At 45.8% G+C, this 71,909-nt stretch overlaps 4 protein-coding genes and 2 non-coding genes across 7 annotated transcripts; 2 read left to right on the top strand and 4 right to left on the bottom strand.

Annotated features, from left to right (window-relative positions):
* Positions 1-942: 942 nt before the first annotated feature.
* Positions 943-18,489, bottom strand: LOC121324929 (growth factor receptor-bound protein 7-like). The gene is given in 17 exon segments (XM_041267134.1): positions 943-2,184; positions 2,466-2,559; positions 3,044-3,131; positions 4,412-4,469; positions 4,658-4,774; positions 5,077-5,157; positions 9,611-9,709; positions 10,455-10,565; positions 12,366-12,503; positions 12,927-13,001; positions 13,737-13,858; positions 14,596-14,719; positions 14,721-14,756; positions 16,244-16,361; positions 16,456-16,576; positions 17,368-17,493; positions 18,385-18,489. Coding segments are annotated over 15 exon segments (1,521 nt in total). The 5' UTR covers positions 16,569-16,576; positions 17,368-17,493; positions 18,385-18,489; the 3' UTR covers positions 943-2,037.
* Positions 18,490-30,220: 11,731 nt separating this feature from the next.
* LOC121323968 (collagen alpha-1(XV) chain-like) lies at positions 30,221-31,619 on the top strand. Its single transcript, XM_041265323.1, has 4 exons — positions 30,221-30,278; positions 30,490-30,687; positions 31,011-31,126; positions 31,329-31,619. The coding sequence occupies exons 2-4, from the start codon at positions 30,529-30,531 to the stop codon at positions 31,540-31,542; spliced, it is 489 nt and encodes a 162-aa protein (XP_041121257.1). The 5' UTR covers positions 30,221-30,278; positions 30,490-30,528; the 3' UTR covers positions 31,543-31,619.
* A 1,584-nt stretch (positions 31,620-33,203) lies between these two features.
* Positions 33,204-33,275, bottom strand: trnac-gca. Its single transcript has one exon. It is a non-coding gene; the product is annotated as a tRNA-Cys (tRNA).
* A 265-nt stretch (positions 33,276-33,540) lies between these two features.
* trnac-gca lies at positions 33,541-33,612 on the bottom strand. The gene has a single exon. It is a non-coding gene; the product is annotated as a tRNA-Cys (tRNA).
* A 624-nt stretch (positions 33,613-34,236) lies between these two features.
* On the top strand, positions 34,237-43,888 carry LOC121324649 (LIM and SH3 domain protein 1-like). The gene is made up of 7 exons (XM_041266753.1): positions 34,237-34,485; positions 37,846-37,940; positions 40,821-40,905; positions 41,748-41,855; positions 42,789-42,901; positions 43,202-43,313; positions 43,659-43,888. The coding sequence occupies exons 1-7, from the start codon at positions 34,417-34,419 to the stop codon at positions 43,830-43,832; spliced, it is 756 nt and encodes a 251-aa protein (XP_041122687.1). The 5' UTR covers positions 34,237-34,416; the 3' UTR covers positions 43,833-43,888.
* A 6,779-nt stretch (positions 43,889-50,667) lies between these two features.
* plxdc1 (plexin domain containing 1) lies at positions 50,668-67,562 on the bottom strand. 2 transcript variants are annotated; one of them, XM_041265023.1, is made up of 14 exons: positions 67,184-67,562; positions 61,952-62,109; positions 60,898-61,041; positions 60,453-60,522; positions 58,683-58,805; positions 58,203-58,321; positions 57,573-57,672; positions 56,910-57,005; positions 56,482-56,563; positions 54,769-54,829; positions 54,249-54,372; positions 53,335-53,370; positions 53,045-53,208; positions 50,668-51,754 (listed from the first exon to the last, which is right to left on the bottom strand). In XM_041265023.1, the coding sequence occupies exons 1-14, from the start codon at positions 67,260-67,262 to the stop codon at positions 51,635-51,637; spliced, it is 1,476 nt and encodes a 491-aa protein (XP_041120957.1). In that variant the 5' UTR covers positions 67,263-67,562; the 3' UTR covers positions 50,668-51,634. The 2 variants fall into 2 exon arrangements, with proteins under 2 accessions (XP_041120957.1, XP_041120958.1); XM_041265024.1 differs by having other exon boundaries at positions 61,952-62,106.
* Positions 67,563-71,909: the final 4,347 nt, after the last annotated feature.

Here is a 71,909-nt window from a genome sequence, read left to right as displayed (position 1 = left end):
CACCACACACAACCTCACTGCACACCACAGAACCACTGCACCACACCACACACAACCTCACTGCACACCACAGAACCACTGCACCACACCACACACAACCTCACTGCACACCACAGAACCACTGCACCACACCACACACAACCTCACTGCACACCACAGAACCACTGCACCACACCACACACAACCTCACTGCACACCACAGAACCACTGCACCACACCACACACAACACTCACTGCACACACACAGCACATCACTGCACCACACCACACACAACCTCACTGCACACCACAGAATCACTGCACCACACCACACACAACCTCACTGCACACCACAGAACCACTGCACCACACCACACACAACCTCACTGCACACCACAGAACCACTGCACCACACCACACACAACCTCACTGCACACCACAGAACCACTGCACCACACCACACACAACCTCACTGCACACCACACAGAACCACTGCACCACACCACACACAACCTCACTGCACACCACAGAATCACTGCACCACACCACACACAACCTCACTGCACACCACAGAATCACTGCACCACACCACACACAACCTCACTGCACACCACAGAACCACTGCACCACACCACACACAACCTCACTGCACACCACAGAACCACTGCACCACACCACACACAACCTCACATAATAATTTTTTATTTATTTTTTTATTGAAAATGTTTTAATTTTTTTCCATTGCTTATCTGGGGGGTGGCATCCAGCTCTCATGAGGGTTTCCTGCATTTATTTGCTGGCTAATCTTCCACATGGCTCCAGATACTGTACATCTCTAGATATATCTCTATATAAAGAATAGAAGAGAGGTTTATCCGCCCCCATATGAGGTAACCATGCATGAATATACATAAATATACATTTTAACCCTTAAAAAACAAACAAAAAAAAACAACAACATTATTTTGATACGAAATGTCATTTTATTTACCGGCTTATAAATTATATAGGGTTGAACTCTTCCTTGGTCAATCTTTCATTTACAAACCCAGTTTTGTACTAAATATCACAACATTAAACAGATGTTTGTAAAATGATGTACTTGGTTTAGTTTATAGTATTTTTTTTACATGTATATTATTTATCAACTGGCCTTATTTAAAAAAAAAAAATTAAAATTAAAAAAAAAAAAAGGTGAGCTGAGCTTTCCAACAGAAACGGGTTGAAAGTTCAATTAAAATGGATTACATCCCCTCCGTCGCGATGTTTTGTTTTCATTTTTAGAAACTAAAATGAGTTTGGGTTTGGCCGGATAAAAATTTGAAAACAAAAACACCCATCTATGCATTATAAAACAGATACACAGGCAGGAAACTTAGCATGGTGCAATTAAGGGGAGATATTCCAGGTAAGTATTCTGCGTGCTCAGTATGAATAAATACTCATGGACATCTATAAATGCGTGGAAATCTGCCGATTGTTTACTATCAGTCTGCCCTCTTGTGGAGAGAAGGTGAAACTACACCAGGCTGCTGTTAAGCAGAATATTTCAGAAGAACATAAGAAAATGAGGCCGTTCAGCCCATCAGAACTCATCCGGTTCCGAGCAGCTGATTGATCTCAGAACTCTGTCAAGCCGGGTCTTAAAGAATCCCAGCGATTCAGACTCAACATGGCTAGGTATCCTATTCCACCCCCTCCCCACTCTCTGTGTGAAGAAGTGTCTCTTTCCCTCTCTGCTACCTCCACACTGTGTTGGTCCTCAGGGCCTGTGTTGCTTCTGTACTGCACTTAAAGTATTGGCTGTGTAACCCATTCCAAACCCTCCCCTCTGTGTGCAAAGAAGCCTGTGGACTCGCTCATCTATCTAGGGAATCACAGGCGCAGTCAGTGACCATTTTCATAGAAAGCACCGACTATCATGAAGTATAAATGCAAGCACCTGTCAGCACGATTATACAGCATGACTTAAGCTGCATGTCAACAGAGACAGGCAGGCAGACAGACAGACAGGCAGGCAGGCGGGCAGGCAGCTCCCACAGTGGTGTGGAGGTCTCGTTACAGCGCCACACAGACACAGTAGTGTTTGAGACGCACAGGCAGGATCCCGCAGTTGATCTGGTGGAATTCCACAAGCTGAATGAGATCCGTGAAGAGAGTGAGGCCGTCATCCATCGTGTAGTAGAGCCTGCCTTCCTCTTCACACTGGAGAGCAGAGGAGAGGAGAAGGGGAGGATGAGGGGAGGGAGAGAGAGGGAGGTGGGGGAGAGGGGAGGGATAGAGGGGGAGGAAAGCACAGATTCAAACACACACAGAGACAAGCACAGATAGACTCATACAGGCACACTGACAGGCAGACGAAGACAGACAGACTCATACACACACAGGATGGACTCATACACAGACGGTCAGACAGATATAAAGGCAGACAGACAGACAGGCAGACAGGCAGGAGGGCAGGAGGGCAGGCAGACAGATAGACTGACCTGGATGATGAGGTAGTGTTTGGTTTTTAGCTGGTAGCACAGTGACAGGACGAAGCAGTTTGCATGCTGCTGGCTCTCCCGAATCAGAAACATCCTGCAGAGAGAAACAGAGAGGGGTGAGAGACGAGAGGAGAGAGGGAAGAGGAGAGAGGAGAGAGGAGAGGGAATAGGGGAGTGTGGAGGAGGAGAGGGGAGAGGGGAGGAGGAAAGGAGAGGGGAGAGGGGAGAGGGGGAGAGTGGGAGGGGGAGAGATGAAAGGGGAGAGGGGAAGGGAGAGGGGAGTATGGAGGAGGAGAGGGGAGAGGGAGGGGAGAGGAAAGAGGGGAGAGAGGAGGAGGAGAGGGGAGAGGTGAGAGCGGAGGAAGAGTGGGGAGAGGTGAGAGGGAAAGGGGAAAGGAGGGAGAGGAGATGGGAGTGAGGAGGGGGAGAAGGAGGGAGAGAGGTAGGAGGTGGAGAGGGGAAGGGGAGAGGGGAGGTGCAGAGGGGAGGGAGGAGGGGTAGGGGATAGGAGAGAGGAGGTGGAGAGGGGAGGGAGGAGGAGAGAGGGAGCTGGTTGCTGATATACACGCTCCTCGTACCCGTCCACCTGGCCCTGCTCCTGAATGAGCTGCTGAGCTTCCTTCCGTGAGACTCCCCCGTGAAACCAGGCCTGCGTGCGGTGAATCACTACAATACAACATCAATACAACACAACATCACTGCACAACACAACACAACACAATCCAATACACAACATCACTGCACAATCCATCACACAAATACACAGAAACCAGGCCTGCATGCGGTGAATCACTACAATACAACATCAATACAACACAACATCACTGCACAACACAACACAACACAATCCAATACACAACATCACTGCACAATCCATCACACAAATACACAGAAAGCAGGCCTGCGTGCGGTGAATCACTACAATACAACATCAATACAACACAACATCACTGCACAACACAACACAACACAATCCAATACACAACATCACTGCACAATCCATCATACAAATACACAGAAACCAGGCCTGCGTGCGGTGAATCACTACAATACAACATCAATACAACACAACATCACTGCACAACACAACACAACACAATCCAATACACAACATCACTGCACAATCCATCACACAAATACACAGAAACCAGGCCTGCGTGCGGTGAATCACTACAATACAACATCAATACAACACAACATCACTGCACAACACAACACAACACAATCCAATACACAACATCACTGCACAATCCATCACACAAATACACAGAAACCAGGCCTGCGTGCGGTGAATCACTACAATACAACATCACACTGTCACACTGCCACAGTCACACTGCCCCACTGTCACACTGTCACACTGCCGCAGTCACACTGCCACACCGTCACACTGTCACCCTGCCACAGTTACACTGCCACATCGTCACACTGTCACACTGCCACAGTCACACTGTCACACTGCCACAGTCACACTGTCACAGTCACACTGTCACACTGCCACACTGCCACACTGCCACACTTTCACACTGTCACATTGCCACAGTCACACTGCCACACCGTCACACTGTCACACTGCCACAGTCACACTGTCACACTGCCACAGTCACACTGTCACAGTCACACTGTCACACTGCCACAGTCACACTGCCACAGTCACACTATCACACTGCCACACCGTCACACTGACACAGTCACACTGTCACAATGCCACACTGCCACACTGCCACACTTTCACACTGTCACACTGCCACAGTCACACTGCCACACCGTCACGCTGCCACAGTCACACTGTCACACTGGCACACTGCCACACTGCCACATGGTAACATTGCCACACTGTCACAGTCACACTGTCACACTGCCACACTGTCCCACTGCTACACTGTCACAGTGCCACACTGCAACAGTCACACTGTCACACTGCCACACTGTCCTGCAAGATTCACCTGAGCTGAGAGAGTATTGGTAGGAGCTGGGCAGACTGTACCGGTGACTGGTCTTCTTCTGCAAGGCAGAGAAACAGAGAGAGGCATTGAGACACAAAGATACTGAAACAGAAAGGGAGGCACTGAGTGAGAGAGATACATAGACAGAGAAACAGACACTGAGAGTGAGACAGAGAGATAAACACACAAAGACAAAGAGACAGAGACAACCCTCACCTCTCCTTCCCCCCTCCCCCCCTCTCTTACCCTCCACGCTTGCCCCTCCTCCTGCTCCACGCTCCGTGCTTCTCTGGGGTTCTCGATCACTCGCCCCCCCTCCTTTCCAGAGAAATCCATCGCTACCAGGACAGCCTCCGACGCACTCTAAGAGAGGGACCGGGGAGAGGGAGAGGGAGAGGGAGAGGGGTAGGCAGAGGGAGAGTGAGAGGGGTGGGAGAGGGGTAGAGAGAGGGGTGGGAGAGGGGTAGAGAGAGGGGTGGGAGAGGAAGAGAGAGAGGGGTGGTCGAGGGGTGTGAGAGGGATGGGAGAGGGAGAGAGGATGAATGGATAATTAGTACACAACTATCTTGGCCACAAACACTGTCAGTGATTCAACAGCCATGGAGTGCATTCCAGTGGCGGGGTGGGACGGGGGGTGGGGCATTCAGCAGATTTGGGGGTCTCACCTTGCCTGGGGGGAGCCGGCCGCTGTCCTGATTCTTCGTTGACACAGAGAGCTGGTAATTACACCGCAGCTGCTGCCCAAACTGTAACACAATAACAACATCACTGCACATCAATACACAATACAACATCAATACACAATAACAACATCAATACACAACACAACATCACTGCACATCAATACACAATAACAACATCAATACACAATACAACGTCACTGCACATCAATACACAATAACAACATCAATACACAATACAACGTCACTGCACATCAATACACAATAACAACATCAATACACAATACAACGTCACTGCACATCAATACACAATAACAACATCAATACACAATACAACGTCACTGCACATCAATACACAATAACAACATCAATACACAATACAACGTCACTGCACATCAATACACAATAACAACATCAATACACAATACAACGTCACTGCACATCAATACACAATACACAATACAACATCACTGCACATCAATACACAATAACAACATCAATACACAATACAACGTCACTGCACATCAATACACAACAACATCACTGCACATCAATACACAATACAACATCACTGCACATCAATACACAATACAACATCACTGCACATCAATACACAATACAACATCACTGCACATCAATACACAATAACAACATCACTGTCACTGCACATCAATACACAATAACAACATCAATACACAATACAACAACAACAATCACTGCACATCAATACACAATAACAACATCACTGCACATCAATACACAATAACAACATCAATACACAATACAACATCACTGCACATCAATACACAATAACAACATCAATACACAATACAAACTGCAACATCAATACACAATACAACGTCACTGCACATCAATACACAATAACAACATCAATACACAATACAACGTCACTGCACATCAATACACAATAACAACATCAATACACAATACAACATCACTGCACATCAATACACAATAACAACATCAATACACAATACAACGTCACTGCACATCAATACACAATAACAACATCAATACACAATACAACATCACTGCACACAATACACAATAATACACAATACACAATACATCACTGCACATCAATACACAACAACATCAATACACAATACAACATCACTGCACATCAATACACAATAACAACATCAATACACAATACAACGTCACTGCACATCAATACACAATACAACATCACTGCACATCAATACACAATACAACATCACTGCACATCAATACACAATAACAACATCAATACACAATACAACGTCACTGCACATCAATACACAATAACAACATCAATACACAATACAACGTCACTGCACATCAATACACAATAATCAACATCAATACACAATACAACGTCACTGCACATCAATACACAATAACAACATCAATACACAATACAACGTCACTGCACATCAATACACAATAACAACATCAATACACAATACAACGTCACTGCACATCAATACACAATAACAACATCAATACACAATACAACGTCACTGCACATCAATACACAATAACAACATCAATACACAATACAACGTCACTGCACATCAATACACAATAACAACATCAATACACAATACAACGTCACTGCACATCAATACACAATAACAACATCACTGCACATCAATACACAATAACAACATCAATACACAATACAACATCACTGCACATCAATACACAATAACAACATCAATACACAATACAACGTCACTGCACATCAATACACAACTAACAACATCAATACACAATACAACGTCACTGCACATCAATACACAATAACAACATCACAATACATCAATACACAATACAACATCACTGCACATCAATACACAATAACAACATCAATACACAATACAACGTCACTGCACATCAATACACAATAACAACATCAATACACAATACAACGTCACTGCACATCAATACACAATAACAACATCAATACACAATACAACGTCACTGCACATCAATACACAATAACAACATCAATACACAATACAACGTCACTGCACATCAATACACAATAACAACATCAATACACAATACAACATCACTACGCACATCAATACACAATAATCAACATCAATACACAATACAACATCACTGCACATCAATACACAATACAACATCACTGCACATCAATACACAATACAACATCACTGCACATCAATACACAATAACAACATCACTGCACATCAATACACAATACAACATCACTGCACATCAATACACAATACAACATCACTGCACATCAACACACAATACAACATCACTGCACATCATACACAATACAACATCACAATACACAATAACAACATCAATACACAATACAACATCACTGCAACATCAATACACAATACAACATCACTGCACATCAATACACAATACAACATCACTGCACATCAATACACAATAACAACATCAATACACAATACAATCACTGCACATCAATACACAATAACAACATCAATACACAATACAACGTCACTGCACATCAATACACAATAACAACATCAATACACAATACAACAATAACAACTCACTGCACATCAATACACAATAACAACATCAATACACAATACAACGTCACTGCACATCAATACACAATAACAACATCAATACACAATACAACATCACTGCACATCAATACACAATACAACATCACACATCAATACACAATACAACATCACTGCACATCAATACACACATCAATACACAATACACAACATCAACATCAATACACAATACAACATCACTGCACATCAATACACAACAAACAACATCACTACAACATCAATACACAATACACAATACAACATCACTGCACATCAATACACAATACAACATCACTGCACATCAATACACAATACAACATCACTGCACATCAATACACAATACAACATCACTGCACATCAATACACAATACAACATCACTGCACATCAATACACAATACAACATCACTGCACATCAATACACAATACAACATCACTGCACATCAATACACAATACAACATCACTGCATCAATACACAATACACAATACACAATACAATCACTGCACATCAATACACAATACAACATCACTGCACATCAATACACAATACAACATCACTGCACATCAATACACAATACAACATCACTGCACATCAATACACAATACAACATCACTGCACATCAATACACAATACAACATCACTGCACATCAATACACAATACAACATCACTGCACATCAATACACAATACAACATCACTGCACATCAATACACAATACAACATCACTGCACATCAATACACAATACAACATCACTGCACATCAATACACAATACAACATCACTGCACATCAATACACAATCAATACACAATAACAACATCAATACACAATACAACATCACTGCACATCAATACACAATAACAACATCAATACACAATACACAATACAACATCACTGCACATCAGTACACAATACAACATCACTGCACATCATACACAATAACAACATCAATGCACATCAATACACAATACAACATCACTGCACAATCAAATACACAATACAACATCACTGCACATCAATACACAATACAACATCACTGCACATCAATACACAATACAACATCACTGCACATCAATACACAATACAACATCACTGCACATCAATACACAATACAACATCACTGCACATCAATACACAATACAACATCACTGCATCATCAATACATCAATACAACATCACTGCACATCAATACACAATACAACATCACTGCTCATCAACACACAATACAACATCACTGCACATCAATACACAATACAACATCACTGCACATCAATACACAATACAACATCACTGCACATCAATACACAATACAACATCACTGCACATCAATACACAATACAACATCACTGCACATCAATACACAATACAACATCACTGCACATCAATACACAATACAACATCACTGCATCATACACAATACAACATCATCAACACACAATACAACATCACTGCTCATCAATACACAATACAACATCACTGCTCATCAACACACAATTATCGCAGGGTGAAAGGGCTGCCGCTGCATGTTTGTATGTGTTGATTTGGGGAATATAGGGTTGGCAGACAGGGGGTTACATTACTCCCTGTCAAAACACACGGGAATATGAAATAGCGACAGGTGTATAAAACAGGTGTTCCCGGGTGTTAGAGAGCAGTGGAATTAAATCTGGTGACAGGAGATCGGTCCGTGTTGTGTGTTGCATGTTGTGCTGTCTGCTTGTTTACATTTTGTGAGTTTTTGTAAAACCTTTTGTTTATACCGTGTTATTTTTGTTTGTTTTGTTCATTGAAACTGCGCATTGGCCCATCTCACTTGCAGCTTTCTGTGTCTGAGTCTCTGTCCGTGCCCATACCATCTGCTGTGGCGCCAGCGCTCCACAACAATACAATATCACTGCACAACACAACACATCATCCTGCTGCCCCGCCTCGCTCTCACCTTGAAGAGTCGGAAGGCTGTGATCCAGCAGGTTCTCGTTCTCTCATCCTCGGCACAGAGCAGCTTCAGATCCCGTGCGCAAAACCTCTTCCGACACGGCTGAGAAAACACAACCAGACACACACACAGAGTCAACACAACCAGACACACACACATAGTCAACACAACCAGACACACACACAGAGTCAACACAACCAGACACACACACACACAGAGTCAACACAGAGAGTCAACACAACCAGACACACACACAGTCAACACAACCAGACACACACATAGAACACACAACCAAACACACACACAGTCAACACAGTCAACACAACCAGACACACACACAGAGTCAACACAACCAGACACACACACATAGTCAACACAACCAGACACACACACACACACACAGAGTCAACACAGAGAGTCAACACAACCAGACAAACACACAGTCAACACAACCAGACACACACATAGAACACACAACCAAACACACACACAGTCAACACAGTCAACACAACCAGACACACACACACAGAGTCAACACAACCAGACACACACAGTGTCACCACATCCGATATACACAGAGAAACACAACCAGACACACACAGAGAAACACAACCAGACACAACTCAGATACACACACAGTCAACACAACACAAATCAAATGCACAGAGAAAACACAATGCAGGCACACAACTGAAACAACACAACTGAAATACACACAACTCTCAATACAATACAAACAAGCACACAGAATCAAGACCAACACACAACTGAAATGATGCAACTATGCATACAGTCAACAAAAACACACACACAGAGTCTACACAACTGCTCCACCCCACCCGGGCACCTTGATGCAGAACGTGAAGTCGGTGGGGGCCCCGTACAGCTTCCTGCTCTGAGACACACTGTAGATATTCAGCTCCTCCAGGTCAGCTACATACTGTAAGTGCCGGGGCTCCTGAGAGACACACAGAGAGGAGGGAGGGACTGTCAGGTGTGTACAGGTGAGTTTATAGGTGTGTTCACCTGTGAGCACAGGTGTATAAATATGCAGGTGTTGTCCAGGTGTTAGATGTTCAGGTGTGCTGCCTGCATTAGATGTGCAGGTGCTTTAACATACAGATGTTAGATGTTCAGTGTTAGATGTTCAGGTGTTAGATGTTCAGGTGTTAGATGATCACGTGTTAGATGTTCAGGTGTTAGATGTTCAGGTGTTAGATATTCAGGTGTGCTGTGGGTGTTAGATGTTCAGATGTGCTGTGTGTGTTAGATGTTCCGGTGTTAGATGTTCAGGTATTAGATGTTCAGGTGTGCTGTGGGTGTTAGATGTTCAGGTGTTAGATGTTTAGTGTTAGATGTTTAGTGTTAGATATTCAGGTATTAGATGTTCAGGTGTGCTGTGGGTGTTAGATGTTCAGGTGTTAGATGTTCAGGTGTTAGATGTTTAGTGTTAGATATTCAGGTGTTAGATGTTCAGATGTTAGATGTTCAGGTGTGCTGTGGGTGTTAGATGTTCAGGTGTTAGATGTTTAGTGTTAGATGTTTAGTGTTAGATATTCAGGTGTTAGATGTTCAGGTGTGCTGTGGGTGTTAGATGTTCAGGTGTTAGATGTTTAGTGTTAGATGTTTAGTGTTAGATATTCAGGTGTTAGATGTTCAGGTGTGCTGTGGGTGTTAGATGTTCAGGTGTTAGATGTTTAGGTGTTAGATGTTCAGGTGTTAGATGTTTAGTGTTAGATGTTCAGGTGTTAGATGTTCAGGTGTGCTGTGGGTGTTAGATTTGCAGGTGTGTGTGCAGGTGTGCAGGTGTGTACAGGTGTGTGGTGGGTGTTAGATATGCAGGTGTGTGCAGGTGTGTACAGGTATTTTAGACGTGTTTAAGTGTTTGTTGATGTTGAATATGCAGGTGTCAGTGTCAGATGTTCAGAGGTGCTGTGGGTGGTTAGATATGCAGGTGTGTGTAAAGGTGTTAGATGTGCAGGTGTGTGCAGGTGTTAGATGTGCAGGTGTGTGCAGGTGTGTGCAGGTGTGTGCAGGTGTTAGATGTGCAGGTGTGTGTTGTGGCTGGTTAGATGTGCAGGTGTGTGCAGGTGTGTGCAGGTGTGTGCAAGTGTGTGCAGGTGTTAGATGTGCAGGTGTGTGCTGGCGTGTGCAGGTGTGTGCAGGTGTTAGATGTGCAGGTGTGTGCTGTGGCTGGTTAGATGTGCAGGTGTGTGCAGGTGTGTGCAGGTGTGTGCAGGTGTTAGATGTGCAGTGTGTGCAGGTGCAGGTGTGTGCAGGTGTTAGATGTGCAGGTGTGTGCAGGTGTTAGATGTGCAGGTGTGTGCTATGGGTGGTTAGATGTGCAGGTGTGTGTGCAGGTGTGCTGTGGGTGGTTAGATGTGCAGGTGTGTGTGCAGGTGTGCTGTGGGTGGTTAGATGTGCAGGTGTGTGCTATGGGTGTTTAGATCTGCAGGTGTGTGTGCAGGTGTGTTGTGGGTGGTTAGATGTTCAGGTGTTTGTGCAGGTGTGCTGTGGGTGGCTAGATGTGCAGGTGTGTGCTATGGGTGGTTAGATCTGCAGGTGTGTGTGCAGGTGTGCTGTGGGTGGTTAGATGTTCAGGTGTGTGTGCAGGTGTGCTGTGGGTGGTTAGATGTGCAGGCGTGTGCAATGGGTGGTTAGATGTGCAGGTGTGTGCTGTGGGTGGTTAGATGTTCAGGTGTGTGTGCAGGTGTGCTGTGGGTGGTTAGATGTGCTGTGGCTGGGGGCGGAAGCTGACCTTGGAGCTGCCCTTGTTGGAGTGGTAGAGCCCCGACTTTCTGAGGAAGAAGCAGCTTCTCTTCCAGCCCTTCTTGCCTGTCTGCCGCACTTGTAGGGAGCCCTGGATCTCTGGGCAGCTGCCCGACAGCAGCAGGTTCTGAGAAACAGAGAGTGAGGCCAATTCATTAACACCAGTACAACCAGCATACAGACCAGTACAACCATCACAACACAGGACAAAACCAGCACAACCACCATACACTCCAGTATAATCCATTTCAGCAGGTTCTGAGGAAACATGAGACAGAAGTCAGCTAAAAAATTGCACTCCCCATCTCACCTGGATGAGTTCTGATGATGTCATACACCCCCCCCCTCACCTGGATGGGTTCTGATGATGTCACACCCCACCTCCCTCACCTGGATGAGTTCTGATGATGTCACACCCCACACCCCTCACCTGGATGAGTTCTGATGATGTCACACACACCCCCCCTCACCTGGATGGGTTCTGATGATGTCACACCCCACCTCCCTCACCTGGATGAGTTCTGATGATGTCACACCCCACACCCCTCACCTGGATGAGTTCTGATGATGTCATGCCCTTGTTGATGTCCAGGCAGTCTGAGATCATGTGCTCTGGGAAAAAGTGCTGGAAAAAAATCAAAGTGGAGAGTGAGAGAGTAGAGAGAGAAACTGTTAAATACCCTGCTTGTACAGGTCTGTGTTCAGGTGTGTGTACAGGTATTTGTTCGGTGTGTGTGTGTACAGGTATTTGTTCAGGTGTATGTGTACTGGTGTGTGTACAGGTATTTGTACAGGTATTTGTTCAGGTGTGTGTACAGGTATTTGTTCAGGTGTGTGTGTACAGGTATTTGTTCAGGTGTGTGTGAAGGTATTTGTTCAAGGGTGTGTGCACAGGTGTGTGTACAGGTATTTGTTCAGGTGTGTGTGTACTGGTGTGTGTACAGGTATTTGTTCAGGTGTGTGTACAGGTATTTGTACAGGTATTTGTTCAGGTGTGTGTACAGGTATTTGTTCAGGTGTGTGTGTACAGGTATTTGTTCAGGTGTGTGCACAGGTATTTGTTCGTGTGTGTGTACAGGTATTTGTTCAGGTGTGTGTGAAGGTATTTGTTCAAGGGTGTGTGCACAGGTGTGTGTACAGGTATTTTTTCAGGTGTGTGTACTGGTGTGTGTACAGGTATTTGTTCAGGTATTTGTTCAGGTGTTGTGTATACAGGTATTTGTTCAGGTGTGTGTGTACAGGTATTTGTACAGGTATTTGTTCAGGTGTATGGAGTATGTGTGTGAAGGTGTTTTCAGTGTGTTTTCGATGTGTTCAATGTGTGAGAGATTATGCAGTGATGCTGGCAGGCTGGCAGTACCATGGGCTTCTTGAAGAACTCATACTTGGCGTAGTTCTTGCGGAACAGAAACCTGCTGTCACCCTCTAGTGGCCAGGTGGCCTGGATCTCCAGAACGATCTCGTGGTCCTCCAAACAGCGCTCTGAGAGAGTGGGGGAGAGAGACGGAAATCAACAGTCTTACGTCAATATAACTTTGTGTTCCAATAATATAATAATATTATCTTTTAGACTCAGATTGCAGTTTTGCTCTGTGAACACATTTATACTATGTTCAGTCCTCACCCAGTCTCTTCCCAATCCTCCTCCACTCCCCTCCCAATGCCTCCCAGTCTCCTCCCAATCCTCCTCCACTCCCCTCCCAGTCCCTCCCAGTCTCCTCCCAATCCTCCTCCACTCCCCTCCCAGTCCTTCCCAGTCTTCTCCCAATCCTCCTCCACTCCCCTCCCAGTCCGTCCCAGTCTCCTCCCAATCCTCCTCCACTCCCCTCCCAGTCCCTCCCAGTCTCCTCCCAATCCTCCTCCACTCCCCTCCCAGTCCCTCCCAGTCTCCTCCCAATCCTCCTCCACTCCCCTCCCAGTCCTTCCCAGTCTCCTCCCAATCCTCCTCCACTCCCCTCCCAGTCCCTCCCAGTCTCCTCCCAATCCTCCTCCACTCCCCTCCCAGTCCCTCCCAGTCTCCTCCCAATCCTCCTCCACTCCCCTCCCAGTCCCTCCCAGTCTCCTCCCAATCCTCCTCCACTCCCCTCCCAGTCCCTCCCAGTCTCCTCCCAATCCTCCTCCACTCCCCTCCCAGTCCCTCCCAATCCCTCCCAATCCCCCCTCCACTCCCCTTCCCATTCCCTCAACTCCCTCCCAGCCTCTCACAGTCTTCTCAGTACCTAGCCCCAGGTGGGGGTGTATTTCCACCAGTGCCCATGTCTCCTGGTCTCTGCTCTGGGTGCGCTGCACCAGCAGGCTGCACACGTCCCTCGCTGTGGCCCCCTCTGGGACCGGGTCCAGCAGATCGTGAGCGCCCGTCCTCAATGCAGACCTTCACCAGCTGGGGGGGAAGAGGGGGCGGACAAGGGGGGAATCGGGGGAGGGGGGGTTAAGGGTTTAGCTGTAGATACATTCTTATAAACTTAACAAGCTTTGAGAGAGGAGAGAGGGGTGAGGAAGGAGAGGGGAGGGAGAGGGGGTGAGGAGGGAGTATTACTGGGGGAGAAGGGACAGGGATAGGGGGCAGTTATTACTTGTTAATCAATCTGTATTTTAATTAATATAAACAGCTCTGGCCATTGGATTTAAAATGGTTGAATTGAACTCAATAGAATGAGAGGACAAGTGGGAGACAAAACAGAAGACAGATACACAGACAGAGACACAGACACACAGAGACACACAGTGACACACAGACATAGAGACACACAGAGACACACAGACAGAGAGACACACAGAGGCACACAGACAGAGAGACTCACAGAGACACACAGAGACACACAGACAGATACACAGGCAGAGACTCACAGACAGAGAGAGACACACAGACAGAGACTTTGACAGAGTTGACTCTTTCACTGGACGGACAGGACAGACAAATTCGACCACTCCACTGTTGCACTAGCACAGAGTCTGTTTAACTCCTCCCTCCTTCCCTGTCTTTCTCCCTCTCTCTCCCTCCTCTGTCCCTCCCTCTTTCTCTCTCTCTCTTCCTCTCTCTGGCACATTAATTGTTTTTTAACAGCACAGTGTCCCTGTTGCCGTGGCTACAGCAAGGAATGACTCACACGCCCCCACGCACCTGAGGCAGGTACACACACAGCCTGCTGGATCACAATACCTGGCAGACAGGTGTGTCACACGAGAGACAGAAAGAAAGATGGCAAATCAAAACTAACTGAGTCAAGCAGACAAGGCTGCAACCCAGCCTCGAAGCCAGGGCCACGCAGGACCAGGCAAAGTGCTGCAAAAGGGTTACCATCACTGTTCACCGCTAGCTTTACCAAAATAAAAAAAAAACTTATCTGATTGCTCTAATGCCCAGACTTTCTTGTCTAACACAATCTGACTGCCTGCGGTGAAGCAGAATCCGGTCTTTTAGAGCCAAACTTCCTCGTTCATTTGGCAAGCAGGTGGGTGTGCGTGTCTCAGTCTCTGTGCGTGTATGTGCGTGTGTCTCAGTGTGTCAGTGTGTGTCAGCACCTCAGTGTGAACGTCTGTGGGAATGTGTGTGTCAGAGTGTGTGTTTGTCAGTGGGAGTGTTTCTCTGTGGGAGTGTGTAAGTCTGTTAGTGTGTGCATACATCCACACCGGTCAACACTTGACTCTAAACAAAGACCCCATTAATCTCTCTGCTGACTCTGCATTGTTTTTTGGGCTTAGGAATCAGCCCGGGGGGGGGGGGGGGGTCCCCACTCCCCCACTCCCCCACTCCCAGCCCCCTCCCAGCCCCAAACCCATCCCCCACCCTCCTCAACTTCCCCAGAGGTAGGGAGCGAAGCAGGGAGGGAGGTGAGCAATGTTTTAGTCCTGTTCCTGTAGACTCACGTGCGTGCCGGGTGCAGGGGGTGTGCCTGTGCCCAGCGGGGAGCCAATCAGGATGGGAGAGTGAGCGGGGCTGCAGAGCTCAGGGAATGGATTGGGTATCGAGTCCTGCTCCTTCAGCCTGATTGGAGAGAAACATCACACATCGATCTGAAACAAGCCAAAGATTTTGTTCTTTTCTTGTTCCGGATCTTGGAGTTCTGAGCGCTCGGTACCTGGGGTTCTGGATGCTCAAGGGCTGAGATCTCTTCACTGAGGGGGCGGCTGTGGGGAGGGGCTCCTGTCTGTCCGCCTGTTTGGGCTCTCGCTGCGGCCCCGCCTCATCCATCGAGTTCTCTGAGGGCAGGAAGGGGTTAATCAGACTGGAAATAAGTCTCCTATTGCACAGCAGCTGGAGTCTTATCTCCAGCCCTTGAACGACACTTTGCCACTGGAGTCCAGTCCCCACCAGCCACTGATATAACAATGAAAGCTCATTTCTGGGATGGAAGTAAGACTCCCATTGTGGTTTGATCCATTCCAGGTTTTCCTAAGACTTTAGTAAGACACACACCTGAGCTTGTAAACTGTGCACACTGTGGCTAATCAAGCTCTTGGTAAAACCTGGAATGCGTGAAACCGCTATGCAATTGGAGTCTAATTTCCATCCCTGCTTTTCCTCACCGAAGACCTTGAGAGAGGATTCTAGAAACATTTGGTGTCATGTTTGCAGAGCGTCTGAAAGGCTTTCTAAAAACAACACGTGCGCACTCAGACACTCACATTCCTGTCAGTTATTTAAAGCACAGTCGAGTGTCTATTTACAGCACAAAGGAACAGAACACAATGAAAACCAGTTTGCCTGCGTGTGTGCGCATGGTGTGTGTGTGTGTCTGTGTGTGTCTGTGTGTGTGTGTGTGTGTGTGTGTGTGTGTGTGTGTGTGTGTGTGTGTGTGTGTGTGTGTGTGTGTGTGTGTGTGTGTGTGTGTGTGTGTGTGTGTGTGTCTCCATGCGTGTCTCTGTGTAGATATGTGTGCATATGTGTATCAGTGTGTGAGAGTATTATTATTATTTTTATTATTATTACTAAAAACCCTACAGCACCTATATTTAGTATATATATATAAAAACTACTTTCCAACATCTACCTGAGAGTCGTTTGATATATATGCCCCCTGTGGACCCAGGGCCTGGAGGAGGTTGTGATGTGATTGTTATTTGACTCCCATGTGGATAAACCTGGCTGGATTAGCTGCCAAACCTCCCTCTGTCTTCTGTGAAAGAAAAACGGTGACATCACCCAAAATACTCTGCCAAAATACCACAGAACAACACACAAACTGAACCAGGTCAACCAGTCTAGTACAGAGAACCCAGTGCTGTACTGGGGATCTGAGAGCCAGCTAATTCAATACAATTTAGTATAGAGAACTCAGTGCTGTACTGGGGATCTGAGAGCCAGCTAATTCAATACAGTCTAGTGTAGAGAACTCAGTGCTGTACTGGGGATCTGAGAGCCAGCTAATTCAATACAGTCTAGTGTAGAGAACTCAGTGCTGTACTGGGGATCTGAGAGCCAGCTAATTCAATACAGTCTAGTGTAGAGAACTCAGTGCTGTACTGGGGATCTGAGAGCAGCTAATTCAATACAGTCTAGTGTAGAGAACTCAGTGCTGTACTGGGGATCTGAGAGCCAGCTAATTCAATACAGTCTAGTGTAGAGAACTCAGTGCTGTACTGGGGATCTGAGAGCCAGCTAATTCAATACAGTCTAGTGTAGAGAACTCAGTGCTGTACTGGGGATCTGAGAGCCAGCTAATTCAATACAGTCTAGTATAGAGAACTCAGTGCTGTATTGGGGATGTGAGAGCAAGCTAATTCAATACAGTCTAGTGTAGAGAACTCAGTGCTGTACTGTACTGTAGTTCAGAGGAATGAAAACTTTATTTAGACAAAGACACGCTCAGGTTTTGTGTCAAAGCTACCCAGAGTGCGTTTCTCAAAAAAAAACAAAAAAAACAATGGACAAAGCAAATCAGCCATCTCTAAACACCAACCAAGGATCACAGACAGCAAACAAGCAGACCCTCTCACACACCCCTCACTCCCCCTCCCCTCGATGCATAGGCAGCCCTACACTGAATTTTGTCTAATTAGAGACCTACCTGAGCGGGCTGCGATGGAGAAGACGGCTTGATTACAATGAACCTGAACAAGGATTTCCTGTTTGCTTGTTCTCTACGCTGCCCTCCTCCTTCTCTCTCTCTCTCTCTCTCTCTCTCTCTCTCTCTCTCTCTCTCTCTCTCTCTCTCTCTCTCTCTCTCTCTCTCTCTCCTTCCTTCGCTCTGCCTTTCTGTCTACCTGTCTACCTTCTCATTTGCATGGCTCCACCCTGCTGACATCATCCCCTCACTCCACGCTGTTAACCCTTACAGAGGGGTAGATAGAGAGTGGCAGTGATGTGTGCGCAGTGAAGTACATCATTGGAAGTTCATATTAGGACATCTTCAGACATCAAAACTCACGTCAGTTGCCATACAACCCTGTTCTTAGTTTCCACTCCCTCCTCTGGTTTTTGTCAGGCATTGCTGCTGTTTTGTATTCGGGATATTTCATATTTGGTATCAAGTGTCAAATTCTGTGTCAGGTATCATTGCTCTCCCTCCCTACCTCTCTCTCTCTCTCCTGCTCTACCTGTTTTTCCAGGCTGATATTACAGCACACTTGGCTGCTCTCTTGTCCTGACTCTTGTAGAGAATTCACTTCTCTTGCCTGTAATTATAAAGCAGTGTCAACCAGCTGACAGCAAAAAGCAGTGCTGAGAGACAGGGAGATAGGGAGACAGGGACACAGGGAGACAGAGAGAGACGGTAAAGCATAAGCAAGCATTGTACGGTAAAGGTATGGTAATGCAGATAAAAAAAACAAAACAAACCAAGGTAAACTAACTCTTTCAAAAGTTTCCCACAGTAAAAGCACAGCACAGCGTAATGAAGCACAATGAAAGTATGGTAAAGCATAGGGAAGCACTATAAAGCCTGCACTGCATATTGGGACAGAGTGTTAGACATTTCTTTGGAGATTGAGTGGGTCCAGGGTGCACTGGCAGTAAACCAGATAAGAATGACACTGGAGCTGAAGCTGTCTTGTCATTGTTTCGCTGATAAGAAAAACCCATTGGACAAAGGTGTCTGGGTGAGGCTCTTCAGCCAATCACAGCAGCACTGGCCGTGGAATCGAGGGCTGCCATTGGCCAATAAGGAGCAGCGGGGTGTTGTTGACTGGCAAGTTGTCTAGGGGTGATAGGGGGCAAAGTTTACCTGCAGAGGTGTAGCAGAGGAGAGAGGTCTTAGAAATTCACTTGAAGGGCTGTGTGACTAACCAGAGGAGAGCAAACAGAGACTGAGACAGTGACCGGAGGATTGGACAGCGACCCTGTGGATTGAGAGGGGGTCTGAGTGAGAGAGAAAGGGGGTTACATTTCTTAGAACTTGTTAATAATTACAGAGCGAGAACGTGAGAGACAGAGTGAGTGAGAGAGCGAGATAGAAAAAAAATGGAGTCGGTCAGGAAATGATTCTGTGTCTGTCTCATCTCTGTCTGCTGTGTCTGCCTGTCACTTCTTTGTCCTGTGTCCAGCTTGTCTCTGTCCGGTGTGTCTGTCCCGTGTCAGGGATGGTGTTCCGCGCCCCTCTCTCCTGTGGCACGTCCGTGCTCCTCCTGCTCGTGTCCAAAGCTATTTTGTGGAACATCGTCGTGAGCATTGACGAGAACCCCCGGACCACCACACCCCAGCAGGGGACCCCCAAACTCAGCACAGCCGGAGCAGCCCCAGCACTGCCAGGGGGAGTGCAGAGCACCCCAGAAATCAACAAAGGGGTCGACCCAACACACAATGAGGAAGAGGAGGAAGGGGTCACCCCATCAATGAATGAAGGAGAGGAGGAAGGGTTCACCCCATCAATCAACGAGGGAGACACCACGACAGAGACCAGGGTCAACCCCAAACCTACAGAACCAGCTGCAGCACCATGGAGCTCTGCGGGACTGATTGAACCCAGGGTCACCCCCACACCTGCAGAATCATCCGAGAGAGGGGCGTTAGACAGACTGACCACCCCCAAACCTACTGACCCCAGGATGACCCCACTGAGCACCCCCAAACCTATAGAGTCTGATGGGGTACAGCTGACCACGCCAAATACTGCTGATCCTGGAGTCACCCCCAAACCTACAGAACATGAGGTCAGTCTTAAACCTCCAGAATCTGCTGGGGTACAGCTCACCACTGCGAAACCTACCGAACCAGCTGCGCCACCCCTGACCCCCCAAAAACCTACTGATCATGGAGTCACCCCCAAACCTACAGAACCAGCTGCAGCACCAAGGAGCTCTGCGGGACTGATTGAACCCAGGGTCACCCCCACACCTGCAGAATCATCCGAGAGAGGGGCGTTAGACAGACTGACCACCCCCAAACCTACTGACCCCAGGATGACCCCACTGAGCACCCCCAAACCTATAGAGTCTGATGGGGTACAGCTGACCACGCCAAATACTGCTGATCCTGGAGTCACCCCCAAACCTACAGAACATGAGGTCAGTCTTAAACCTCCAGAATCTGCTGGGGTACAGCTCACCACTGCGAAACCTACCGAACCAGCTGCGCCACCCCTGACCCCCCAAAAACCTACTGATCATGGAGTCACCCCCAAACCTACAGAACCAGCTGCAGCACCATGGAGCTCTGCGGGACTGATTGAACCCAGGGTCACCCCCACACCTGCAGAATCATCCGAGAGAGGGGCGTTAGACAGACTGACCACCCCCAAACCTACTGACCCCAGGATGACCCCACTGAGCACCCCCAAACCTATAGAGTCTGATGGGGTACAGCTGACCACGCCAAATACTGCTGATCCTGGAGTCACCCCCAAACCTACAGAACATGAGGTCAGTCTTAAACCTCCAGAATCTGCTGGGGTACAGCTCACCACTGCGAAACCTACCGAACCAGCTGCGCCACCCCTGACCCCCCAAAAACCTACTGATCATGGAGTCACCCCCAAACCTACAGAACCAGCTGCAGCACCATGGAGCTCTGCGGGACTGATTGAACCCAGGGTCACCCCCACACCTGCAGAATCATCCGAGAGAGGGGCGTTAGACAGACTGACCACCCCCAAACCTACTGACCCCAGGATGACCCCACTGAGCACCCCCAAACCTATAGAGTCTGATGGGGTACAGCTGACCACGCCAAATACTGCTGATCCTGGAGTCACCCCCAAACCTACAGAACATGAGGTCAGTCTTAAACCTCCAGAATCTGCTGGGGTACAGCTCACCACTGCGAAACCTACCGAACCAGCTGCGCCACCCCTGACCCCCCAAAAACCTACTGATCATGGAGTCACCCCCAAACCTACAGAACCAGCTGCAGCACCATGGAGCTCTGCGGGACTGATTGAACCCAGGGTCAGCCCCACACCTGCAGAATCATCCGAGAGAGGGGCGTTAGACAGACTGACCACCCCCAAACCTACTGAACCAGTTGGGCCACCCCTGATCACCTCAAAACCTGTTGAGCCAGGGGTCACCCCAATAGAGACAGGATCCACTGGGCTACCATTGAGCACCCCCAGACCTACAGGCGGGGGAGAGGGACTCCCAGATTCTCCTCGGGGGACCCCTGCAGTCCTAGGGACACACCCCACCACCTTCTCCCAGTATCTCAGTTCGACACAGGTAAAACACTGCACTGCCCTGCCTGCATCATTGCATCATTATTATTATTATTATTATTATTATTATTATTATTATTATTATTATTATACAGTTCTTTTGAAGTACAATTTAAGTGCATCACAGAAACCAGGGCTAGAGGACACACAGTGTGGAAATGAAGTGGAGATAGACTTAGAAAACAAAGGAAAGGAGACAACTATGGAAGTGATGTATTTTTTTGTCTCGCATGTTAAGTAGGTTATAATAACAGGCTCCAGTCCCAGCTTCTAGTTTTGCTCTTGTGGTCTGTCGAATCACAGAACCCCTCTGTGGAATCCCAGCCTTATTATTTGCAGGTGAAAGTCCAGTATTTCCAATGGAATCACATTGTTTTTCTTTCCCTGTTTTTCCCAGATCTCGGAAACTTGCTGTTCTTGTATGGCTGGACCTCCTGGACCAAAGGTTTGTCCGATTTTCATTTCTTATATTTTATTTTAAAACCCACTTTACTTTGCTCTAGACTAGACTGTATTGAATTAGCTGGCTCTCAGATCCCCAGTACATCACTGAGTTCTCTATACTAGACTGTGTTGAATTAGCTTGCTCTCAGATCCCCAGTACAGCACTGAGTTCTCTATACTAGACTGTATTGAATTAGCTGGCTCTCAGATCCCCAGTACAGCACTGAGTTCTCTACACTAGACTGTATTGAATGAGCTGGCTCTCAGATCCCCAGTACAGCACTGAGTTCTCTATACTATACTGTATTGAATTAGCTGGCTCTCAGATCCCCAGTACAGCACTGAGTTCTCTATACTAGACTGTATTGAATTAGCTGGCTGTTAGCTCTCTTTAGTGATTGCAGGGTTTTCCCTTTGAAGGGGGACAGTGGAACTACTGGCTCACCCAGCCTTCCTGGTCTGCAAAGGCCTGTGGGACCCCCAGAGACCACCTCTGAGTTATTCTGCAAGGTGAGTTTCCAAATCCGTTACACTACTCTTCCAAAATATCCATAACAGGAACGCTGATGAAAGCACTAGAGCCCAACGCTGGTCTGCTTGATTCACTCTCTTCTAGTGTCAGTAGCACTGATGAAGGGAGTAGTCTTAATTATTGTCTGCTTGACCTGGAGGAGTTCAGTATTGAAGTCTGGTTCTCTGTTTTTTGTTCCCAGGGTATAAAGGGTGACCAAGGAGAGAAGGTAAGCTGTGTAGTGAAGCACAAAGAAGATAATGAACCAGCCCACTGGTTTAGTACAAGGTTATGCAGGGCTGCTATATTTGAGTAGTGTTGTATAAGTGATAGCTGTAATATCCAGGGGTCTGCCTGTTCTATCTACAGAGGTGTGTGTGTTCTTGTTTCAATGGCTGTGTGTTTCAGGGTGAGCGCGGAGAGAGAGGGGAGAAGGGAGCAGAGGGGGTGAAGATTCAAGGGCCTGCAGGGCCAATAGGAGCCCCAGGGGCCCCAATAGGACAGACTGGAGCCAAGGTGAGTCAGAGAGAAGGGAGTCTTACTAACCCACTCAGGGGTATTTCACTCTTAAAAATAAAATATAAATTTAACATGTGTCACTGAAAAAGACTTTAGTCAATAGTATAATTATATACTGTTATCAATAACAATACTTTTATTGTTATATTATTATTATTATTATTATTATTATTATTTATTATTATTATTATTATTATTATTATTATATTTATAATTATAGTCATCATCACCCACTCACCGTTCTAGATTATTTTCAGTCACATAAAAACATAAGTATGGATATTCCAGAGCGTTCATCATATTTTTGTGTGTTTACACATTGTAAGTTATTAGTAGTCATTAAAATATCATCAAAATTATTATCTTTACTGTTATCATAAATATACAACTCACTTTTTGTTATTATTATACTTTTTTATTATTATTATTATTATTATTATTATTATTATTATTATTATTATTATTATCAGTAGTAGTGGTAGTGGCAATATCTAAACTTTTAAAATAGCAGTATTTTTGTATTCATACTATCAGGTCTAGCAGTAGTAATAAAAACACACAATGTAAACTTACATTATACATTACAATACAAAAACTATACCTGAGATCTTAAGTTTCGGTTACCACTGTTGAGTTTTAAAATTCTGGATGAAACGTCTACAAGAAACAGAACCGGGAGAAACAAACTGTTTTGTTTTCTAGGGAGACAAAGGAGAGAGAGGCCAGCGTGGGGCAAAGGTACTACAACGTAACATACACTTTACTCAAACTTTACTACAACGTAACAGGCACTTTACTCAAACTTTACTACAACTGTAACAATCTTTACTCATATTTTACTAGAGTAACAGACTTTATTAATCATGTATTATTATGTAAAACACATCGCCCATACTTTACACAAAGTAGTATACTTTTACTTATACTTTACTACAATGTATCATACACTTTTCCCACACTGTACTGCAGTGTAATCCTGGTGTTTGTGTTTTTGTCTGCAGGGATTCCCGGGGCGAGACGGAGTGGCACTGCTGGGCCCCCCTGGTCCCCCAGGCCCCCCCGGCCCCCCCGGACACTCCAGACAGACCCTGGGCCCCCCCGCAGGGAACCCCAATAAACGAGTAAGTGATAGAATGTACTGGGACACTGACACACCCTTCAGTGTGATTGATTGAGTTCTCATGCAGGATTGTTTCAAAATGTTACTAACTGCCTGTTCTATCTACAGAGGTGTGTGTGTTCTTGTTTCAATGGCTGTGTGTTTCAGGGTGAGCGCGGAGAGAGAGGGGAGAAGGGAGCAGAGGGGATGAAGATTCAGGGGCCTGCAGGGCCAATAGGAGCCCCAGGGCCAATAGGACAGACTGGAGCCAAGGTGAGTCGGAGAGAAGGGATTCTTACTAACCCACTCAGGGGTATTTCACTCTTAAAAATAAAGAAATAATTATAGATTGTTATCAATAATAATACACTAAGAGTACAATGTTGCCTTCCCCTGTGCATGCTACACCCTCCCCTGCCAGCCTCAGATCCACCCCTCACTTGTTCATCAGGCTACAGTGCGTGCTGAGGTACCTGCATCCCACGGATGACACCAATCTAGCAATCTCGGCCAGCGCAGGAAGGCAGCAGCAGGGCTGGTAGGTAATGTAATCACACACAAAGACATAAGCCCGATATACACTCCTTGCAAAGGAGCCGGCTCTTTTGTACAGCGGTATTGGTGCTATGCTTCAGTGCGAGAGGTCCCAGGTTCACACCAGCCCTCCGCCTGCGTGTGGATTACCTCGCCCTGTGTGGTGTGTCTGCCTGCATTGGCCAAGATCGCTACAATATTATTAGGTGTAGTAGTAATAATAAAAACACACAATCTAAACTTATATTAGACATCTTGGTAAGTTTCGGCAGTGGTTCCAGTTACCACTGTTGTGTTTTAAAATTCTGGATGAAACGTCTACAAGAAACAGAATCGGGAGAAACAAACTGTTTTGTTTTCTAGGGAGACAAAGGAGAGAGAGGCCAGCGCGGGGCAAAGGTACTACAACATAACATACACTTTACTCAAACTTTACTACAACGTAACAGACACTTTACTCAAACTTTACTACAACTGTAACAATCTTTACTCATATTTTACTAGAGTAACAGACTTTATTAATCGTGTATTATTATGTAAAACACATTACCCATACTTTACACAAAGTAATATACTTTAACTTATACTTTATTACAACGTATCATACACTTTTCCCACACTGTACTGCAGTGTAATCCTGGTGTTTGTGTTTTTGTCTGCAGGGATTCCCGGGGCGAGACGGAGTGGCACTGCTGGGCCCCCCCGGTCCCCCAGGCCCCCCCGGGCCCCCCGGACACTCCAGACAGACCCTGGGCCCCCCCGCAGGGAACCCCAATAAACGAGTAATTATTATATTAAATGGTGCACGTCATTTCTGAAATCCTGTATGTTGACAACTGTGTCTCCACTCTGCTTCTTTCTCATGTTCTCTTTCAGGGTCTACAAGGCCCGGGGGGGGCCCCCCCGGCCCCCCCGGGCCCCCGGGGCCCCCTGACCCGGAGGAGGACACATCGTTTACTACAGTGTAATACTTACTTTACTCATCCGTTATTACAACGTAATACATAATTTACTCATCCATTACTACAATGTAATAGAATATTACTTATACATTCCTACAGTGTAATACATACTTTACTCAGAGTTTACTACAACACTGTAATTGTACTTTACTACAGTGTAATAAAGACTTTACTCATCCATTACTGCAACATAATATATTTTACTCACAACTATATAACACACTTTACTCATACTTTACTACCATGTGACATAGCCTGTACTACAACTTTAATGTCTCTCTCTCCTCTCACAGAGAGTGTTCCCTGTGCCCCCCCGACCTCACTGCAAGGACAGAGTAAGGCTCCCCTATGAATAGAGCTTGCGTTCGCTGTTGATTATCTGCTACTTGTGGGCTCTTGTTTCTTTGACACAATCCAACGTCTGCTTTCTCTCTCCTGCAGCTGAACACTGGGCAGAGCCATCGTCCAGGTTGGTAAATATAAAGTGCCATTTGTGTCAAAACTGTCCATCAATTAATTAGTCAATTTCTAGTAATAAGCTGCAAGGTTATTGGGTGAAGCAGTTTTGCTTGAGACTGGATTCTCATTGGTTGCAATTTTAGTACCTGCTCCAATTGGCTAGAAGTGGTTACTCCTTTTTGGCACAGTGCGAGATTGACAACTCGCAGGTCAACTGTGGAGCAATCGATTCACCCAAAGCCCACCAAGCTTTTCGTATGGATGAATTGACCAATTAATTTCTGAATTGATGGACGAACTGACATGAATTGACGGATTAATTTATGAATTGACAAATGAGTTCTTGAATTGATTAATAGTTTTAGCACAAATGGCTCCCCATAGGTAAAGGCTGAGCTATGGAGCCTGCTGTCAGTGTGGATATTCAGTAATGCTGCGTTTGTTGTTATCAGATGTGTGAAAAAAAAAAAAATGAACTGAAAAAAGAGACTGAACTGGTCTCGTTGGTCCTACAGGTCCAGAGCGAGGACAGCGCAGCTCAGAGGATCAGGGAGCCATGGTAACGCTGTCTGTCAGTCAGTCTGTCTGCACGCATCTGTAACTCCGTGTGTCTGTCTGTCAGTATCTGTGTGTGTCTGTCTGTCTGTCTGTATCTGTGTGTGTGTGTGTGTCTACCTGTCTGTCTGTCTGTCTAGTCTGTCTAGTCTAGTCTGTTTGCTTCCCTCTCTCTGTGGACTAACAACATTTCGCTGTCCTCCCTTACCCTCTCTCGCCCTCTCCCCCTCTCCCCCTCTCTGCACTCCTCTCTCCCTCTCTCCCCATCTCCCCCACTCAACTCCCCTCTCCCCCTCTCTCCCTCTCTCTCACCCAGGGGTAGAGATAGGTGAGTGGATTCCCCCTCTCTCCCTCTCTCCCCCTCTCCCCCTTTCCACTCCCCTCTCCCCATCTCTCCTCTTCCCTCACTCCCCATCTATTCCCCTCTCCCTCTCTCTCCCCTCCCTCTCCCCCTCTCTCTCCCTATCGCCCTCTCCACTCCCCTCCCGCTCCCTCCACTCTTAACTCCCCTCTCCCCCTCACTCCACTCCTCTCTACTCCTCTTTCCCCCTCTCCCCCCTTTCCCCTTCTCTCCCCCTCTCTGCACTCCTCTCTCCCCCTCTCTCCACTCCCCTCTCCCCCTCTCTCAGCTGCAGAGCTGGATATTCTCCTCTGTGTCTGAGATGCGTGGCTCTGCCTCCTTGGTGCCACAGGGCAGTCTTGTTTTCGTGAGGCAGGAGGGAGCCGTCTTCATCAGAGTGCAAGGTGGCTGGAGCCGGCTCAAGGTAACACAGCCAGGTTTCTAGTACTGACTCTACTGCACTACAACTACTGCACTACAACTACTGCTAATACAACCTGCTGATACTACACTACAACTACTGCACTACAACTACTGCTAATACAACCTGCTGATACTACACTACAACTACTGCACTACAACTACTGCTAATACAACCTGCTGATACTACACTACAACTACTACACTACACCTACTGCTAATACAACCTGCTGATACTACACTACAACTACTACACTACACCTACTGCTAATACAACCTGCTGCTACTACACTACAACTGCTACACTACACCTACTGCTAATAGAACCTGCTGCTACTGCAAATACTCCTTCTCATAGTAATAGTAGAGCAGCTGCTGTTGACACTGTTTCAACCATACCGCTCCAGCAGCTCCAACTCGTTTGTCTCTCTGTGTTTTTCAGCTTGAGGATTTCCTGAGCTCACCGGACCCTGCAGACAAGTCGTCAGTGTCAGGAGGAATGCAGGTGTGAAAAACACACTCACATACACTCACACACACACACACTCACACTCACACTCACACACACACACACTCACACTCACTCACACTCACACTCACACTCACAAACACTCACACTCACACACTCACACTCGCACTCGCACTCACACTCACTCACACACTCACACTCACTCTCACACTCACCACACACACAACCTGCTGCTACTACACTACAACTAACACACTACACCTACTGCTAATACAACCTGCTGCTACTACACTACAGCTACTACACTACACCTACTGCTAATACAACCTGCTGCTACTACACTACACCTACTGCTAATACAACCTGCTGCTACTACACTACAACTAACACACTACACCTACTGCTAATACAACCTGCTGCTACTACACTACAGCTACTACACTACACCTACTACTAATACAACCTGCTGCTACTACACTACAACTGCTACATTGCACCTACTGCTAATAGAACCTGCTGCTACTACACTACAATTAACACACTACACCTACTGCTAATACAACCTGCTGCTACTACACTACAACTAACACACTACACCTACTGCTAATACAACCTGCTGCTACTACACTACAGCTACTACACTACACCTACTGCTAATACAACCTGCTGCTACTACACTACAACTAACACACTACACCTACTGCTAATACAACCTGCTGCTACTACACTACAACTAACACACTACACCTACTGCTAATACAACCTGCTGCTACTACACTACACCTACTACATTACTGCTAATACAACCTGCTGCTACTACACTACAACTAACACACTACACCTACTGCTAATACAACCTGCTGCTACTACACTACAGCTACTACACTACACCTACTGCTAATACAACCTGCTGCTACTACACTACAACTAACACACTACACCTACTGCTAATACAACCTGCTGCTACTACACTACAACTAACACACTACACCTACTGCTAATACAACCTGCTGCTACTACACTACAACTAACACACTACACCTACTGCTAATACAACCTGCTGCTACTACACTACAGCTACTACACTACACCTACTGCTAATACAACCTGCTGCTACTACACTACAACTAACACACTACACCTACTGCTAATACAACCTGCTGCTACTACACTACAGCTACTACACTACACCTACTGCTAATATAACCTGCTGCTACTACACTACAACTAACACACTACACCTACTGCTAATACAACCTGCTGCTACTACACTACAGCTACTACACTACACCTACTACTAATACAACCTGCTGCTACTACACTACAACTGCTACATTGCACCTACTGCTAATAGAACCTGCTGCTACTGCAAATACTCCTTCTCATAGTAATAGTAGAGCAGCTGCTGTTGACACTGTTTCAACCATACCGCTCCAGCAGCTCCAACTCGTTTGTCTCTCTGTGTTTTTCAGCTTGAGGATTTCCTGAGCTCACCGGACCCTGCAGACAAGTCGTCAGTGTCAGGAGGAATGCAGGTGTGAAAAACACACTCACATACACTCACACACACACACACACTCTCACACTCACACTCACACACACTCACACTCACACACTCGCACTCGCACTCACACTCACTCACACACTCACACTCACTCTCACACTCACCACACACACACACTTACACTCATACTAACACTCACTCACACTCACACTCACACATTCACACTCGAACACACACAGTCCCTCACAGTCACACACACACACTCACACACACACACATACACACTCACACTCACACTCGGACACACACATTCACTTTCAAACTCACCACTCACACTCACTCAGTCACACACCCACTCACTCTCACTTTACAGCATAGCATAGACTTGTGTTCTCATGTGCCCGTGTTCCTGTTGTGTTCTTGTCTCCACTTTGAGGCGCAGAGACCAGTCCCAGCTCCCAGTCTGCCCAGGTCCCCCTGGGTCCCTGTTGCTAATGGGGTAAGCAGCATCGTTCAGTGTGATACAGCACAGCTCTGTGCAATGTAGGTTAACTCACCTGAGAACCATATGGGGTAGCGCAATCTCACCCTCTCTCTCCACTGCCCCTCTTCTCTCTCCTCCATCCACTCTCCCCCCTCTTTCCCCCTCCCCTCTCCTTTCCTCTGCTATTTCCCTTTCCCTTGCCCTCCTCTCTCTCCCCTCCCCCTAGCTCCGATTGGCTGCTCTGAACCAGCCTCTCTCTGGTGCTATGAGTGGTGTGCCGGGGGCTGACCTACTGTGCTTCCGACAGGCCCAGGAGGCGGGGCTACAGGGAACATTCCGAGCCTTTCTCTCCTCCTCCAATCAGAACCTGGCATCGCTGGTCAAGCGTTCTGATAGCACCGCCCACCCCATCCTCAACCTCATGGTAAGCAGGGGCAACAGTGTCATACAAACTTTACTCAAACATTACTAAAATGTAACACAGACTTGAATCAGATTTTACTGTAATGTAACCCACACTTGACTTTAACACAATGTACCCTAACTTTATTCATAACATAGACTATACTCATTCTTTACTACAACGTGTATAAAGAACTACTCATAATTTACTACAACGCAACATAGAAGTTTTTTTTTCAGCATTATTCAGTGCCAGCATAAGACACCACAATAAACAATAAATGATTGGTTGCTGGTTAGATGTCAATATTATCTCTCCCCTCACTCTCTCTCTTTCACACACAGGGTCAGTACTTGTTCCCAAATTGGCGCTCTCTGTTTTCGGATTCAACCCCCCCAATGACCCCCCGCCTGCCCCTCTACTCTTTCAACGGGAGGGATGTGTGGACACATCCAAACTGGTAACACTCCCACTGGGAATGGGGGAACAGGGTAGAACACAAGGGAATGGGGTAGAACACAGGGGAGCAGGGTACAGCACAGGGGAGCAGGGTACAGCACAGGGGAGCAGGGTACAGCACAGGGGAGCGGGGTACAGCACAGATAAAATCATTAAGAACTGTCTAAAATCGCTGACTCTCCCTTACTCTTTCCTCCCTTTAGGCCTTACAAAGCAGTCTGGCACGGCTCCTCTCCCATAGGGGTGAGTGGGCGGGGCCTGCAGTGTGGTGATTGGCGTCAGAGTGATCATGTGACCGGGCTGGCAACGAGGCTGCCAGGGGGGAGGCTGCTGAGAGACAGCACAGAGGAACGCTGCCAGACCCCCCTCATCGTGCTGTGTGTGGAGAATAGCTACCCCTCCCCTTACACGCAGTGAAGCAGAAACTCTCCCCCTCTCTCCCCGCCCCCTCTCTCTACCTGCTCCTCCCGGGCCTCTCTCCTACTCTCCCTGTTCCTTCCTCCCTCTCTGTCTCCCCCTTGTCCCTTGTCCCTCTCTCTCCCTCTCCCCCTCTCCCCCTGCTCCCTTCTCTGTTTGAATAATTCTTTATAACAAAGTGTGAAGATTATTTTATATTCTCCCTTTGTACAGTATAGTATGAGATTAACAATAAAGGGCTGTATTCCTGCAGGAAAAACAAACAAAAAAGAAAAACAAGCTGAGTGGGTCTGCTTCTTTTAAAAAAAAAAAAAAAAAAAAAAAAGCGCTTTCAGTACAAGTGTTGTCCATTTGCAGTACTGTAGTGTGAAGTTTAGACTAGGTAACTGGGGGTATAGCTTAGTGCTAGAGCATTTGACTACAGATTAAGACGTTCCTGGTTTAAATCTAAGTACCTCTTCAAATACCTTTTTTCTTTTTTTTTTTAAATCAGACGTAATTCAAAATCTTAGCACAATCTATATTTGATATGCAAATAAATGTTCATAGTTGGATTCTGTGAAATTCAACGTCTTCTAACCCAGACTGAAGGGAAATCCATCTCCGGTGTTTTTAGCGTCACCTAGTGGCAAGATCATGTATAACTCAATTTTAAAATGACTAGTGCAGTAAACACGAGGGTTGCGCGGGAGGAGAAAGAAGGGGGTACAGTTCAGTATTTCATTGCAGATCAAGAGATATTCTGTGTGTCTCACTGTTGTGTTTGTGTCTATATTAATTACCATGAACTGCTCCAGAAAATAAGTACATTTTGAAAAGGCTTCTCAATGCTGAACAAGAGGAAATGAGATGGAATAATGTCAGCGTCGAACACTCTACCACTCTACGTTATGAATCAGCATAAAAACCACTGAAAATGCAACATGTTGAGTTCGGAGCAGTGGGTGCGTTTAGCTGCTACAGCCTTCATCAACACTGAAGAAGTGAATAGCTGTTTGTGATGAGAGAAAACAAAGGAGAAATCGCACGAGATATTGAGAATAAAATGGCTTTTGTCGTGAAACAGATCATTGGGTTAAGCAGCAAACATTTGTTCTCTGTTACAAACTTCTGTCTGAGAGTGAAAGGCTCTGTATGACAGAAAAGTCAAGTGGAAGGATTCCATTGTGGTCCGAGTGAAATCAGGTGATATCAAAAGAATTAATACTTCATATTTTGCAGGCTAATTCTGATACCAGGACCTGGGCGGAGACAACAATTGAACTGTGCTGGAAAGATAATGGAGGAACAGCTGACCATGCAGAACTTTTCACTCAGACAGCAGGACATTTGAAACTGCTCAAGAACCGATGCTGACAATGGGAAATAATATGGAATTTGAACGTGCTTGCAAAATGCATACCTAATTATGATCCTATTGCTTATATTCGTACCCCCCTTCTATCTCCTCACTACCATCCGCTCTGTCACCCTCGTGTTTACTGCACGGATCAATTATAAACTTGCCACTAGGTGTCGCTAAAAACACCACAGATGGATTGCCCGTCTGGGTTGAAGACGTTGAATTTCATCGAATCCAACTATGAACATTTGTCAGAATATCATATATAGACTGTGCTAACATCTAATTAAAAAAATGAAAATAAGAAAGAAAAAGCATGAGGGGGCACCCGGATTTGAACCGGGGACCTCTTGATCTGCAGTCAAATGCTCTACCACTGAGCTATACCCCCCACACAATTCACTGACTGCTCCTCCTCTCAGCTGAACGGCTGATGTAATCAATACTTTAAAGTCGAGGTATAGCAAGATCTATAGAAACAATATGATGCATTTTAACTGTTAAATACTTAGCGCTAGTCGACTAGACTGAAGTTCTGCTATCAGTCCATTATTCCCCCTCTCATTTGAAAAGTTCCTTCTACAAAAGAGCATGTCGAATGAACGCTTTCTCGTCTTTATGATCAAGGTTAATAAAATACTATTAAAACATATACGAGGGGGCACCCGGATTTGAACCGGGGACCTCTTGATCTGCAGTCAAATGCTCTACCACTGAGCTATACCCCCATCACTGCGATCGCGAAGCTAAACGCACGAGTGGAAAACTCGATACGCCCCAAGTTTGCTTCTGGTATTTGATCAATGTTGTGGAAGCAGAACCTGAACGCCTTACAGAATACAGTTCTTTCAGTTTTCCTTATTTATATATATTTGCAACGTCATCAGGGCTTATCATTGTAAAAAAAAAAAAGGGAGCAGCTGTAATTCGCCTCTGGTACACTAGAGGGCGCGCCGCACCATGCTAACAAGCCAAAAACGAAAATGAACAACCCTAAAAAAAAGACAAAAAATCAACGAAGTACCGAAATATTTCAAGTTGTTTTTTTTAAGCCTTTATTTAAACAGGTATTGCATTTTAAACCCACCTGGATACGTAAACGACGATCCATTAAAAAAAAAATACTTTCTGTCTAACTGAACCAAAGTTCTTGCAAAATCTTTTTTTTTTTTTTATCTAATCGGAGTCGGAGGAGGCGCCCAGAACTGGAACAGTGCACTGCGTTCTGTTGCCCTGACACCGCCCCTTTCCGCGCCCCCGCTCGCCCCAGTCCCTTTTCAAACCTGCCCGCTTCTCTCTCTCTCCTATCCCCGGCACGCCAGACCGGGGCCCGCCCCCGCTGCGCTCGCCCCCGCCGTGTCGAGCTGTACTCCGAGCGCGCTTCTGCTTCCCCAGTCCTCCCAAGCAGGGATCGTGCGCCTGATCGGAGCTACCGCGCAAAAACAGTAGCGAAAAACAACGAAATATAACAATAATATACGCACCCTTTTTGTTTTTGGGGGGGGAACGAAGAGCCAGATTATCCGGACAATATGAATCCCAGCTGTGGCAGGTGCGGAAAGATCGTCTACCCAACGGAGAAAGTGAACTGCCTGGACAAGGTAGATACCGTGCATCCTACTCGGGAAAACGCACGATTTCATGATTGATTTCAGTGTCAGTGTACGTGCGTGGATATGGGAGTGAGCGAGTGAATCTTACATTGGAGCTGAAATATTTTCTCGAGTTATGGATTGGAATAAAATATATAAATATTATAGATATGAATATATTATATATATATATATATATATATATATATATATATATATATATATATATATATATATCGTATTATAAATGATCAGTTTATTAGCGTGCGTGTTTCCTTGATGTGTTCAGTAATTTGTGTTAGGCTGGCTAGCTGGCTGGCTGTCTGTCTGGGGGGGTCACCGGGCACATGAAATAAAATACCAGGAACCATTTTGAGAAGCATAAAAAGGTGTAGAAATGTGCCTTCTGATTGGGGGTTTCCTGTCGAGAAAGTAAATAGCAGCCCGCCCGGGAGAGAGCTCACTGCCGATAGCAATCACAAAAAAGACTCCAGCAACACGCAGCGTGACTCGACATGCAGGCAGGCAGGAGACTGATGCAGGAGTTACACGTCTTCAAGATGTATAAAACAACTGGAAGTATATCAGCTAGACACACACGCTTTGTGACTGAACAAGCAGGAATTGCCGAGTAAGCCGTGCAGCTGGAAGTACAGTGCGGACTTTAACACCGCAGCACACTCGTGTATTAATATATTATCAGACGCGCGTTAAAAAAAAACCAACAGCACAGTTTGCATCTGCATCGTCTGTTTTTGATTATAACCCCAGATTTCTGTTCTAACGCCGTCCCATTTCCGATCTGTCGAAATGGTCGGATGTTAATATTTTTTTTTTTTTTGGGGGGGGGGGGGGCTGGCGGCGACAAAACGTTTAAGTTTGTTTCTTAAAGAGACAGCACGCTTTTTTTTTTGAATCTGAAACACTTTCCTGCCCGCTATGCACACGTCGCAGTGCTTGTGATCTAGTGCTTGCTTATTGTTGCGCAAAGGGGCGTGTGCATGTCGGAATCAGTTTTTTCAACGGGTAATTTTTCAGTGCTGGTTATAGCAGCTATTGATTAAAACCAATCTGTATTCGAGTCGCTGTGTTAGACTGCGTGGAAATGTACGCGTCGCTTGCCCGAGTGACACAGGCCCTGGGCTGTGTCAGCTCTCTCTGTCTAGCAGTCCCACGCTGGCTAGCCGTGTTTAGTGTTCATTTTAAAAGGTTTACCAAGGATGACTGTCGGAATACGGGATGCTAATTCGTCTCAATGACAGTAAAATCAAATTAACGCAAAATGAATAGACTCTTCTAATTGAGTTAGCGCGGCCTCCAGGGAGGGGGCATCCTCTTGTGTGTTGTAAGGTATTGAGCGTGACCGCCAGGGATAGTTAACGATGCATAGGAGAGTGTATGTAAAGATAAATCCATTGATAGATGTCAATATACGAGATGGCAATCCCATTGCATAGCAGTTTTTGCATTACCATTCCTGGTTTCACTGTGAGATTAATAAGCTGAGCTTGTTAACTGTACACTCTGGGGCTAATCAAGCTGGTAGTGAAACTGCTGTGCAATAGGAGTCTTGTTACCATCCCTGTGAAGAGACACTTTGAGGTATTGAAAGCAGCTGGTTTTATACCAGAGTTTATCTAATAAACTGAGCGTCAGGTCTTCAAATTGGGCGGGGGGGGCACAGAAAATAAAACAGGACTTCTTGACTATCCGGTTTGTTTTTGAGGTTGTTGTAGCAGTGGAGCACTTGGGAAGCATTTTGAAGGTTTTGATTTGACATCGCTGGTGTCTCTGGAGCTCGGATCGGGTTTTGCTTTCTGTCTCGCTTCCTGTTAAGCTGTGTCTCTCTCTGTCTGCCTCGCTCTCTCTGCCTATCATTCGCTCCTCTCTCTGTCATTCTCTTTGTCTGTGTCTCGCTCTCGTTTCCTTTCTCTCACTCTCATTCTCTCTCTGTCTCTGGCTCCTGTCTCCCATTCTCGCTGTCTGACTCCTCTCTCTCTGTCTCCTCTCTCATTCTCTCTCTCTGGTTCCTCTGTTTCTCTGTCTGTTGCCTCTCTCTTTCTCATTCTCTCTGTCATTCCCTCTCTGGCTCCTCTCTCTTTCTCTTTCATTCTTTCTCTGCCTCCCTCTTTCCTTCCATCTATCTCTCTCTCACATTTCCAGGAAGCTGTATAAGAGCCCTGGAGTTCTGAATGTTGAGCTGTTAGCCAGCCCTGGTCTCTTCCCCCCCCCCAGATTGTGCAGCATTAGGGAACAGCCTGTGTGCAGCAGCCACTCCTGTCCTCCCTGAGAGGAGGGAGAGCAGGCGGCATGAATGGGGCACTGTGCTGTCGACTGTGAATGAGAGAGACGTGGGAGTGTCTGTGTGTGTCAGTCTATATATTTAAACGGGAAGTGTCGTGGCAAACCCTCGCATGCAGTAATCAAGTCAAGGGCGGAGGGGGCTGTAACAACCAAGCCTTTGGGCTAACTTTTTATTTCTTTTTCTTTTTTTTACGACAAAAATAACTCAAGGAAACGTAGCCACGCAAATGGTAAGGATATAAATCTATTCTGTCAGACAGTAGTTAGAAAGCAGAAGGTCCTGTTGGTAGTTTTATTTTGGTGTTGAAACAGAAACACAGATAAACACTAAAACAGAACCCACAATCCTATAGGGACCTGCCTGTGATATTCAGGACACTGCTGCAGAGTCTGTAGGAGGCTTGGTGGTCCAGTGGTGAACTGTGCATCACGACTGCTGCTGCAGAGTCACTTCCAATAGGACTCGGGACACTGCTGCAGAGTCTGTAGGAGGCTTGGTGGTCCAGTGGTGAACTGTGCATCACGACTGCTGCTGCAGAGTCACTTCCAATAGGACTCGGGACACTGCTGCAGAGTCTGTAGGAGGCTTGGTGGTCCAGTGGTGAACTGTGCATCACGACTGCTGCTGCAGAGTCACTTCCAATAGGACCTCAGTTTTACGTCTCACCCGAAGGACGGAGCACAAGGAGGTGAAGGGACTCGCTCAGGGTCACACACAGAGGCTGAAACAGGAACCTCCTGCTGCTTTCATTAACCACTGGACCACCCCACTCAGCCCCACACACAGAAGTTTGTTTTTTGTTCCTCTTGTGACGCAAAAGAGAACCACGAAGGGCACAGAAAGCCAGGTGTGCCGTTACTGACTTTCTGAAAAACTTTTTTTTTTTTTTAATAAACATGCAAAGGTTTTATTTCTTTTGTTGTGTTTTGGGTTTTTTTTTTTTCTTTTTTGCTTTGAATAGCATTATCGTTTGATATCTATGTTGAAGTGCTAGCAGCTCTGCCTCAGGCTGTGCACACTCCTGTCTCCTCTGATTACCATTGTTCCCCTCTCTCGTTTTGCAGTTCTGGCACAAAGCATGCTTCCACTGCGAGGTGTGTCACATGACTCTCAACATGAAGAACTACAAAGGCTATGAGAAGAAGCCCTACTGCAATGCGTGAGTAAATGTTTGATCATTTGCCTTATTGTGCTTCATGCAAGCCAGCAGCCCGTCAGGACCATCGCAAGGCTGTCGTTGTAACCCTAACACACTTAGAACACTTTGCACAACTCCTTGCTGTTTTGCTCGGGCCCCGCCCACACTGCTTCAGTGTCGTTTGTGGCGGTTTATTGCAGAACTAAAAATAGTGCTACCTGAGAATTCAGCAAGTCTAAATTAACCCCCCTGCCCGCACACACACGCTTACCAGACACTTCACAGCTCAGCACACCCAGTTCTTTTTATACACTGTGTCGTTTCCTATATGTTACCATGGTTTTTGTATTTAATATGCTTTAAATACCACCTCTCTTTAACATGCTTTAACTGTGCTTTATTACACTGTGCTGTGCTTTTATTGTGGGAAACTTTTTTTAAGGGTTAGTTTACCCTGGTTTGGTGTTTTTTAATCTGCTTTACCGTCCCTCTCTGTGCTTTATCACACACGGCTTGTGGTTAGTCAGTGCATCAAAGCTGATGCTGTGTTTAATTGTGCAGCACAGACACACACACACACACACACACACACACACACACACACACACACACACACACACACACACACATACACACACACACACACATTCACACACACACACACACACACACACGCAATGGTTTTTTTTGGTTTTTCTCTTCACCTCCTGATTTCTTTCTCCTGGAGAGCTGTGCTGCTGTTTCTAGCTTCACAGAAAGTTTGTTTCCTTCCAGAACGCGGTTCTAATGCAGCAAGTTGCTAATTTGCATTGAGCTGAGATCAAATACAAAGGAGTGTGTGTGTAAAGGGTGTGCCTGCCTGCCTGCCTCTCTGTCTGTCTGTCTTTCTATCTGCCTGTCTCTTTCTCTGTCTTTCTGTCTGTCTCTCTGTCTGTGTCTCTGTTTATTCTCTGCATACTCACTCCTATCCATTGTGACTGCAGCTTTATTTTAAATCCCATACATGTAATTAGGGATGACTTTCCTAAAACCAAACTGCCTTTATTTAGATACTCCACATTCCTGAACACAGTTGTGTGTGTGTGTGTGTGTGTGTGTGTGTGTGTGTGCCGCGCCCCACACACACACACTCGCCCACACACAGACACTCACTCACACCCCCACAACTGAATGCGACTGTGTGTGTCCACACACTTACTCACACACCCACAAACACTTACGTCGCCACACCAACACCACAACACCAACAGTCAACACTGTACACCCACACACCAGACAAACACTTACGCATTCACACACAGATTCGCCACATCCACACACATGCAACTTACGCAGACACACGACACCCTTAACCCCACACAATGACAGACAAACACCACACAACACACTTACACGTAACACTACAGAATACCTCACACCCCGCTGTGTGTGTGTGTGTGTGTGTGTGTGTGTGTGTGTGCGGGTGTGTGTGCTGTGAGTGTGGGTGTGTGTGTGTGTGTGTGTGTGTGGGTGTGTGTGTGTGTGTGTGTGGGTGTGTGTGTGTGTGTGTGTGTGTGTGTGTGCGTATGTGTGTGTCTGTGAGTGTGTGTGTCTGTGTGTGTGTGTGTGTGTGTGTGTGTTGTGTGTGTGTGTGTCTCACACACACCACGTATGTGTGTGCACAAACACACACTGCACACACCCACATGTGTGTGTGTAAATGTCCACACCCCACCCACACACAGTGGTTACTGTGGTTGTCTGTGAATGCACCACACACACACAACAACACACGACACACACCCACCACAACAGACACAGACACTCGCACACCCCCCGCACACACACACACACATTAACACTACACACACCAGACACACTTTTTTGACGCACCCACAGACATGTGCTTGTGTGTCTGTTACGTGTGTACCTGTGAATTACAAGTAGCTCAGTAAAGTTAGCTGTGTCACAGTGTGTGTGTGTATAGTGTGAGCAGGGTTAATGTATAGTCAGCAGTCACAGTGAGCAGGGTTAGCTGTGTAGTGTGAGTGTGGGGGGGTGTGTGTGTGAATGCGTGTGTGTGTTTATAGTGCTGATGGGTTCAAACCTACCTCATGAGCACACAAGCTCTGTCCTTGAAACACTGGAAACAAGCATGGTGTGTGTGTGCGAGCGTCTTACTGTAATTAATTCATCGATTCAGGGTTAGCTGTATAGTCCAGTCACAGTGAGCAGGGTTAGCTGTATAGTCCAGTCACAGTGAGCAGGGTTAGCTGTATAGTCCAGTCACAGTGAGCAGGGTTAGCTGTATAGTCCAGTCACAGTGAGCAGGGTTAGCTGTATAGTCCAGTCACAGTGAGCAGGGTTAGCTGTATAGTCCAGTCACAGTGAGCAGGGTTAGCTGTATAGTCCAGTCACAGTGAGCAGGGTTAGCTGTATAGTCCAGTCACAGTGAGCAGGGTTAGCTGTATAGTCCAGTCACAGTGAGCAGGGTTAGCTGTATAGTCCAGTCACAGTGAGCAGGGTTAGCTGTATAGTCCAGTCACAGTGAGCAGGGTTAGCTGTATAGTCCAGTCACAGTGAGCAGGGTTAGCTGTATAGTCCAGTCACAGTGAGCAGGGTTAGCTGTATAGTCCTGCAGTCACAGTGAACAGCGTTAGCTGTATAGTCCAGTGTCTTGTCCTCTAACTGCAGTAACGATTAGTCACTGAGCCCTTCACCTCTCTCAAGCTGAACTGCATTGAGTTCAATGAGCAGTTTTACCAGTGCAGAGTTCAGGAGCACACACTCCTCACAGTCTGAATGTTGGTTTTGCGAGCGAGTTAAACTCCTAGATCATCATCTTCAGTGGCAGGAGTCTCCTCTCTCTCTCTCTCTGTTAGCAGTGCTGTGGTTGATCTCTCTTTCCCTGCTTTTTTTCAGACACTACCCCAAGACCTCCTTCACCACAGTGGCCGACACTCCAGAGAACCTGCGACTGAAACAGCAGAGTGAGATGCAGAGCCAGGTACAGCAGCACCCAGTAGTGGCAGGAGGCATAAGCAGACTAAGCCATTGCTTCAAGGGGGGTTTTGTTATTCATTTTTTAACCAGATCTTGTATTGTACTCCTTTAAAAATAGGCTGAAACACAAATGGCAGGAGGCATAAGCAGACTAAGCCATTGCTTCAAGGGGGGTTTTGTTATTCATTTTTTAACCAGATCTTGTATTGTACTCCTTTAAAAATAGGCTGAAACACAAATTTAGTAACAGAATGAGACTAAAAAAAAAAAAACTATAACGCGCACGCACGCACGCACGCACGCACGCACGCACGGGGTGATTTATCGAAGGAGATGGAGCATTAACTGCTCCCCCATCCCCACCCCTACAGGAAATGTTTCTGCACTCTGACCTGATCACAATCTGAACCGGACGACAATTACACAAACACTCATCACACCCCAGAGGCTTGCAATTACACAAGAACACACACACACACACACACAGCAGTGCGAGTAGAATATATATTTGTAGTGTCTGATTAATGTTGTGGCTTTGTGTTTGGCTACCTTCCTTCTGAGAATGAGACTGAGACAGGTCCTTATAAGGAGGTCTGTGTGTGAGTCTTTGTGTGTGTGCGCGCGCCGGAGAGCGAGAGATGGTGGTATAGCAGGCTGTGGTTTCAGTAGCTGGCAGGAAGGTGAGCGAGTGAGCGATTCATCTCCTACCACAAGATCCAGACTGTGCTGACTCTCTGTTCTCTGTATTGACTCTGTTCTCTGTATTGACTCTCTGCTGACTCTGTTCTCTATATTGACTCTGCTGTCTGTATTAACTCTGTGCTGACTCTGTTGTCTTTGTTTCAGGTGCGCTACAAGGAGGAGTTTGAGAAGAACAAGGGGAAGGGCTTCAGCGTGGTGTCAGACACTCCAGAGCTGCAGAGAATCAGGAAGACCCAGGACCAGATCAGCAACGTACGTCCCCCTAATCAATAACCCGTAGTGGAGAACCACTAACTGCCTTTGCTCTCCTCCCCTCCCTTTCCTCACCTCAGTCATCTGTGTTAAGCTGGTTAATTGCAGTGGCTGTGTGGTAATTGCTGCCTGTCTGATTAGTGCTTTCACAAGCACAGTATAAACACAGTCATCAGAGCCAGACTCCTAGCCCAGCCAGTCAGGGATCATGCGACGCACTGACATGCGAGAAAGCACACACTGACACACACACACACTGTCACACACTTGCTCGATAACACTTAGAGCCCAAACTCTTGTCTGCTTGACTTGATGTTTTTTGTTTTTAGTTGAGTCTGTGGATGTGAGTTTTCTGTGTTACTTCTCAGTTACCTCAGCAGAGTCGCATGACAGGCGGTGACCTCATTTCCTCTTTGCTTCTACTTCCAAAAACGGCAACAGACTCCTTGAGAGCTCCTGGTCTGGGGCTGGGGATCTGCTGCTACCTGCTGGACACAGACGGGAAGTGCGTCACCAGTCAGATTCAATAGTCATCTGATTTAGTTTCCAGTAAAATATTCCATTCCTCAAAAGCACCACGACTCTGTCTAAAAGATCAGAAGGAAAACTGGTGCATAAATGAGGTCTAAAATAAATAACTTCACACATTCTACTGTACAGAAGACTGTTTAACTGTCCCAGCTTTAGAGGGATGGAAATAAGCTTTCCATTCCATAGTGGTTTGAGCCATTCCTGGTTTTACTAGGAGTTTGGTAAGATACACCCAAGCTTGTTACCTGTACACACTGTCGCTGATCAAGGTCGTAGTAAAATCTGGAGTGGGAGAAACTGCTGTGCAGCAGGAGTCTTGTTACATTTCTGTAATTCTGTGTCATGAGGGAGAGTGTGTGTTCACCAGTGTGTGACACTCTTCTGCCCCTCCCCCCCCTCCAGATCAAGTACCACGAGGACTTTGAGAAGAGCCGGATGGGCGGGCCACTGGAGGGGGGGGAGGAGAGAAGAAACTCGGAGGACGGCACTGTCTTTAGGAGACCCCAGGAACCGCAGTACCCTTCTCACCCCAGCACTCCAGGTAACGGGACTGGGACCGGGGAGCCCTGGGGGTCTGGAGAGGCTGCCTGGGGCGAGGGGCGGGCCAAAAATTTAAAAAGAGCAAAATGTTTTTTCACTGTCGTGGAGAGACAGGGTCTGTACAGACCTCTTACAGTGCAGTGCACTGCGTAGTATCTTGGTTTGGGGGAGATTTTATATATATATATATATATATATATTTAATTTGTTTTGAGTTTGAGTTTAGGTCACAAACTATGATATTGGGGGGAGAAAGAGAGTCGCCTATAGCAGAGTCCCGGGGGTCCCACAGCTTCGAAGTGGGTCGGTCGACCACGCCCACGTGCGGGTGGGCCCACTCCTGCCCCTGCCCCGGCTCCTGCTCGTGCGGCAGCGCCCTCCAGTGGGGTAAGTACCTGCACTCTGCATCCAGCACATTCCCCCCTCCTCTCTCTCTCTAGTTCAAATACTTCATTAGCATGACAAGTTGAACAAGTGTTGCTGAAGATACAATGCATTAGGATGAAGTGGGTCTCAGTCGCTCTGTATCTCTGACAGTGGTTGATGCACTCTCTCGCTTTCTCTCCTCTCTCTCCTCTCGCTCGCTCGCCCTCTCTCCTCTCGCTCGCTCGCCCTCTCTCCTCTCGCTCGCTCGCCCTCTCTCCTCTCGCCCTCTCTCCTCTCGCTCGCTCGCCCTCTCTCCTCTCCTCTCGCTCGCTCGCTCTCTCTCTCTCTCTCTCTTCTCTCTCTCAGGTGCGCTATCGCGCGGTCTATGACTACAGCGCAGCGGATGAAGATGAGATCTCGTTCCTGGACGGTGATGTCATCCTGAACGTGCAGGTGATCGATGATGGCTGGATGTACGGCACAGTGGAGCGCACCGGAGACACAGGCATGCTGCCTGCCAACTATGTGGAGACCATGTGACCTGGGACCATGTGACCTTGGAGGGGGGAGGGGGCGACCATGTGATCTGGGAGAGGGGAGGAGAGGGATCATGTGACCCCCTCCCCCTCCCTCCACCCCCTTCTCTCCTCTCTCAATCTTACCACGGGTGTTCAAATTCACTTTCATCATTCCAGTTCAGTTTAACATTCCAAACATTAATCTCAATATGAAAAGTGATCTAAGTTTAGAGAAATTACAGAGACGACACCGGCAATGTGTGTTTCTTAATGGTGGATATTATTATTATTATTATTATTATTATTATTGTTATTATTCATGATGATAATGGTGTTGAGATTTTATTAACTGTTTTTTCCCCATATTTTCTTTTTATTATTAGTTTCATGGGGGGGGGGCAGTTTTAGCTTTTTTTCATGATTAACAAAAAAAAAAAAAAATTTAATCGCTTTTTATAATTTCTTTATCACAAGCAAGTCCTTTTACCCAGGCTTCCTTTGTGTGTGTATACAGTCTCCCTCATGCAGGACTGCAGCGAGCCCTTGCTTTAATTTTCTCAGCCCAGCTGGTAAGTACAGGGTTAAGCGCCCTTTCTTTTTCGATAGATTGTATTTAGAGGGGTGACATGCCCCCTGGATGCAGAGTCCTACTGGGTTTGTTTCACGCTGGAGAATAAGGGGTTTCTGGGCTCACCTGGCTTATTCAGCTTCATCCTCGATGGTGCAGGGGGTACCCCTGTATTGGACTGACTACAGGGTCGTTCAGGGGGGTACCCCTCTCGCTGTATATCCCTGTACTTGTTCAGTGTTTTGCAGTGAATCGAGTTCTCAGCCTGAAACCACTGCCCTAATGGTAAAGCTGCACTTGCACCTCAGAAACTGTAGGGGCCGCCAGAAACAACAGGTGCTGCTTCGCCGATGTCTGATTTCCGTTTTAAAAGCGCGGTAAATTATGCAAAACTCGCACCTCTGAGGAATCCTGGGTAAAAAAATAAATAAATAAAAATAAATAAATAAATAAACCTCAGATACTTCGCCTGATGCAGAGATCCCGCGGCGTGTCTCCTGTGCCACAGTTTACGTGATAACTCGTTTTCAAAAGACACTAAGGCTGCACTTTGACTGAATTATTTACAAATAGAAAAAAAAAAAAAAAAAGTAGATATCTTTAGTTTTGACAACCCCCTGTCCTCCCTATTTATATATATATATATATATATATATATATATATATATATATATATATATATATATATATATATATATATATATATGTGTGTGTGTGTTGTGTTTTGTGTAATGTGTTTGTAAAAAATATATAAATGAAAAAATATAATAAAATTACATTTAAAATATATAATAAAATGCAAAATGTCGTAGAATCTTTAAAGAAAAAAACGAAAAAAAAGTGTTTCACATTTGAAGGGAAACGGAAGCGTGCTTGTAGAGAGCGAGGAAGCGTTCACGTCCAAATCATTTCTCTGTCCTCTGTGTGTCCTCGTGCCCCTGTCTGTCTCCAATCTGTCCTGCCCTGTGCAAGGAGGATGAACAGCAGGCCCGATGCAATAGTGTTTGAGGGTCTCTCCACAGGGACTCCGTGCTCAGGACAGTCCAGGTCTTTATTCCAGCTGGAAGTGGAGCAGGGAGACACACGCACTCGCTGGCGCTCATAAGTGCTCACTATTACTAATGTGCTGGTAATGACAGAGCTGAGAGTGGAGAGTGTTTAGACTAGCGCTCATTATTATTAATGTGCTGGTAATGACAGCGCTGCAGAGCTGAGAGTGGAGAGTGTTTAGACTAGCGCTCATTATTATTAATGTGCTGGTAATGACAGCGCTGCAGAGCTGAGAGTGGAGAGTGTTTAGACTAGCGCTCATTATTATTAATGTGCTGGTAATGACAGCGCTGCAGAGCTGAGAGTGGAGTGTTTAGACTAGCGCTCATTATTATTAATGTGCTGGTAATGACAGCGCTGCAGAGCTGAGAGTGGAGAGTGTTTAGACTAGCGCTCATTATTATTAATGTGCTGGTAATGACAGCGCTGCAGAGCTGAGAGTGGAGAGTGTTTAGACTAGCGCTCATTATTATTAATGTGCTGGTAATGACAGCGCTGCAGAGCTGAGAGTGGAGAGTGTTTAGACTAGCGCTCATTATTATTAATGTGCTGGTAATGACAGCGCTGCAGAGCTGAGAGTGGAGAGTGTTTAGACTAGCGCTCATTATTATTAATGTGCTGGTAATGACAGCGCTGCAGAGCTGAGAGTGAGAGTGTTTAGACTAGCGCTCATTATTATTAATGTGCTGGTAATGACAGCGCTGCAGAGCTGAGAGTGGAGTGTTTAGACTAGCGCTCATTATTATTAATGTACTGGTAATGACAGCAGTGTCTTAGGATGGAACTTAAAGCACAAAGATTTGTTTTTCAAGCACAGTGTTGCTGCTGCTTCACCTGCCAGTGCATTTCGAAGCTGGTCAGAGCGCCGCCTAGTGTGTCAGTCTGGAACAGACGAGCGATCACCACACAGCGAACTTTCTTCTTTCTTTCTGTGAGCCAGCCAGCGTCTTTTCAAATAAAAAAAAAAAAAAAAAACACAAGGACAGTCAGGTAGCAACAGAGCAGTCGATATTACATTTCATTTGTGTTAATAATAATAATAATAATGCAAATTTGTCTTTTTTACTTTCTCGATATATTTTGATACAAATAAAAATAACAGAAGTATCTGTCTGCCTTTTTTGTTGCCAGTGTTTTTTTTTTTTGTTTGTTTTTTGTTGTGAATTCCAACATTTACTTTTACATTCCTATAATTTTTTTTGCTATGGTTATAATTAGAATTATTGCTGTTATTATCATTATTACTGTAATTATTATTATTATTATTAATAAACTCTATACATGTACTGATTTCGTCTCATCAGACTCAATAAAATTGTCATTTTTACCCGGAACCCGACTCTGCTGTTTGTGTGTTTGATCTCGTCAGATTCATTACTTCATCAAGTGGGTCTATTTTATTAATCTAGAATGTGGCGGATCTAAGGTATGCCGCCTCATAACCCAGATTGGAGTGACTAGAACCAGTATAAGATGCAATAGAAACAGCCTGTGTGCCGGTTTATTACTAGTACGGGTTCTACTACCAAAAAGAACATGAGAGAGAGGAGTCAGTTCAGCCCATCAGAGCTCGCCCGGTTCCCAGCAGTTGGTAGATCTCAGAACTTTGAGTCGGGTCTTAAAGGATCCCAGCGATTCAGTGAGAAACCCATACGAGACTGCTGTCAAGAGATAGAAACATTTCTAGGCCCTGACGTTTCAGTGTGGCTGTAGCGGTTAGTGCTGAGAGGGAGGGAGGGAGGCAGGCAGTGTGGCTCTAGTGGTTAGAGCTGAGAAGGGACTGGGAGGGAGGCAGTGTGGCTCTAGTGGTTAGAGCTGAGGGACTGGGAGGGAGGCAGTGTGGCTCTAGTGGTTAGAGCTGAGCAGGGACTGGGAGGGAGGCAGTGTGGCTCTAGTGGTTAGAGCTGAGAAGGGACTGGGAGGGAGGCAGTGTGGCTCTAGTTGTTAGAGCTGAGGAGGGACTGGGAGGGAGGCAGTGTGGCTCTAGTGGTTAGAGCTGAGCAGGGACTGGGAGAGAGGGAGGGACTGGCTAGTGGTTAGAGCTGTGAGAGAGGGAGACACTGGCTCTAGTGGTTAGAGCTGAGTAAGGGAGACACTGGCTCTAGTGGTTAGAGCTGAGTGAGGGAGACACTGGCTCTAGTGGTTAGAGCTGAGTGAGGGAGACACTGGCTCTAGTGGTTAGAGCTGAAAGGGAGACACTGGCTCTAGTGGTTAGAGCTGAAAGGGAGACACTGGCTCTAGTGGTTAGAGCTGAGTGAGGGAGACACTGGCTCTAGGGGTTAGAGCTGAGTGAGGGAGACACTGGCTCTAGGGGTTAGAGCTGAGTAAGGGCGACACTGGCTCTAGTGGTTAGAGCTGAGTAAGGGAGACACTGGCTCTAGTGGTTAGAGCTGAGTGAGGGAGACGCTGGCTCTAGTGGTTAGAGCTGAGCGACTGGGAGGGAGGGAGACACTGGCTCTGAATTACAGCTACTTTAGACCAGTTCATTCGTGCATTTGACAGGCACTGGGACTGGGAGAGGCTCTCTGTTTACATCAAAGCTGCAAGTCGTTTACAAGCCTCGTCGAGACTGTCTGCAGGGCGACAGCGTAATGAAATTAACCCTGCAGAACCTCGTTTATGTCGACAGCGGGGAAGCTGTTTGTTTACTTGTGACGGGGTGACCTTTCATCTCTACCAGGGTGGGGTTGGCAGAGTCGAAAGGTCACCTTCAGAGATCCATGGGTCAGAACAACACTAAGAGCGAGATTTGAATGAAAACCGGTGTACTGTTAGAAAACAGTATACCATCAGAATGTGGTATGCAAACCAAAACTTGACCCGTGTAATGTCAGAAAGCAATACACTGTCACATTGAAAGTGGCACTCTGTCAGATTTTGGTACATGTGCAATCAACTGCGATCTGATGGGTGTTTTCCTATTGTCAAACAATGGTACATTTACATTAATTATAAATTGGAGGAAAAATAAATAAACTGGGAAATATGATAAGAAAACTTTGAAAGATGTGAAAGACCAAATAACGTGCCAGACTTGAAATGGCACGTCACACTTTCTTAGCGGAAGTTGTGTGGTGCAGACAGCTTTTTAACGCGTACCTGAAAATAACAAGGCACTCGGATTGCGGAACACGCCATTAAAACGCACAAGCTCAAAGCACATGATAGGAACTTAAAACTGAGTCAACGGAGACACTCGGAAACATTGCACGCACCATGACAGAGGAAAATTACTCTCTATCAATTATATATATACTATATATCTATATATATATATATATATATATATATATAGGCATTGGGAATCGTACCCACCCACCTTCTCCCTTCTCTCTCCTCCAATACCAGTCCGCTTTCTGCCACAGCCTAACTCCTCCACACCGCTGAATTATCATTGAGCCCAGCCGCCCGGCTCTTGAGTCACACACACACACACACACACACACACACACACACACACACACACACACACACACACACACACACACACACACACACACACACACACACACACACACACACACACACACACACACACACACACACACACACACACACACACACACACACACACACACAGAGGAATGCGTACGACTCATTACAGGCTCTACATTGACTTTGTTATTTGTTGGTTTACGATTCAAAGCTTCGTTCAAAATACCACAGAAAGGAGACTGCTGGATTGCAGTTGTGGTCTTTGTCCAGCTGGTGGCGCCAGAAAGACACTGCAGGTCTGAATTCTCAGAGAGCCTTCCCGCCACCTACTGGATGGGTATAGCCAGGAACAGCAAGCAACAATTCAATTTAATGGTAACAAGGGTGTGTTATGTTAGGTTCTCTATGACAATATCAAAATGACACGCTGTGGGTTTCAACTTATTCAGCTAACCCCCATACTGTCCTGGAAGATGCTGTAGAGCTGTGTGTGGAGTGTTTAGACTAGCGATCGTTATTATTATTATTATTATTATTATTATTATTATTATTATTATTATTATTATTAAGCTGCAGGGTAATGGTAGCTGAGAATGGAGTGTTTAGTCCAGTTTTTTACCAGTGCATAGCAGTGGGTGTCATGATGACTTTCCACCAGCAGGTGTCACTACAGCTTAGCCAGTGACAGAAGCCTGATTTCATAAACAGCTTGAGGCTTGCTGCCATAAATCAGTCAACTGGCTTTCCTCTCCACTGGTTTAATTTCTCTCTTATTCTTTAATTACCACCTTCCTACTGCTTAACTGGTTCCCCTTAAGCTAAACTGTCATTGCCACTAACACTCATAACAAAGTAATTTTGGCTCTAGTGTGCATTGCTTTACTACGCTGTGCTATGCTTTTACAAGAGGGATAAAAAAGCAGTAACTTTGAGAAGGGACTGGATCATTATGTTTTGTGCTTCACTGCACTGTGCTGTGTTTTTACCAGGGGATACCAAAGCAGTAACTTTGAAAAGGGGCTGGTTCATTATCTTCTGTTTGTTACTACACTGCTGTGCTTTCCTACAGTGGCCCAGTTTCTCAGCTCTCTGTCATTAGACATTACACTGCCCCCTGGGGTCTGGATCTGGAACACATGAGCAGCGAGCTGGCGTGGCCATGGGAAGGATTTGTGGGCGCACACAGGGATCACGTTATTTTTAAATAGTTTATATTGCTGTACACAGTAAAGACAATTTGAAGAGTTTTACTAACTCAAGACTTTTTATTTGGTCCCAATAAAAAATGTAATTGTCAGAGTCACTCACAAATAGAGGCACTCGCTCACAGACTGACACATAGATGCACTCACACACGCAGATACACTCAGAGACTCACATAACACACTCAGACTCACATACACAGATACAGTCAGACTTACATACATAGTTACTCAGAGACTCACATAATTTCATGCACATACACTCAGACTCACATACACAGATTCTTCCAGTGCAGTTCATGTTGAGTCATGCACCAAGCTCTATCCAAACCAAACATTACACACCCCAAACAGGGCAGCACAGACATGTCATCAAGGATCCCTGGTTGTATTAAACAAGTCCAGTGCATCTACCTCTCTAATACACTCAACCGTGGCAAATTTAGAAAGACTAGTAAATTCAGTAACAAACGTTTGTACTTTTTTTTGTGACTCTCTGTGTGTTTGCGTGACTGTGTGTTACAATGCTCCCACATTCGACCCATGTTAATTTTGGTTTTGTTAATTGTTCCCCAGCAAAACAAATTCATATTCACACAAATACATTTTTAAAAACATTTTTTATTCTGAATAATTTCCACTGCTAGATTTTAAGTGATTTGTGTCCAGTAGGATTCATAATATTCATACAGTTCCTCTGTGCATTTCGTATGCTTGCTTCCATTATTAAGTAGTGCTGATCCATCCCAGTCTTGGGGTTCCAAGGCAGATTCTGGCTATCCTAGGAGCTGTAGTTCACCACAGCTACACATGCAGGGCATTCTGAGAGCTGTAGTTCATCTAATATGCTCTGGACGAGGCAGGCAGGGCATCCCCTTGACAACCCACGTAGGGCATTCTAGGAGCTGTAGTCCATCTGATCTCATGGATTACACACACAGTGCAGTCTGGGATTTATAGTTCTGATTAAGTGACATCTAGCACTGTCGGTAGCAGGGAGGTCATTCTCCTGTTGAGTGTGAGGGCCAGTGTCTGCTTTTATTTATCAATCAGAGGAAGTTGCTGCCCTCTAGCATTGTTCAGGATTAGGCAAGATAAACTACAGTCCCCATAATGCCCAGGGGCCAGCCTAAAGGTACCGACCGAGTGAGAGCTGCACAGACAGTCCTTCCTTCTGTCTCAGCGTTCCGCTCCTTAGCAGTTTAAACCCTATACACGGGTATGCAGGGCACAGTGCTATATTCAGTGTGCGGTCTGTCGAAGCCGTCCAAAGTAACCACTGCACTATACTGTACTGTACTGTGAGGTGTGCTGTGCTGTGCCCAATATAAACCTTATTTAGGTGTCTGCTTCGAGCTTCAAGTTCTTGGTAAAAAAATTTAATGAAATAAAATAAAATAAAACAAAGTCTTTCCAACTGGCACAAGCCTGGTTCTGCTGAAGAAGCAGAGAGCAGCCCATAGGGACAGTAACAATAACGATAATAATAAAGAATAAAGCTGGTTGAAGTCAGTGCCACGCTGCCCTCTGTGTCTCCAGACAGTGTCGACAGTGAGCCCCGCCTCCTCCTCAGCATTGCTCCGCCTCTATGAACCCCTCCTTCTCGTGACCTCCGACCTCCACCTCCGTGTAGCTGGAGTGAACTCCCTGGTTACGAAACTTCATGACCGGCCAATGGTTCGAGCGCCTCTGTGGAGAGCACAGGCAGACACGCAGGCAGACAGACGCACACACAAACAGACAGGCAGACACGCAGGCAGACAGACGCACACACAAACAGACAGGCAGACAGGCAGATGCACAGACAGACACACAGTCAGCAAGTATTCAGTTGGAGTTCCAGTTATAAATCACGTATCGATATTTTAAGAATTTGTCCGCGTCTCATCCTGTGTACAGTGATGTTATCCCGTGCACAGAACATACAGCACAACTCTAAGGTTTCAAAAACAGTGTCTGAGTGCAATCCTCATTTCTGTGATTTATAATAATCTAGTACGTGGTCTCCTGTTAGAAGAGATATAATTTCACACAATTTAATTCCCACATTTTCAATGCAAACACTTAAAAAAAGCCTTGAAGAGTTTGGTATCAGTTAATGCACAGAAACATAGCAATGCGAACAGGGCAGGGGGCTCGCTCCTTCTTTCATTCTGTGTCATTCTCTCTCCCCTCTCCCCTCATCCTCCCGCTCCGTCTCTCATTTTCCCCTCTATCTCCTCTCTCTTGCTAAAGGTTACCCTGATTCTCAGTCTCATAATTTTCTTGCTCTGTAATGTGCTCAGCTAAATTACCGTTGCTGTGCTCTTTCTATTTATGAAGAAGATGGACGTTTATTACCCAGCAGAATGAAATCTGTCCCATTCAATCTCCGGCCTGTCAGGTCTGCACAGCAGAGCTATAATTCCATCCTCATTACAATTACAAATGAGAGGCAAGAGATGTGACTGGAATATACCTTTCTGTCACTCCTTTCTCTACTATCCATACCCACCTTTCTCTCTCTCCTCTATCTCCTCATCTCTCTCTCAGACTCTCACTCTCTATCCTCCCCTCCTCGCACTCTCTTCTATCCCCCCTCCCTCTCTGTTTGAAATCTTAACAGGAAATCAAGATGCAGATCTGTAAGAGAACTGAGAGATGGACATAGGAGACAGACATATTCGCCTGTATCAGCCACAGTGCAGGTGCGCAAATGGGGTGGGTGTTGATGTAGAGACAGACAGATAGACAGGTAGACTCACCTGGATGAGGTACAGTGCAGGAGCGCAGGTGGGGTTGTTGATGTAGAAACAGACAGACAGACAGGTAGACTCACCTGGATGAGGTACAGTGCAGGTGCGCAGGTGGGGTTGATTGATGTAGAGTGCACAGTAGAGACAGTCAGACAGACAGGTAAACTCACCTGGATGAGGTACAGTGCAGGTGCGCAGGTGGGGTTATTGATGTAGAGACAGTCAGACAGACAGGTAAACTCACCTGGATGAGGTACAGTGCAGGTGCGCAGGTGGGGTGGGTGTTGATGTAGAAAGCCAGAAGTCCCAAAGCCAGCAGCAGCAGCACAGCCGCCACCACACCAGCAATGAGCCCGCTGTGCACTGACAGCCCCTGCTGACTGGGAGGGGAATCGCCATCATGCAGCTCTGAGGACAAAACAGAACAATAACAATAATAATAATGACAATCAATACTACTACTACCACTACTACTACTACCACTAATAATAATAATAATAATAATAATAAATAATAATAATAATAATAACTCACCATTGCCATTGTAGTGGATGAGCAGCTTTGTATCATCTGCAACAGAGACAGTCAATTATTCTACTGGCAGTACTGACAACTTCAAGCTGAAATGTTCATCAAAGTATTTTACTAGGTTTCTTTGGTATGGCTACGTTAGTACTGTATTGCAAAAATGTTATCCATAACACTGAAACCACAGGGTCTTTGGAAATACCAAAAGAAATCAGTCACATTCTTTGAAAAGCATTTAGACTACAAGTCATTTCTTCCACTCATTTTTATATGTTAATGTGTACATTTATTTATTATAAATTTAATAGTCAGCAATTGTTTTTATCATTTTCTCTCCATTTTGGAATTGCCAATTATTTTTAGGCTCAGCTCATTGCTGCCACCCCTGCACTGACTTGAGAGCACAAAGACAAACACACGTTGTCCTCTGAAGCATGTGCTGTCAGCCAACCGCTTCTCTACACACTCACCATACAGCCACCTCAGAGGACAACTCTGGGAAGCTTACAGGCAAGCCTGCAGATGCCTGGTCAGACCACAGGGGTCGCTGGTGTTTGCGGTGAGCCAAGAACACCCTGGCCGACCTAAGCCCTTCCCGCCCGACCCCTGGAAGTTCTCATCCACGGTCAGCAGTGGAATTGCCTGGACTTGAACTGGCGACGTCCAGACTACAGGGCACATCCTGCACTCCACATGGAGCACCTTTACCAGGTGCGCCACTCAGGAGCCTGCAAGGTGTGCATTTCTAAGTTGAAATGTTTTTGAAAGGTTATTCTTTACTCAAATCTAGTGGGTTAAAAAAAACAACAACACAATATCACGGCATTTAGAGTGAGGGGCACTGTCCCCCTCATCCCCTTTTCTTTCCTCAACACCTGCACAACAATTTGTGACTGTCAGAGTTGAAAGTTCATGCTCACCTTCTGTGACAGGATTGTCCAGCAGCTGGCCTGGGTCAGGGGTTGTCTCAGAGCCCGAGGGGTTGAATGAGACCAAGGCGTCCGCTTCCTGCTCTGAGTAATCCTCGCAGGTCAGGCCTCTCGACTGAAACAGGAAGCAGATGTGACAGGAAGAGCATGATAAACAGACGGACAGACAGACGAGGGGGCTTGACTGAAGTCTTAAAATCTTAAAAAGAGTTAACCAAGTTAACTAGAACCCAGTGCAGCACAGAAAACAAGATCAGAGGATGCAGTTGGATATTTAGTGGGCACACTTCTTCACACAGAGTGGGGAGGGGGTGGAACGGGTTACATAGCCATGCTGAGGTTGAATCGCTGGGATCCTTTAAGACCCGACTTGACAAAGTTCTGAGATCAATCAGCTGCTCGGAACCGGGCGAGCTCTCATGGGCTGAATGGCCTCTTCTCATTCATATATTTTCTCATGTTCTTATGTCTGAGCCTGTGCCTCAGCAGTGCTATTGGATTCAATACTGACCTCCTCTGCGCAGCCATAGTTCAGCCATTCCTGTCTATGACGGTCAAAGCCATCCGAGCATCTGAAACAGAAACACAGGTACTGTACTTGGAGCAGTGGTCTTTACTGGGAGGGCTGGTCTGTACTGGGAGTGCTAGTCTGTGCTGGGAGCCCTGTCTGTACTGGGAGCCCTGTCTGTACTGGGAGCACTGGTCTGTACTGGGAGCACTGGTCTATACTGGGAGCGGTGGTCTGTACTGGGAGCCCGGTCTGTACAGGGAGCGATGGTCTGTACTGGGAGTGCTGGTCTGTACTGGGAGCGCTGGTCTATACTGGGAGCTGTGGTAATTTGGTCCTTTTGTTCAATGGCACAGTGTTACTGTTAGGACAGGGGGGACCAGACTACACCTTTCACAGCTTTCACAGCTTAAGTGAAATCAATGGCTGAACAACACTGTGAGACGTGAACCCTGTACACAATGACAAGCCACACAGCACTGATTCTTTATAATGTTGCTGGCTGGAGTTTAAACCTTATTTGAGTTTCTGAGAGAGAAGGAGAAGGACAGATCAAGATTGGAATGAGAGTGAGAGTGAGATTAGCACACGCTAAGTTCTTGATAACTTGTTTTGACTGCAACGGTTTTGGCAAAACCTGAATTTTCTTGTCATGCTATTAAAGCTCAGAGAGAGAAAACAAGGGAGAGAGAGAACATTAAGAAGAGAGAGGGATAGAGACCTTTAAAAGTGTACAGCACTTGGTGTCAGCTGCATGATGGATTACAGCGTGATCTCTCTCAACCCACCACACATTGCAATAATTATTGGATTTAATAAACTGTTTAGTTATATGGAAAGAAAAAAACACATGACATGAAATCTATTAGACTCAGGGCTGGGAGATATACATCAAAATAGAAAAGGAAAAGGGAGGGAGAAAAGGGAAGGAGGGCTGGAAAAAAAGCAAGAAGGAAAAAAAGAGAGGTGAAATCAATGTTCCTGCCCTTGAAGGAGTGTTAATCCTTTCCTGGAAGATGTTTTCTCATCTTGTTCTATTTCATATTCTTTAAATACAACGCTTGGTAGATATTGTTTTTTTTTTCCTAATCACTGAAAATGAACTAACTACAGTCAGAAACTCTCTCTGCCTCTCTATCTCTCTCCCTGCCTCTCTGTCTCTCTCTCTGCCTCTTTGCCTCTGCCTCTCTGCATATCTGTCTCTCCCTTCCTCTGCCTCTCTGTCTCTCTCCCTGCCTCTCTGCCTATCTGTCTCTCCCTTCCTCTGCCTCTCTATCTCTCTCCCTGCCTCTCTGCCTATCTGTCTGTATCCCTGCTTCTCTGCCACCCTGCTTCCTTCTCTCCCTGCCTCTGGCTCTGTGTTCATCTCAGTGCACTTCTTCCTGACTTCCTGCCATTGTTTTGCTTGTTTTGGACGCAGACTTTAAAACAGTCTTGCTGCCAGTTTCCTAACACCAGTACCCCCCCACCCCCCCACCTCCAGCTCTCAGCTGCACTCAGCCCACTCTCTTCCCTCGCCTCTCTAAAACAACTTGGCAAATGTCTTCTTCGGTGTCTGCTTTTGCATTCTGTCTATTAACTCAACACTCGAGACAGACACGTTACCCCAGCCTCTCCTTTCCACCCTCTCCCCCTTCTCCCCCAGCCTCTCAACCCTCTCCTCAGCCTCTCCCTCCTGCCCTTACCTCTCACCCCTCTCCCCAGTTCTCCCCTCACCTCTGGATGATGTTGCACCAGCTGCAACTGGTGCTAGTGTTGGTGGAGAGGCAGGACTCACAGCTCTCGTGCTGCAGACAGGCTTGGGAGAGAAGAGAAGGGGTCATTGTGTAAGTGTCTGTGATTGTGTGAGTGTGAGTGTGAGTGTGATTGTGACAGTGTGCATGTGAGTGTGACTGTGTGAGTGTGATTGTGAGAGTGTTTGTGTGAGCGTGATTGTGATTGTGTGTGTGAGTGTGATTGTTTGAGTGTGATTGTGTGAGTGTGGGTGTGAGTGTGATTGTGAGAGTTTGTGTGTGAGCGTGATTGTATGAGTGATTGTGATTGTGTGTGAGTGAGTGTGATTGTGTGTGAGTGTGATTGTGTGAGTGTGATTGAGTGTGATTGTGAGAGTGTGTCTGGGAGGCTGTGTGCAGCAGGACACTCACTGGGGAGGGGGGTGAACACGAAGGCTGACATGTTGGTGATGCTATCGGTGTCAACTTCCACGCGATGGTACTCATAGATAGTGCGTCTGCGTGCCTCTGTGGAGAGAACACAGCATTCACTGACAAGTGAGATAGATTGAGAGGGGGAGAGAGGGAGAGACAAAGAGAGAGTGAGAGTGAGAGGGGGAGAGAAAGTTAGGGGAGAAAGAGAGGGAGAGAGAGAGGAGGGAGGGAGAGACATTATTCAACATTATTATATTATTGATATGACTTTCTGGGAACAGGATAATAAAATGAGTTTGTGAAATCTGAAATGCAATCTGGCGGTTACTGATAGCGATCCTGGCTAGTTTTTGAGCTGTGCCGTGCTGGAAATGCTAACACTGCGCGGTCTGCAGCAGCTTCCCTTAGTAAAAGCACAGAAATTGATAAAGCACCATGAAATGGAGGCTGGAAATGTTCTCTGCTGTTCTCCAGAGGAATTAAATCCACTTTAACAAGGACAAAGACTTCACTGTCACATCTTTCCAAGAAAAACAATAACTGAAAAAAAATCTTGTTTCCTGGTCCAGTATCTTCTCTGTGCTTCACTATACTGTGCTGTGCTTTTCCCAGGGAATATTAAATTAAATTGAATGAATCGGGTGTCTGGGTGAATCTGACCTGGCATGTGCGGGGAGTTTTGGATCACCATGAAGGCATCAGAGAGACCGGCCTTCACTGGGTGCTGAGCGGAGCTGATCTCACTCACTGGCACTGGCACCTGAGAGGGGAGAGGAGAGTGTGTGAGTGAGTGTGTCAGTGTGTCAGTGAGGGCGTGAGTGAGTGTCAGTGAGTGTGGTTGAGTGTGTATGTGTGTGTCAGTGAGTGTGTCAGTGTGTGTCAGTGAGTGTGTGTCAGTGAGTGTATCGGTGAGTGTGTGTCAATGAGTGTGTGAGTGTGTCTGTGAGTGAGTGTGAGTGACCGCTGAGTGTGTGTCAGTGAGAGTGTGTCAGTGAGTGTGTGTGTGACTGTGTGTGTGTGTGTGTGTCAGTGAGTGTTTGAGTGTTTAAGTGTTTAAGTGAGTGTGTGTCAGTGACAGTGTGTCAGTGTGTGTGAGTGTGTCAGTGTGTGTGTGTGTGTGAGTGTCAGTGAGTGCTTGAGTGTGTAAGTGAGCGTGTGTCAGTGAGAGTGTGTTCGAGTGAGTGTGAGTGAGTGTGTCAGTGTGTGAGTGTCAGTGAGTGTGTGAGTGAGTGTTTTAGTGTGTAAGTGAGTGTGTATGAGTGAGTGTGAGTGTGTGAGTGTGTCACTCACGTCTCGGTAGTTGAAGGTGATGCTGCCCTCCTTGTGCAGCACTGCTTGGAAGGTGAAGCCTCCTCTCTGCTCCCAGCCTTTCAGCCTCACCTTGTCCCATTGCACCACAAACACTGTGCCTGCAGAGAGGGGGAGAGGGAGAGGGAGGGAGAGGGAGGGAAAGGAGAGAGGAAGGAAGAGGGGGAGTAAGGGAGAGGGAGAGTTAATAGGTGACATAACAGATGCCTAATTCAATCACAACTATAAAACACTCAATAGAACTAAACTTTTGACTTTATTGCCTGCCTACATGATCCGCTGTAACTATTCTCAGCTCTGCAGGGGTAATGCCTAATACAGGTAGGATCAACACAGGACCATTGCTCTTAATGACACCGTTGAGAGAGCCCTCACACTTACCACATGGAGTCCACCGAGTGAAAATGCTTCTCACTGACTCTATTAGATCCCTAATTCCGCACAGGTGCGTGCCTTGCTTACCGTTGTCGTGGTAGTGGATGGTGGAGTTTTTGGAATAGCTGGGGTCAAAGTTCGCCATGAGGGGCGCGATGTACTGCGTGGCCGTCAGCATGCGGTGTGTGACCTCTCCTGTGAAGATGAACCCTGGGGGCGGGAGGTCAGAGGTCAATGAGGTTGATATCCAGGTAGCTGTTTGAGGCTGTTGTTTCTGTAGTAGAGTTTGACCCTCTTTAATATTTCCCAAGCTTGGTGAACAGCAGCCAATGCTGGCATTTCTGTTCTGGTTACAATCGAACTGCTTTCTGTATAAAAAGTATCAGAACTGGCAATATTAGCACAGCACAGCACTTTTCTTTTGTTACATTTATTTGTTATGCATGTATTTTATACTTATAGTTTGTAAAGCAATGCAGAAATCCTAACGGGCAATGCTGGCGATGAAAAATCGCTGCTTCCTGGTACCTGATCACTTCATGTTGTGCTATAGGTCAAACTCCCTCCAGCTGTCTAGCTGCTCTCGGACTGTGACCTACAGCACAGGAACCAGGATGCAGCAGTTTTCTACAGGGTGATGTCTGAATTGCCCTGAAGAACCAAAAGAGTCACAGCACAGTAAAATGAAATGTCAATAATCTTGGTAAGAAATTGATTTTGCATTGGATGAAGATATAGAAATAAAAAAATCTAAAGAATAATGTCAAAGCCAGGACTAGGAGACCGGCTCTGCTATTTATAATTGCCAGGGGCTAAACAATTATTAAGATGAAAAAATAATAACCAAAACAATGTTTGGGAGCCAGGAATGTGCAGCCTAAACGGGTAGAACAGTGATTCTCTATAATTAGAAGAAACTTTTTTAATAATAAATAACCCATAATGAGCTTCTTCAAAGGGAGCCTGTGGAATTTGTGACACACAGGCAGGCAGGGAGGGAGGGTTTAAACAATTAATTACTTAAACGAGCCGAAAACAAAAACACAAAAGAACGTCTTCAAAGTGTTGACTGTGCCGCGCTCTGGCGCTCGCGAACCACAGACAGGGTGTTAACTATTAATTTAATAATAACGTAAAATTAAGCAGAAAATAGAAAAAACAACAACAAAAAAAACAAAAACAATCAGAAACAAACTGTTCTCAAAGCTAGCAGTGTACTTTGGTTTTTACAACATGCATGAAAACAAGCAATTAAATAACATAAAAATCTTTTAAAAAAATGTTAGCAATTATTAGACATAATCAGCAAAACAATATATAGAAAACGAAATCATAATGTAAGGAAACTTTTTTTCCCCGTTTTAACGAGCTCAGATTTCCACGTAAGGTGTTGAAGGCACACTGAATCATTTGTGTTTTCTTGAGTTGTTATTTGTCACTTGTTTAATAACCTATTGTGTGTGTTCTGTAGACTTCTCCACAGTTGTTTCTCTATTGTCATTATCTGCAATGCTTTCTAGCTATTCCCCAAGGCTGATTGCAGGGAAGCATATTAGTGTTGCAAGCCTGTGCAATTCTGATATGCTTCTCCCTTCCCCTCACTCCGCCGCTCTCCTACAGTAGGATTTGCAAACATCCAAGAAATGAGGTATCAGGAAGATGAAGGTCGTTTAAAGTCTCTCTTCAACTAAAAATAGATGTAATTAGGCAGAAATGGGAATGTCAATTTGGTAATTTTACAGTAATTATTTGATTAGAGCCTCGTGCCAGTTAGACTGACTAGCGGTGGCGGTCTCCCTTTATACTTAGCAGCGGCACTGTCGAAACTGCTTTCAAAGCCGTGGCACGTCCACTTACCTCCCGTCGCTACGGTGATCTGCCTCAGATAGTGGCCGTAGAAGGGGAAGTCAAACGAGAGGGCTACCCGCTGAGAGGGAGGGGGAGAGGGAGAGTGAGAGAGGAGAGACAGGAGGTGAGAGCGATACAGGAACTTGCTTTCACGTTTTAATGCGTGTCTCTGTGTCAGTCTGAGTGTTTCTCAGCGATGCCTGTCGGTGTGTATGTGTCTCTGTGTGTGGGGGTCTCTCAGTGTGTGCCTCTGTCTCTCAGTGTGTGTGTGTCAGTGTGAGCGTCTCTATCAGCGGTCAGTCTCTCAGTGTTTGCATCTCTCTCTCAGGGTGTGTGTCAGTGTGTCTTTGTCGCTCAGTGTGTGTATTTGTCAGTGTGTGTCTCTGTCTCAGTGTTTTTCTCTGTCTCTCAGTGTGTGTGTTTCAGTGTGTCTGTGTCAGTGTGTGTTCCTCACCGATGCCTGTCGGTGTGTGTTGGACAGGATCCCGTGCACTCTGACCTCACTGCGCTCCAGGGCGGTCATGTCGATCCAGAGCTGCTCTGTGCGTGGGTCCGACGGGCCGAGACTGCGCCACAAGTAATATCTGCGCTCGTCCTCCTGGGGGGGAGAGGGGGGGAACAGTGAAGCACCGTACATAGCACATACTGCAGCAAACTGCAGTGTTTTTATGTGGATCGACACCCCCCTTGGGGAGGAATTGAAGGCTAGGCCAGGTAAAGTGACACTGATGAATGGCCAGGCTGACTAACTCAGCTCTCGGTGATTGCAGTTTAAGCGCAGGTATTTTCCATCTTGGTGGCACAGTTTGATCTGCTGGAGTTTGATTCGTCTCCCAGCTGGCGTGGTGGTTTGAAAGCAGGTCAGGGAGGAGGGTGTGGCTCACCATGTTAGCTGTAAAGAGATTCCTAGTGGAGTCGGGGAAGGGGGGGCATCATCAACATATAGGGAGGGAGCGAGGCAGTGGGCATCTAGTGGTTAGTGCTGAGGGACTGGGAGGGAGGCAGTGGGCTTTAGCGGTTAGAGCTGAATAACCTCCCTCCTGTATGAATGTAGAAGTTGTTTCACTGTCTCTGTGATGTGAAGCAACTGGCCCACTTGCTGAGAAATCTGTGATGCACAGCCCCCGCCCCCCCACTCCTGCAGTTTAACAAGCTCAACATACCCTGCTGTTTAATAGGATCACACTGCTCTGCTCAGTAACTGACTGTGCTTGTTAATTTATAAAACCCTGCAAATCATGATGCCCTGGCCTGGACACTACACATCTGTGACTGGTTACTGCAGAGCGGGCGGACAGAAAGAAAGAAAGAAAGAAAGAAAGAAAGAAAGAAAGAAAGAAAGAAAGAAAGAAAGAAAGAAAGAAAGAAAGAAAGAAAGAAAGAAGCCACAATTTCTCTTAAGGGGGTGCCACAAGACTGCCCTGGATTGAAGAGAGCACTCTTTACTGTCTATTCAGGTTTTAGTTTGGTTTGATTTTAAACCTCCCCCCCCCAACCCATCTACTCACCACGATGCGTGTCATGTTGTCAGGCAGCGTGTCAATGGCCAGGTTTCCTCCGATTGGCTCTCGGTTGAGCCTGGTCCTGTCTGTCTCAGCCAATCGCAGCTCTCTCCTGCCTCGGCTGGGCTCGGGGGCTCCCTCGGAGACGCTGTACCTCAAACCTGCTGGAAACAACAACCACTGATACGCCCTGCACCCCAAACCCTAAACAAATCCCAGTGAAACATTCAAGAAACTTTATTTAGCCGAGAACAAAGAGGAATCAGGGGGGAAGTTTTGATTGGAATCTTTAAAATCTTAGAAGTAGCTGGCATAGTGAACAGAGGTTAGGAGACAGAGTTAGGAGACACATAGAGAGTGGTGAGGGAATGGTATGGGCTACCTCGCCATGTCGTTGATGATGAATCACTGGGATCCTTTTTTTAAATAAATGAACGAAAGTGAGAGAAATGAGAGGTTTTAAAGAGAGCAGCTTTGTTACGGTAAGGCGCCCCCACTTCACAGTAAATAAGGTCAGGGCCGAGCCCTGGCTGCCAGAGGAAGTTTGGTCAGTGGTGGAGGATGCAGGGAGTGCCAACAATGGGAGGACTGGGCAGACTGGCTGGAGAACGTGGCTAGTAGCCAGCCCTTGCGGTCACTAGCCAGCCAGCCGGCTCTGGCAGCAAAAGAAAGCTGTAGCAGGGAGGCTATTCCTCCTCACAGAGGGTGGGGCAGCACCATGCTTTCGAACTCCTTAGCCACCTCCCCTCTCATTTACACAGCCCCCTGCCCCCCTCCCCTCAATCACACAGCCTCACTCGCACACAAAGACACACATGCACACAGACACGCACATACTAACACATACAGACACATACACAAACACAAACATACACACACACACACACACACACACACACACACAAACTCACTTACACACTCCATAACATGATTCTGTGGGGGTTTTTTTGGTTGTTTTTATTTTTTTATTTTTAGATTTAATGGAGCAGCGATCAAGTTACATTAGGCCAAGCTGAAAATGAGAGAGAATGACAACAGTTCCTGAGAGAAACTGAGAGATAGAGGAAGAGACAGAGGGAGAGGGGCAGACAGGGAGAGGTAGAAAGGGAAATTACAGGGGGCAGAGGGAGAGGGAGAGAGAGTGAGGAAGAGGGAGAGAGACACCTGGACAATCTGCCCAGCATCCACATAAATTACACATATCATAAAATAAGGAATTACTGAAACTCCGCTTGTGAATTCTGGTAGGTTTCTTTGTTTTGGTCTTGTTTTGGATGCAGGTCACCAAATATCAACATTGAAGTCCGGTCATGAGACCAAACCCAGAGCATTAACATTAACCTACTGCGCGACCTAGCCCCCCAGTCTAGATTCCAGGCCAGAGAAAGATGAAAGACTAGTCTTGACCATTAACATTAACCTAGCCATGCAATTGTTTAAAAGGGAGAGTAACTGATTGACTTGCACAGTTGCAGCTGCAATGCAAAACATGTAATTGAGGTTAATTTATAAACTTTTGGAAGGAATTTGAAAGCTTGTGATGTTTTAAAAATAAAAAAAACGCCCAGTCGGACGGTTTCTCTTGGAATTTGTTTATTTGCTGGGCGTGACTCTGAGAGGGAAGCACAGACACAAACGCACACACTGCCATAAACACACACACTGGTATGAACACAGACTGCCACAAACACACACTGCCACAAATACACACACTGCCACAAACACACACACTGCCACAAACACACACTGCCACAAACAAACACACTGGTATGAACACACACATTGCCACAAACACACACACTGGTATGAACACACACACTGCCACAAACACACACATTACTACAAGCACACACACTGGTACAAACACACACTCTCAGAAATACACACACTGCCACAAACACACACAAAAACATTGCCACTTACACAAACACACACTGCCACAAACACAGATACTGGAATGAACACACACACACACACACTGACACAAACATTACCACTGACACAAACACACACTGCCACAAATACACACACTGACACAAACACACACACACAGACTGAAACGAAAACACACTCTCACAGAGTGACTGTCAGAGAGTAATGGTGCTGCTCTCAGAAGTAATTGTATCTTTTATCTCTCTGGCACCCAGCAGGGCTAATTCTATATCGATATAATTATAAGAGCTTAACAGGATTAATTGAGTTACATCTCATGGGAGGGAAAACACTGCACTTTCTGCTATCTGTGTCACATCTTTTGAATGTGCTGAGTTCTCTATACTAGACTGGATTGAATTAGCTGGCTCTCAGATCCCCAGTACAGCACTGAGTTCTCTACACTAGACTGTATTGAATTAGCTGGCTCTCAGATCCCCAGTATAGCACTGAGTTCTCTACACTAGACTGTATTGAATGAGCTGGATCTCAGATCCCCAGTACAGCACTGAGTTCTCTATACTAGACTGGATTGAATTAGCTGGCTCTCAGATCCCCAGTACAGCACTGAGTTCTCTACACTAGACTGTATTGAATTAGCTGGCTCTCAGATCCCCAGTACAGCACTGTGTTCTCTACACTAGACTGTATTGAATGAGCTGGCTCTCAGATCCCCAGTACAGCACTGAGTTCTCTACACTAGACTGTATTGAATGAGCTGGCTCTCAGATCCCCAGTATAGCACTGAGTTCTCTATACTAGACTGGATTGAATTAGCTGGCTCTCAGATCCCCAGTACAGTACTGAGTTCCCTAGACTAATTGCAATGTTCAATAAATGTGTTGGAGTGTATTTCATATTTTCAGATTCAATTGAATAATTTTCTGAGGAGGCAGTGAGGGTACAGAGAGGGAAAGGGAATAGGGGCGTCTGAGGAGGCAGTGAGGGTACAGAGAGGGAGAGGGAATGGGGCGTCTGAGGAGGCAGTGAGGGTACAGAGAGGGAGAGGGAATGGGGGCGTCTGAGGAGGCAGTGAGGGTACAGAGAGGGAGAGGGAATGGGGCGTCTGAGGAGGCAGTGAGGGTACAGAGAGGGAGAGGGAATTGGGGCATCTGAGGAGGCAGTGAGGGTACAGAGAGGGAAAGGGAATGGGGTGTCTGAGGAGGCAGTGAGGGTACAGAGAGGGAGAGGGAATGGGGGCGTCTGAGGAGGCAGTGAGGGTACAGAGAGGGAGAGGGAATGGGGGCGTCTGAGGAGGCAGTGAGGGTACAGAGAGGGAGAGGGAATGGGGGCGTCCGAGGAGGCAGTGAGGGTACAGAGAGGGAGAGGGAATGCAGTGATAGTGGCAGCAGGGAGGTGGAGAGGGGTGTAGTTTCGCCCCATTTATAAACAGACAGAAGGGAATGAGGGACCAGGCCACTAATTAGAGAACAGAGGTGGAGGCATTTTGGCGCTGCTGGCTGCAAACTGGCTGCTTCAAATCCCCTCCTTTTATAAACAGAAGTCTGGTCTGCTTGGGCAGGGCTGGGCAGCGGAAAGGGCTCCACCAGAGGTTTGTATTTTAGGAACTCTCCTTTCCTCCTACAGGCCACTTACTAGTTTACAATTCTCTGATTTACTCTTTTTACCTCTACGAAGGCACTACTTTTCTTGACTCGGTTTCTTCTAGTTTCAATACAACTGATGAAGGCACTCGCCGAAACACTTGCCTGCTGAACTCAGTTTTGTCTAGTTCAGGGCTTCTCAAACCCGGTCCTGGGGACCCCCTGTGGCTGCTGGTTTTTATTCCAACCGAGCTCTCAATTACTTAACTTAACTGAACGATAATTTGCTTAATTAGACCTTTTTACTTGTTTTCAGCTCTTAAACAGTTGCAGTTCAAGATACTTATACAACGTTACAGCTAACTTGAAATATGCAACTGTTCAAGAACTGAAAACAACTAAAAAGGTCTAATTAAGCAAATTATCAGTTCAATTAAAGGTCTAGTTAAGTAACTGAGAGCTCGGTTGGAAAGAAAGCCAGCAGCCAGTTTGAGAAGCCTTGGTCTAGTTTCAGTTGAACTCAGTTTCTTTAGTCTGTGATTTATGAGTGTTTGGTGAGATACGCGTTCCTCATATCTGGGTCACTTTTCCAAGACGCTGTTCAGAAACTCCACACAAAAACACTTCTCCTTGAAACGATTTTCTAACTTTTTACCTCGCTGGGAATAGCTCCAGCTGGATTTTATTAGAGCATTGCACTGCACTGGAGAATCTCCCTGGACTGCATCTGTGGCTATCCCGGGATTGTACCTAAAAACCGGTGGTTGATGCATGCTACCCGGAGCTGTAAAATGCTCAAATAAATCCCACTGTGGCTTGTCAGGGACTAGGCTGATCAAATCAACCCCCTCAAGGTTAAATACTTGAGCGTGCTGAATGCTCGGTGTGAGAGTGAAACTAAGTCTCTAGTAACCTGGAATCTCTTCTGAGTGGAAAAAGGTTAATTACACCTAATGTAAACCTATTGTGAATCTTTGCAGAGAGAGAGAGAGGACTTCGAAAAAGAGCAAGAAGCTCTGGCATTGCTAAGATAGGAGTGGATGCCAGCTTGTATCAAACAGCTCCCTGAACAATCCTGTCTATATAGTGCCCAGGCTTCTAACTGGTTTAGTTGTTATTGTTGTTTTTTTTTCATCTCTGATTATGATAATCATTTTTGCCTCCCTGTTTCCCAGCATGTCGCCGCTGCAGGGTTAAACACTATTTTTAGCTAATTATATTTAGGTCACCCAGCTGCTGCAGAAAAATCACATTTCTGCACGTTCTACACAAGGCTTGGTGACCACAAAAAAAAAACCTCACAACCCTAAAGCAGCAGGGGTTCAGAAAGGGAGGTTCGTAGTTCAAAGATTAAATGTGTTAAGAGTTTGAAGGTGTTGAACACTTTGAATATTTTTTTATATCAGAAATAATATGCTTGCTTTATTTGTTTATTTTGCACTCTATACTCTTGTTCATCTTATACCTGTCATTAAACAGGTTTCATCAATCAAACAATAAGTCTGTCTCGAACATGTTAGTGTGTACATCCATTGAGACTTTAAAAAACATGTTATGTTAGCCTTACAGTAGTAAGTGCAATAAGAAGTAGGCACCCTTTCAACATTTTTTTTTAATTTTTCTTTCACATACACACTGTTAATACTGTACACGTCTTTCAGCACTGTCTTCAATCTAAAAGAAGCAACACTCACTTTGCAGCATTGGTTATATATGTTTAAATAGATGTAGAGACAGAGAGAAATAGATAAAGCTTGCTTACCAGTGTGTCCATGCGTCCAGACTCCCATCAACTCACCCTGTGAGAGGCAGACCAGTAGCAGAGTGTAGAAACTCATCATTGTGTGACCAGCTGGAAACCTGTGTAGCTCTCCTCACTTTCTCTTTCTGTCCTCTCTCTCTAGCTCGCTCTGACTTTAAAAAGGTCCTGTCCAGTTCTCTCTTTCTCTCCCTCTCGTTCTCTCTCTCTTTCTCTCTCTCTCTCCGTCAGGACTGTCCTGTTGTTGCCATGACAATGTTAGGACACTGCAAGCGACAGATGAGTATGCTGTCAAAGACCAAAGCGTCCTCTCCTCTCTCTTGATCCCTCCCTCTCTCCTGTAATCAGAGCAGGGCAGGGACAAAGATATATTTTCTCTCTCCCCTTTTTTTGGTTTCTTTTCTATGAACGAAAGACAGAGAGACTGTGAGAGAGAGATAGATGGTGCCAAGTCGGAACTATGAGAAGAGGGCTGCCTCCCCCTTGTGGTCAACAGTGAGAACAGCTGGTGTGTTTCCACATTACACAGGTATGCACACATGATTGGTTTGGAAACAGAGAAGGAAATATAAATTGTACAATGCAATGGATAAAGCAAGGGTTCTGTACTATACTGAGGGGCAAACTGGCAGACAGACACTACAATGGCAATGCAACAATGGGACGGGGCTGACATTGGTAGAATGGGACCACAGAGGTACCTTATTAGTACAAGTAAGACAGTCATTGTGAAATTGCCATTGCTAGAAATGCTGTGGTCTGCTAATGGTTCTGCTAGCCTGGGTTTCCTCAGGGTAAAGCTGTGGGGTTAGGTGTGTGTGTGTGACAGCCCGGTCTGCTAGCACAGAGCAGCAGCTACAAGGAGACAGGTTGGCCAGGGTGTCCTCAGCTCACCGCGCACCAGTGACCCCTGTAGTCTTGCCGGGCGCCTGCACACTTGCCTGTAAGCTGCCCAGAGCTGCATTGTCCTCCGACGCTGTAGCTCCGAGGTGGCTGCATGGTGAGCCTGCAGTGTGAAAAGAAGCGGTCGCCTGACCGCACACGCTTCGGAGAACAATGTGTGTTTGTCTTCACTGCTTCCAAATCAGCGCAGAGGTGGTAGCGGTGAGCCAAGCTTAAATAATAATTGGATATTCTAAATTGGGAGAAAAAAAAAATAATAATAATAATTGGAGACTACTAAATTAAAAAAAAAAAAAAAGGTTTTAGCCGAGTATAGTTGACACCTCCCCCATTCAGCCACCCACATAATTAGGATTAATGATCAGCTACCTCAGCGTCAACTTGATGTGATAAAGCGTTCCTATCAAGGCTGGTCTGCACTCTTGAAGAAGTCGACCCAGACACAGAAACTGCTATTCAGCACTCTTGCACACCTTTATTATTTACAAAGAAAACACAGAAACCAAACTAAAGGTTTAAACAAAATACTTGTACACATTAAAATCAAAACACCCAAGCTTCGGCTATCCCAGTGCATTCTTTCTCTCCACACTTTTTCAGTCCAGGCTTGGCAAGCACCTTCACTGAACCATCTCATTAAACAAACATTTTCTTTTGTCTTTTATAGGGTGTGGCCAGGGGTTAACTGACAATTAATAAATCACTTTTCTAATTAACTAATTAAAACATTCCCCAATTAAACATTCAAACCTTCTGTTCATTATGCCTGAGCCAAGATTGCTGCCAGCCACAATACACATACTCTTTACTGTGCATGGCCTCTTTGCTTTGCCCTCAATACTGTAACAAAGCCCCCAACTCGCCCTCACTCTATACCCTTCAATACTGTCACAGAGCCCCCAACTCTCCCTCACTCTATACCCTTCAATACTGTAACAGAGCCCCCAACTCTCCCTACTCTATCCCCTTCAATACTGTAACAGAGCCCTCTCTCAACTCTCCCTCAGCCTCTGTACTCTAACTCTCAGTATACTGCAGAAGAATGTTTGCAATAGACCATAGGCATCCAGGCTTTTGTGATTTATTGTGATTCTTACAAGTAGGAAATTATTTCTCGCCTGATTTGCTTTTTAAAACTGCTGGGTTGACATATTACTGCACTGGACGCTGGCAGGCCCCCATCCCCCACTTACACAGCCCCACTCATCTCAACTCTAAACTGGAAAGCCACCTGCCCTGGCTTTGCATCCACGTCCTTCTGGCGTTGCAGAGCAGAAAGACATGCAAGCTTTCCAAATGTTTTACTGAACGAGCACAGCTGGATAAATATTGACTTGGGGCCAGACTGACTAAACCTCCTTTGCAAATGTTTTACAAAACTTTTATTTTATTTTTATTTTATTTGTAAAAGAGAGTAAGTGTAGTTGGAAAAAGAAAATGCTTGAGGTTTTACTTTAATGTAAAGTTCCCTTCCATCACTGTGCTTCTGGCAGTAAAAGGATTACATGCTGTGCTTTCTTGACCTCAGTTCTACCCTCTCCCCTGGGCCTGGTTCCATCCTCCTCTCCCAGGGTGGGGCAGCCATTGAGAGTGGAAAAAACAAACAGAACTAAGAAATAAGAACAGTGTCATGTGAGGGGATAGAGCTCAGTGATACAGTGTTTGATTGCAGATCAAGAGGTCCCTGGTTAAAATCTTTACTTTTCCAAAAAAAAAATCACATTATTTAATTAAAAAAACAACAAAATTGCATATTAATAACTGATGTTGTACTTTTTATTGATTTTCAGTTGTAAAGTAAATTTGAAATTGATTAGACATTTCAAATTCATGAGTACTTGCTGTGATACCTGACCAAGTGAACACGACTGTGACAGCCCACAATGGGGTGGGATACTAAATACAGCAGAGCAGTAGGGGTATAACACAGGAGTAGAGCATTTGGCTGCTGATCAAGAGATTCCCGGTTCAACTCCAAATGCCCACTTTTTATTATTGTTATTTTTGTGTATATATATATATATATATATATATATATTTATTTGTATTCATACAGTTTGTGACTCAGTGCCTTCCTTTCACTTAAAATGCCACTACATGCAAGCTGGGTCTGCCATGACCAGTAGCAGCCACTTGGGGCAGTTTTGTGAAAGCGTTTACTCCAGTCTGTAACAAGAACCAAAAAAACATAAGTAAAATACAATCAGAAGTAATACAATTCCAGTGTCTTCCTAGTCTGACACATACCTTTATAGGGTTTTTTTTTCAAATTTGCTTTAGCCTTTGCACTTGATTTCACAGTAAGGCCTGAAGTCTTTTTAGCAGCCTTGTTGTTTGTCTCCCAGGCTGGTCTCCTGAACAGTTCGGTATGCTTTTGAGCATGCATTCAGAGCACTTTCACTGTGCATTACTGCATGTTGCAATGCATTAACCAGCACACTTTTAGAAGGGGGCTTCTATTAAAGAGTTCCGGCTCATTAGGGGAATTTACGAGGCTGACTGCACAGCAGCCCCCATCACCTCGCTGAACACAGAGCTGTTGGATAAAAGTAAAAGCTGCTGAGAAACAGGTTGTAATTCCATTGTGAGAGATAGCGTGTGATTGTGTGTGTGCTCAGTCTGCAGCCTGATAACATCAACTTGTCTGCAAACAATCCACTCACAGCTCATTAGACACGTAAACCCCTGGTGAAGCACAGGCAAGCATGACAAATCCCAGCCGTATGGTAAAAAAAATAATAATAATAATAATAACAAGCGTGTGGTTAAGCATGGTAACAAATACATGGTTGAACAATGGAACAACCGCAAAATTACTGTGCAGATTTTACTGGGGTAAACCTGTATAAGGACCAGGTTTCTGAACTGCTCTTGAATCACTCTTCATAGTCTCTCTCTGGGATGGTGAGCTCAGCACGAAGCCTGATAGCATCAGTGAGAACTTGTCTGCAAACAATTCATTCCCAGCTCATTAAGCGCATGGCCAGGGAGCCACCGGGACAGACAACCTAGGTGAGCACTGACTGCCCTCACAGCAAGCAAGGGGTGCAGGACAGAGTCTACAGGGAAACACACACAGGCAGCCACGAAGGGTTTGAAACCTAACTGAATTCAATTCAATTTATTTAAAAATAAATAGTTTTTTGAAGCTAATGGAATGAGGAAATGCAGGTAAAGTCATTGTCATTGCCCCACAACTGAAATCCAAATATATCAAAATACTGTAAAGCCATAAACATTTGCAACCAAAATATTTGGCGAATCAAACCAATAAAACCTATTTTGCTTCAGAAATGTTGGCGACCTGTTGCAATAAATTACGTATGTATTGTTTGTGGAATTTGATATTTGTGCCAAAAACTTTTGCAGTTTTTTTTCATAAGCAAAAAAAGTAATAATAAAAGGCTTGAAAAATATTCATGGCTTTACAGTATTTATGTTTAAATTAATCATTGTTTATTTTGTAGCTAAAATGCATAACTTCAGAAATCCACAAATGCAGGCAGACACACACAACGCTATCTTCATTATGACCCGTATGAGAACAGTATTACCAGTGACAGAGTGGCAGTAATGCTGCAAGGTAGGAGCAGCTCCTGGCCTCCACTGCAGCTGAAAGGATCTGCAGTCTGTGAGCTGCAGCCAGTGCCACTGCGCCTCACCCTGCATCAACCCTAAATCCACCAGCACCGACATTTAATTAAAAAGAGATAAAAATGATGGCAGTAAACTTTTAGAAGGGTCTTTTTTTTCTTTGTTTCTCATAAACTGTTTTATTGAATCTCGCTTTAATAAATCTCGCTAGCTATCTGTCTGACCAGTAATT

This window comes from Polyodon spathula, chromosome 12 (genome assembly GCF_017654505.1).
Source record: "Polyodon spathula isolate WHYD16114869_AA chromosome 12, ASM1765450v1, whole genome shotgun sequence".
Lineage (NCBI taxonomy): Eukaryota > Metazoa > Chordata > Actinopteri > Acipenseriformes > Polyodontidae > Polyodon > Polyodon spathula.
This window is presented reverse-complemented; position numbering and strand designations above follow the sequence as displayed.

Bases quoted from the DNA above. Each gene is read 5' to 3' on its own strand.
- LOC121323968 (XM_041265323.1), top strand. From the start codon at position 30,529: ATGAGTGGTGTGCCGGGGGCTGACCTACTGTGCTTCCGACAGGCCCAG. The intron at 30,688-31,010 runs GTAAGCAGGGGC...TTTCACACACAG, and splicing joins ACCCCATCCTCAACCTCATG to GGTCAGTACTTGTTCCCAAA. The intron at 31,127-31,328 runs GTAACACTCCCA...TCCTCCCTTTAG, and splicing joins GTGTGGACACATCCAAACTG to GCCTTACAAAGCAGTCTGGC.
- LOC121324649 (XM_041266753.1), top strand. From the start codon at position 34,417: ATGAATCCCAGCTGTGGCAGGTGCGGAAAGATCGTCTACCCAACGGAG. The intron at 37,941-40,820 runs GTGAGTAAATGT...GCTTTTTTTCAG, and splicing joins AAGAAGCCCTACTGCAATGC to ACACTACCCCAAGACCTCCT. The intron at 42,902-43,201 runs GTACCCTTCTCA...CCTATAGCAGAG, and splicing joins AGGAGACCCCAGGAACCGCA to TCCCGGGGGTCCCACAGCTT.
- plxdc1 (XM_041265023.1), bottom strand. From the start codon at position 67,262: ATGATGAGTTTCTACACTCTGCTACTGGTCTGCCTCTCACAGGGTGAG. The intron at 62,110-67,183 runs GTAAGCAAGCTT...TGTTGTTTCCAG, and splicing joins CTGGACGCATGGACACACTG to CAGGTTTGAGGTACAGCGTC. The intron at 57,673-58,202 runs GTGAGTGACACA...CTCCCCTCTCAG, and splicing joins TCACCTTCAACTACCGAGAC to GTGCCAGTGCCAGTGAGTGA.